Below are 72,089 nucleotides of genomic sequence, written 5' to 3'. Positions count from 1 at the left end.
ATAGTTCTCTGTTCATCCAATAAGTTCTTTCCATGTAGGTGAACTGATTCCATTTGTTCACATCGTCTGGTAATTCGATTGTTCTTAATTGACACGCGATCAGATTATTTCTTGACATATGCCTACAGATTTCTCTCGAAGCGATGTATGTGTTCCTAAGATCTACCGGCTCTTGACCACTGAGAGCGACCAGTACATTCCCAGATAACCAGAAATCGTAAAGCAGTGTTCATTGTAGATTGTTTAAGCATCCAGTTTAGATTGGAATTGTATAAACATCATGTTGTAGCTAAACCAAGTTATATTTTATCGTTTATGGTTTGTATAGTTCATTACACGATAACATTTTGTTAATCGTATAGAAAGATCAATAAAGTTGATTTTAATCGCAGTAGAATTGTGTAAAGCTCAATATTTAATCCCACTGTACAATTAAGCAATCTTTCATGCTTGTGATCTATGATGACATATTATTTCCATGAAAGGTCTCACAGTAATTGGGGGAAAATCGTATAATGGAATTTAAACAATCTATTCATACATGTCATTCAAAGTTGCTTATTGAGATAAACTTAATCGGTAAATAATTGTTAATAATGCAGTACCTATGCTTAGTAATATCATAATCATCATGACATAACAATTGCAATAATAATCATGACATAACAATTGCAAAAAAAAGAAATCCTGGACGAATTTTGTTGCGAAAATGAAGGCCGTTTTAATTTAGAAAAAAAATTTAAAAATGAAAAAAAGTGGCACATACAGTCGGCGTTTGCAAAAACACAGGCGACGCTTAAAAAAATCCGTTCGGTGATAAATGATTCCAGATAACTAGAAATCGTAAAGTAGTGTTCATTGTAGTTTGTGTGCGGTCCGGTTACGGGGTAGCAGAAATACACCGAATTATTGTTCACTTACTCAGGATGCGCTCGTACCAAATATTGGCGGACTCTCGTTTCCCGATTGGCGAGGACTCTTGTGTTTCCTTTTATGTTCAAATGCCAACGTTGCCGGAACTTAAGTGTCACTGCTTATATGCTCAACTGCCGACGGACGACTGACTGGAAGTTTGTATGAATACGACAGAAATGCCTGAGGTGACATCATGCACGTTATCGGTATGTGGTTTCTCATGTGCGAGAGCGAGATGCGTTAACCGTTTGACGCATGCAATCAGGGATGCCAACTGTTTTTCAGAAATGTCTGGAAGATTTTAAAAAAAATGTCTGGAAAAGTCTGGATGGCTAACTTTATAGGTGACGACCTTTTTTTTGTCGCCAGATTGCAATATTGTAATCTAGGGATCAATACTCATTACCTCATTACTTGAAAATAATGAAGGTCTGAGTTTATGTGAACAATCGAAAGCTCAGACCCATTCAGCTGTCAAAATAACTTCTGTATTCTGCTTCACAGTAAATTGAGTGTTGCCGTTATGAGCTATTGGATTTCAATTGTTTTTTTTTTTTATCAAAACGTGGAGTTATAAAAATTTCTGGACAAATCTGGATAATTTATGAAAAGTCTGGACCAGACAACATGAGGTCTGTATTTCTGGGTGACACATAAAAATCTGGAAGAATCCAGAAAAATCTGGAAGGTTGGCAACGCTGCATGCAATCATGAATCATCAATGAGTTCTCTTTCGAGTGATTGAGTAGCTCTGTGTCTCGACATCAATGGGATAAGGAAGCGAATGATGATTCTACTGACAATGGGCTATTAGAGGATACATTCTGTTAATGCTGAAATATCATTCTCATATTCATATGGTGGCATATTAACACTCCACATCCACCTTCCACTTAAAAAAAAAATAACAGCTTATTTTGCTATATGGCGTCCCGTGCCTCTGTAAATTATTAAATTATTCCTAACACGAGTTTTCTTCATTTGACACATACATTGATATGATTTGCATTTGAATAGGTAAAATCCGATTTAACCTAGCCTGTAAACTTTAGTTTTTGGCTAATTGCATTAATCGTATCACAAAGTTCTCAGAAATTCTAAATATACTTAGTGTTTCATTAGTGATGCTTATGGACATTAATGTGAAATGACTTATGAAATTATATTGAATAATTTAATCTTTCTGCACTTTTTATACGGATATACGAATATATCCTTTCCAAAAGTGTCTCCTGATTTGACGCTCATGCTCATCCAACTTTAATATTTAATTTTAACACTTCTAAGAAGGTATCCCGAGTGTACTATTTCACATCCGATCGAACATAAAATGAATATAAGCAAAGTCTACGTCACGACGTGTTGCTGTCAAGAAGCTCCAAATATCCTAGGCAAGTCCCAAAAATTGTGTGAAGTGACAGCACTTTTGTCATGAGAACTATGCTTACTAAGGAAAAACATTACTATTCACTTTTCTTAAAACGTTTTCCTCCTCACCTCTCGTTGCAACTCATTGGCGCTTATCATTCCTCCATACACTGAATTCATGGGTAAATATTAATCTTAATTTCATTGACTCGTTTTGTCGTGTAAGAACGAAATGTAAACAAACCAAGCTGGCAGGCTGGCAGAGACTGGAAAGTTTTTGCAATTTATTTTTATTAAACTCTCTTTCGCAAATCAGATGCTTAACGGGATAAAGATTAATCACTTTCGGGTAAGTTATTAAGGTTCGTTGGAATGAGTCCTTCTTTCATTAAGAAATACTTAACAGATTGAGATGCTGCTCTTCGTACTACTTAACTCATTGATCGTTCTCTACGATAACGGCCCTACTACGATAAAGTTGATACAGTCAAGGGTGTTCATAAAAAAAAAACTCCGACGTTCCGTGAAGTCAATGCCCAAGAGAAAAATCTTAACAACCCCATGGTCCTGATCAACTTATGGCGATTAAAGCGTTCCTGATCCGAAGAAAACATTCTAATTGCTCCAAATAACCCTGTCGGATACATTTCAACAAAAATCTTTTGAAAAAGCTACCGGAAAATACGAGATTATAAAGCTGAAATTAGCATCGTATCTTGTCAGCTCTCAACGTGGGAATTACGGCAACAGGCACCGATTAGGTGTAACAGCCAAATTGCCAGTGAAGATTTCCTCTGTGATATGATTGGAGCTTTCAAAATCATCGCCTCAGAAGCAAGAACAACAACGTTGCTGACAGTTAACGCTCAGCATCTAGTGGTAAGCTTCAGACCAAATGTGTTGGAGATTTCATTATTCGACCCACTATCATATTATGACCATATTCAACAATTATTGTTTCAACTGCAAGAAGATATCGCACTGTGGTTTTTTTCATAGCGATTTTCTCGTGCCCTAACAGCTTTAAACATTCTGCAGTGGACTCATTCAAAGAAGTACAAGGGCTGAAGGAATTTAACCTTCAACTAGCACAGCTCTTAATTGATGCAGTTAATAACATAAATGTGCAACTCAGGTAGCATTCGAGTATTCATTTGTGAGCTTAATTAAATTCGATGACTTGGAGACTGCGAAAAAAAAAGGCTGACTATAGGTGTAACATGCCAATAATTTCTCAATGGCTATTGCTTTATAATTCAAGAGTTCAGGACTTCCCAACTGGAGACCCCCTCGGGTTGACGTGTGTGCAACAATTTCCGAGCACGAGACATTTCCCGAGTTGACACAATCAATAATTTTGAACAAAGTATGATTCTGTTTCGTTAATGAAAAGTTATCAAAAATGTTTTCTCACAAGTGCATTCCAATCTTTGAGGTCCATTATGAAGCGGCTTTGTGCTTCAAAATTTTTTCAACAATGTTGCGAGGATTAAAAGTTTGCATGAATTCCTGCGACTACGAACAATTTCAAAACACCCTTAAAGAAATTAATACTTTCGATTGATATCTTCCTATCAGAATGTACCCTGGAAAGAAAACATTAAGTCGTATTTAGATGATCTGAATAAATAATTAGATGCTACTCTTTGTCATGGTCGGAACAGTTCTTGTTTGTCTACGCATAGTTCAATTTATTTACCAATTACGTTCTTGTGCAGCAGATTTTATTGATTAAAGATTTTATTTTACTTAACATGCGGCTAGTTAAGGCCTTTGTTGCTAATGTCGTGTGTTTCGTTTATTTGGCAATTCATGATTCTGTTCCTCTCAACTTCAGTAATATTATCATTTTGTCAATGCTAAAATGTTCTTCTATTGCTTCCATTGTTTGGGAATGCTCAATAAACTTTGGAAAACGTTAAATTTAATAGCTCTATTTCTTTTACAGCAATATATTAGACTTCTTTAGTACCAATCTAATGAAATAAATTGGATTATTTCGATCAACGCAATTCCGCATGAATTTAACTATAAGTTTATCAATCTCACAACTTATGAATATTTGAGTTCATTGTTCAAAAATTTTAAAAAGCTTCATGCTCGACTTCCCGTCGCTGTTGGTTGACACAAGTTTATCGCCAAAGACTCATACTAATTTTAAAAGTTTCCACGAACACATCTGGCCAGCTTCTAAGGTCCATCGTTGCTATAGTCAAAATTTATTGACGTAAGTCTTTTTCCACAAAAAAAAATTATTTTTTTTACTCAGCCCAAATGTGGAAGCTGCACCGATCCACATATTTAACAATCTACAAAACCTTCAATTGAATAGGCGGATGACCCCTGAAAACTTTAAAGGCCAAGACTTTTTTTTGTAGCAGTTTTATCACGAACAATATTTTCTACGGCGGAACTCATTCATCCTGCCTCTTCTATGCCGGAAGTCACACATCGCGCCTCGTTTACGCCGGAAGTCGGTCGTACATCGCGGCTCTACCATGGCGGAAGTCGTTCATCGCGCCTCTATTAAGCCGGAAGTCATTCATCGTGGCGGAAGTCATTCATCACGCCGAATATCTGTCGGAAGTCATGCATCGCGACTCCTTCATGGCGGAAGTCATTCATCGTGCCTCTGTTACGCCGGAAGTCATTCATCGCGGCTCAATCATGGCGGAAGTCGTTCATCGCGCCTCTTTTAAGCCGGAAGTCATTCATCGCGGCTCTACCGTGGCGGAAGTCATTCATCACGCCCCATATCTGTCGGAAGTCATGCATCGCGACTCTTTCATGGCGGAAGTCATCCATCGCGCCTCTGTTGCGCCGGAAGTCATTCATCGCGGCTCAATCATGGCGGAAGTCGTTCATCGCGCCTCTTTTAAGCCGGAAGTCATTCATCGTGGCTCTACCGTGGCGGAAGTCATTCATCACGCCCCATATCTGTCGGAAGTCATGCATCGCGACTCTTTCATGGCGGAAGTCATTCATCGCGCCTGTGTTACGCCGGAAGTCGTACATCGCGGCTCTACCATAGCGGAAGTCGTTCATCGCGCCTCTTCTAAGCCGGAAGTCATTCATCGCGGCTCACCACGGCGGAAGTCATTCATCGCGCCTCATGTATGTCGGAAGTCATGCATCGCAGATCTTTCACGGCGGAAGTCGTTCATCGCGCCTCTGTTAAGCCGGGAGTCACTCATCACGGCTGTATCATGGCGGAAGTCATCGCGCCTCATCTGCGTACACTGTCGGAGGTCTCCGTTGCGCTATCCATCTACAGAATACCTTCGTTAAAAATAGGATACATTTTAAATCTTATCTCTCTTTCTTACAACATAAAAAAATAGTAAATAGGGACACCACATATAAAATATTTTTTCTTTACGCATCATCCAAAATGGCGACGAAAACAAGAAGTTAGCTAAATTTCCTCTTGTCGGCATTCACATTATTGTTCCTTAAAATAAGAAACAACCTGGCAGGATCACCAATTGTGCGGTCCGGTTACGGGGTAGCAGAAATACACCGAATTATTGTTCACTTACTCAGGATGCGCTCGTACCAAATATTGGCGGACTCTCGTTTCCCGATTGGCGAGGACTCTTGTGTTTCCTTTTATGTTCAAATGCCAACGTTGCCGGAACTTAAGTGTCACTGCTTATATGCTCAACTGCCGACGGACGACTGACTGGAAGTTTGTATGAATACGACAGAAATGCCTGAGGTGACATCATGCACGTTATCGGTATGTGGTTTCTCATGTGCGAGAGCGAGATGCGTTAACCGTTTGACGCATGCAATCATGAATCATCAATGAGTTCTCTTTCGAGTGATTGAGTAGCTCTGTGTCTCGACATCAATGGGATAAGGAAGCGAATGATGATTCTACTGACAATGGGCTATTAGAGGATACATTCTGTTAATGCTGAAATATCATTCTCATATTCATATGGTGGCATATTAACACTCCACAGTTTGTATAACCATCCAGTTTAGATTGGAATTGTTTAAACATCATGTTGTAGCTTGGAATTGGATTGGAGTTGTTTAATCATCATGTGAAAGTTCATTATACCCGATAATATTTTGTTAATCGTATAGAAAGATCACAAAAGTTGTTTTGAATTGCAGTAGAATTGTGTAAATCTCAATATTATATCCCACTGTACAATTAAGCAATCTTTCATGCTTGCGATCTATGATGACATATTATTTCCATGAAAGGTCGTACAGTAATTGTTGGAACATCGTATAATGGAATTTAAACAATCTGCAGATTGTCGAATTGTTTAACAGTACAGTAAACAGCTAGCTAAGATCGCACTGCGCTGAATACAATTATTGATTGTAATCGAATTGTCTATGAGATAGGTTAAAGTTGTATATCAAAAAAACGGTATCTATAAATAGATGTGGAGTCCGAAATGATGCAGTCAGTGGTACTTTATACGATCAACTGATTTTAAAACGGAACTCTCAACTGTACATGAACAAATTGGCTTGTTTGTATCAATATGAAATGGCGCCGAAGAAGTATCGCAGGACAGAGATCGGAACGTTGTGAGTTCGAGACTGAGGAAAAAGAGACACATAAAGTTGTATATGGTTCAATTTTTTTTCGCAGTAAACATGAAATTCTATTGTATTATTGTTCATGGCGGTTCATAGTAAAATCGTAATAAAGGAAAAATATAATTGCTTTGGGATACAGTAACAATAAATTGTATTAAATGGCGAAGAAAGTAGTACAAACCTCAGGCTACCTGCAAAAGGAAGTTGTAATCAAATTGTAGGGCAGGCAATAGAAATTTGTAAGTTGTATAATCCTAAGATTTTATGCAAAGCAAAATTGCTATAATATTGTTGAAAACGCAATACAAAGTTTTATATTTTCAAGGTGAGCAAAATTTGGTCCGTATATTGCCTCCACTTTGGTACGTACAGGCTCATATAGAATATTCTATACAACTTTTTCAGATTGTACAAAAGTGTGCATATCTCAGAAACAACTGAAATATACAGACCAAAATGTTCACTGGGTTCCTAGGTGTGCTTCTAGTAGTTCCCGTGACTTTTCTCAGGGATTGGTTGTTGACGACAGCGAGAATATTGCGGTTACTTTTGCTTGCGTTATTGTACACAGAGCTCCCGTAATCCATTGTGCTACGAATGAGTCCTTTATGGATTTTTATCATTGATTCCGGGTGTGCACCGTGTTTTGCCCCACTTAGAACCTTAATCATATTAAGTCGATCTTGCACTTTGAACCGAACCTCTTTTACATGCAAACCGAAATTGAGATATCGATCGAATATAAAGTCTGCTTCATTTAATATTGGAACAAATTCTTTTGCTCATTGTGGTGCTCCTAGTGGACGGATTTGGAAACTTTTTTCACCCACGTGTCGGGAAATTCATTACCTTTCACCATGTATTTATGTCATAACACCAAACGATAGCATTTTGTAAACAACCGCCATGGAAGCCGAACGGAGAGATCAAATTGTGCACAGTTTTCTTGAAAATCCATTGTTGTCGGCATCGAAGCTAGCTAAACAGCTTAAAATGCCTAGAAATACCGTATGGCGTGTTATTAAGCAGTACAAGGAAACATTGACGACGGCTCGGAAGCCGCATTCGAAGCGTCGGAGTGGAACTGTCGACCGGAAACTGCGTGGAAAAGTCATCAAGGCCGTCAAGAGGAATCCCAATCCTTCAGACCGCGATTTGGCCATTAAGTTCCAGGCCGCTCACAGTACGGTGCGACGAATTCGTCTCCGGGAAGGAATAAGGTCATTCCGAGCCAGCAAACAACCAAATCGGACGCTGAACCAGAACAATGTGGCCAGAATCCGTGCTCGAAAGCTGTACGACCAAGTGCTGACCAAGTTCGACGGATGTAAAGTCTGCTTCATTTAATATTGGAACACAAACAATTGCGTGTAGTTCAGTCATTTATTAACGAATTCATAATTTGTATTTCATACAAATGTAGCATTTTCTTTACTCTTTCATAAAAAAAATTAAAAAAAATTATTCATTGCTGTTTCGAAGAAATTCTCGTACTCGTACTCGAAAGAAAACTGTGCACAATTTGATCTCTCCGTTCGGCTTCCATGGCGGTTGTTTACAAAATGCTATCGTTTGGTGTTATGACATAAATACATGGTGAAAGGTAATGAATTTCCCGACACGTGGGTGAAAAAAGTTTCCAAATCCGTCCACTAGGAGCGCCACAATGAGCAAAAGAATTTGTTCCAATATTAACACTAAACATACCGACACTTTGTATATACCTATTCATACCGCGAGCGGTCAAATGACGGCAAACACCGTTTTCGCTAAAACTCTCTTGTTTCTCAGCCGATTTCTACCAAATTTATAGTTTTGAAAAGCTTATAATTCGACTAAAATATGTTTCTCAGACAATTTTCAGCTACAATCAATAACTTTAAAGTTATTTACAGTACAAGAAAAATTTTATGAAAAAACATGCTTCAGGAAAAAGGTTGTAAATCAGTTATTAAGAGCTCGAAAAAAATTTCACTTAGTGCCTGAGAAAACTGAAGTTAGAAGCTGTATGTTGCACATATGAAAAATTTTTTCAAAATTTTTCTAAGATCATGGCCACAAAAAATGTAAAAAAGTTGTGTAAAACCCGTACTTTTAAATCAACCAACCGCCAAAGCTGTTCCTGTTACAGTAGAAAATTTTGGAAAAGTGAATTGAAAAGCAGACGTAATTTGTCACATTTTGGCATCTTTAGATTTTTGAAATACTAAATACATAATTTTTGACGGCTTTTCAAAGGTAGTTGTTTTGTGAACTTTTTATGAATCTGGATTTTCCGAGACAATCCCTACACCCAAATTCAGCTTTGCACTGGATTTTGAGTACGTTAACGTATAGTTTAGGCAATAAAACTATATGCAAAAGAAAGCAAATTTCATACCGGTTCTAGTGATGTAACTGCATTGGCGGTGCGATGCTTGACAAAAATATAATAAATATATTTCTGAAAGTAAAACCAGAAAATTTGAGCGATTGTTCGTTTGTTTATTCGTTTCCTTTCACCCGGCTTCGTGTGCAAAACAGCTTTGAGATATTACCACCCACTGCGCCCGTCTGCCAAGCAAGAATTTGTGCTGACTTCTCAAAATTCAGAAACTACTTCACTGTTTTATTTATCATATTTTTGCCACGCATTGCACCGCCAATGCAGTTACACCACTAGAACCGGTATGAAATAAGCTTTCTTTTGCATATAGTTTTATTGCCTAAACCTTACGCTAACGTACTCAAAATCCAGTGCAAAGCTGAGCTTAGGTGTAGGAATTGCCTTAGAAAATCCAAATTGATAAAAAGTTCGAAAAATAGCTACCTTTGAAAAGTCGTCATAAATTATGTATTTCGAATTTCAAAAATCTAAAGATGCCAAAATGTGACAAATTACGTCTACTTTTCAATTCACTTTTTCAAAATTTTCTACTGTAACAGGAACAGCTTTGGCGGTTGATTGATTGAAAAGTACGGGTTTTACACAACTTTTTTACATTTTTTGTGGCCATGATCTTAGAAAATTTTTGAAAAAATTTTCCATATGTGCAACATACAGTTTCTAACTTCAGCTTTCTCAGGCACTAAGTGAAATTTTTTTCGAGCTCTTAATAACTGATTTACAACCTTTTTCCTGAAGCATGTTTTTTCATAAAATTTTTCTTGTACTGTAAATAACTTTAAAGTTATTGATTGTAGCTGAAAATTGTCTGAAAAACATATTTCAGTCGAGTTAAAAGCTTTTCAAAACTATAAATTTGGTAGAAATCGGCTGAGAAACAAGAGAGTTTTAGCGAAAACGGTGTTTGCCGTCATTTGACCGCTCGCGGTATGAATAGGTATACCACATGCGTTATTCGAAAACCATAACACTTAAAAAAAATTTAAAAACGCAAAAATACTTGCTTTTTAAAAACAAAAATAGTCCTGTCGTTAAATTTGCGAAAAAACAATTTTAGAAGGCGTAATCATCGTTTAAAGTTCAAAAACCGTCATTTGACCGCCTCCGGTACGTTTAGTGTTAAATGAAGCAGACTTTAATGCCCGCAGGTATTTATGAGATCTAACTGATTCAAGCAAGGTGCCGTTGAGTGATATATGTAGCTGTTTGTCACCGTGTTGAAACAAAATCGTTTGTTTTTTCTTGGTTAATTTTAAAATTCAAAGACCTCGCAGTTTCAGCAAAATTGTTTAAATATGCCTCTCCGATTTCGTTGAGGTTTTGTAGAGTTTTAGCTCGCACGAGATCCCGAAATCATCCGCATACTGGACGAGCATTACGTCAGGATGTTCGATTTTGTGCAAATTTATGGTGTAGACGTTGAAAAACGTGGGCGATAGGACGTCCCCCTGCGATAGACCATTGTTAATTGTTCTTGAAAGCGTTTTTTGTTTCATGTGGAAATTTATAGTACTGTTTCTCAGAAAGGAAAGTATCCAACGAAGCACTTCGTAGGGAACTTCTATTTGCTGCAGAATTTCTTCTAGCTTATCGATGTTTATCGCGTTAAAGGCATTTTGACAAATCAACACATATCATAGCAGTTAATAGTTTGCATCTTTTGTTTTGTTTTAACCAGTTTAGAACAAAAGATACACATGCATTGGTCGATGTGTGTTTGCGGAACCCAAATGAAGTATCGGGCAGAATTTTATTAATTTCAAGAAAATCTTGGAGGCGCTCTAATACTGCCGAGTTGGCCATTTTGGTTATTGTGGGTACTAAGGAAATTGGACGCTTACCTGCTACGGTGCTCTGGTCTGGACCAGGTTTTGGTATGGCGATCATTTTAATTATCTTCAAACTTTCGTCCAGAGTTCCTCTCATCCACATGTCGTTGATCAATTCAATTATCTTTTCGGTAACCGCGGGTTTGAGTTGGGTCAGTAAATCGTACGAAAGGTTGTCTTTCCCGGGAGCGAATGTTTTCTTTTTCGAAGCCAAAGTTCGATACCAGAAAACTTTGTCTAGCAAACCACCGATAGATAAAGTTAATGGTTCCTCGAACGGTTGCGGACCATGTTTTCCGAAATGCGTGTCTAGAAACTCCTCGGCCATAGCTTCGTCATCTTGCAATAAACAATTTTCCTTTTTATAAAACCGTTTTCCAGTCAAACGACCCACTTTTTGCCAGAGTACTTTCGAGCTAGAGAAAGGACTCACTTCGTTGGAGAAATCTTCGAATTTTTTAAAGATCTCCTCTCTTTTCTTTTTTTGGAAAATTGCAGCATGACCACCAAAACTTCGGTGTTTTAAATTTTTCATTTTGTTTTTCTTGTGAATTCTTTTCATTTCAGAGGAAAGTTCGGAGAAGTTGTCGAAATCGTAGTGTTCCAGGTTGGCGTCTATCTGCGAATTCCGATCTCACCTCCTCGCAGCCGCAGCGTGTGCACAATCCATCTCAACTTACGTTCCCGAATCTCGATTTCCGCTGGCAGAGACTCACAAATACCGGCAGTTTTCGCATCGTCACCGTGTCCAAGAATGGAAAAATAGGAATAGAACTCAAATTAAACCTTTTTCATAACATTATATACAAATGGACGACAATCTTTTTGTTTTATTTAGGACCTTTTTTGGCATTCGGGTCTCGACTATCTTGAAAAGTGGGATAAACTCCAGAAGAGGTTTTAATTAGATGGGGGATGGAAAAATTTAAAAAAAACACATGTTTATCATTCTAATATGTGTTGTAAGCCTATTTGGTTGAATAATTCTACTGAATCAAAGCAATCTAAAGATTCCCTTTTATTCAACTCCGGTATAAGAAAAGTTCAGATACCGCCATATCGATACCAACTTACTATCTTCTTCAGTGAGCGTTTTCGATTGTTTATCATTTGAAGATAAATTAGAAAAAAAAACAACGCTAAATATATTAAAGCTTCCTAAAAAATGGTGGGAATCAAATGTTATTCGTTATAGGATGAAAAATTCAATTATTTTAATTTTCTATTAATACAAACCTCATAAGCAAAACTATAAGTTTTTCAATATTTTGAAAACGATAAACATAGTAAATAATCTCAATCAGAACTTTGAAAAGTGAAAAGACTAACAAAAATTACAAACAACAAAAAACTTTGATTTATATTTTATGTGAGCCCGAGCAAGGCCGGGTAAAATCAGTTAGTTCTTCATAAAATTAAAAAGTTGCATTTATTGTTCAAAAATTTCAATATAGAAAGGAATAAATTTCTATTGGAGCTCAAAAGATCACTTAATGACCAATCTAGCTTCAACCAGTTGGACAAAAAAAATGTCGTCCGTGATTTGTCTTAGGTAGTACGGAACTGAATAAGGGAGGAAACAAGTTCCTCTAACATCAATCCGTGTGGAATTTGACTTTACTGTACCTTGCTGTTGACCAACTAAAATCATTGATATCGATTGAAATTGAACACTTAGGTAGCAAGGGGTGGGGAAAGATGACATTTTGGACATTGTTAATTAAAAGTGTATGGGTAGCGAGAGCAGAAGAATTGAACTCGCGTCCATGAGCGTCGAAATCTACCCTGCCTGGTACGAGTTAGACCGACCTCTTTCTAGTTTAAACCGTTTCTTACAACCCACCTTGTGATGGAGACTCGCTCACTGAGCGGGACAAAAGCAAGCCATTGGGATTGGGCCTTCTAAAAAGAATAAAGCTTGCTCTTTACTCTTACACAGATTTCCATAAGAATGACAGCTAATCGGAGTGAAATTGGAGTGAAGGCTACTTCTCTCTCTGTTTAACACACGAGAAATCGTATACCGGGACTGCGAGCGCGCCCATCGCCCATCGATCGCTTCCCTCCCCTGATGATGATGATGATCATCATCAGCAAAACTCTCTAGCCGTCCGCTTGCTTTTTTTACCCGCATCAGCATTACGTTGCTTAGGGTAGAAAAAAAAATGTATCCATCTTCGGAATCGTGATCGACATTAGAAACAGGTCAAGCACGAATGGATTTGTATGGACATTAATCTACCTTGAAGCTACTAAGTTAAGACGCTATGATGAGCTGTCCAACAGGAAACCTGTCAAGGATAAATCTCTCCGCAATACGTTCCAATTCAGTTTTGTAAAACATAGGGGAGAGATTGGGATTTGAACCCATATACACCATGGTATAAGGGTTTCACCGACAACTGAGCACATGGTACTGTCATCAGTCGTTTCAATAAAGGAACAACGAGTGTTGTGTACATGTCAACTTCTGTATTCTTCCTTAATATTAAGATTCATTTTAAAGTTCAACTGTTCCCTTGAACAGGTTGAACCAGTCTAAGAGGAATTAAACTTTCAATCATACAAATCTAAATTGTCACTTTCACTTCCGCTCGCCGATGAAGATCGGTATTCGTCGGAGTTGTCGCCGGAGATTTCATCGTCGTACTCGTCCGAATCGATTCCGACCGGTGCCCGCCGCCTGGAGGAGGGCTTTTTCTTGTTCACTTTACCCATCACTCGGGCCTTGTAGCGAGCATAAGCCGTTCCGAATTGGGCCACATCCTGCGGGTTAAGACCCTCGTCTTCGTCGTCCTCATCATCGTCGTCGTCGTCGTCAACTTCATTGAAGCCATTATGCGCTCTACCGCTGTAGATAATTTTGTCCGGATCAATTTCGGCGGTCTCTCCATCGAAGTACTCATCGTCCGAGGACAGGTCCCGGTCACCGTCTGAAATAAAAGGATGACCATTAAAAAAAACGCTATCCCAAAAGCTTCAGGTTCAACTCGAAACACAAAAATAATTGAGAAACAAAGAAAGAATACCAATGATGCAAAAAATAGTAAAAAAAAGTGAACAACCAAAACGGGACTTGAACTCGCAATTACTAGCAACCTGAGCCTTATTAACCGTAGGTCGGGAGTTCAATTCTTGGTAATGAAAGATTTTTTTTTAATTTAAAATTATCAGATTTAGATTTCAAAATCCGAATTTAGTTTCTAGTTATCAAATTTACATTTCAGATTTCAAATAAGGCCCTCTATGAGCCAGAGGGGGCTTAGGTCTAAAAAATTTGAGATACAGATTTCAGATTTCAGATTCAGATTCCAGATTCCAGATTCAGATTCAGATTCAGATTTCAGATTCAGATTTCAGATTCAGATTTCAGATTCAGATTTCAGATTTCAGAATCAGATTCCAGATTCAGATTTCAGATTCAGATTCCAGATTCAGATTTCAGATTCAGATTTCAGATTCAGATTTCAGATTTCAGATTCAGATTTCAGATTCAGATTTCAGATTCAGATTTCAGATTCAGATTTCAGATTCAGATTGCAGATTCAAATTTCAGATTTCAGATTAAGATTTCAGACTCAGATTTAAGATTCAGATTTCAGATTCAGATTTCAGATTCAGATTTCAGATTCAGATTTCAGATTCAGATTTCAGATTCAGATTTCAGATTCAGATTTCAGATTCAGATTTCAGATTCAGATTTCAGATTCAGATTTCAGATTTCAGATTTCAGATTCAGATTTTAGATTCAGATTTCAGATTCAGATTTCAGATTCAGATTTCAGATTTCAGATTCAGATTTCAGATTCGGATTTCAGATTCAGAGTTCAGATTCAGATCTCAGATTCAGATTCAGATTTCAAATTCAGATTCAGATTCAGATTTCCGACTCAGATTTCAGATTCAGATTCAGATTTCAGATTAAGATTTCAGATTCAGATTTTAGATTCAGATTTCAGATTCAGATTTCAGATTCAGATTTCAGATTTAGATTTCAGATTTAGATTTCAGATTCAGATTCAGATTTCAGATTCAGATTTCAGATTCAGATTTCAGATTCAGATTTCAGATTCAGATTTCAGATTCAGATTTCAGATTCAGATTTCAGATTCTGATTTCAGATTCAGATTTCAGATTCAAATTTCAGATTCAGATTTCAGACTCAGATTTCAGATTCCAGATTCAAATTTCAGATTCTGATTTTTGATTCAGATTTCAGATTCATAATTCAAATTCAGATTTCAGGTCCATATAACAGATGCAGATTTCATGATGATAAGAACTCCTGTAATACAGGTAATTCTACATTTTATGTTTCAAAATAGAACATTCTTTCTAACACGTGTATGATTAGCATCCGTAGGTCATTTGAAATGGAACTATTGATATAAAATTTGTCAGTAACCGATAAAAAAAACTTCAGGATCCAAGTCTTAGCAAATTTCAGTTGCCCAGTTTTCTCGTTTCAAATTTCGAACCTGAAGGCCGAAGCCAAAAGCAATCTTCATATCAATCTAGCTCAGAGCTGAGTTCATAAATCGTCTCTTTTGATTGATTTATAATTACTTTAGTATGCCATATGTTTCCTCTTACCCAAATCAAACTCCTCGACCGCCCGGCGCATGTCCTCCTCGTCGACGCTGTTATCTCCACCGAACACATCCTCGTCCTCGTCCGGGTAGTCGTTGCGCCAGTTGCTTTCCGAGTTGGAATCCTCGGACTTTTCCTCGCCGGAATCATCGGATCGATCACCCAACCCTCGGTGGCTCGAGTACAACGGATCCTCCCAAACGGCAACACTGTTAACGTTGTCGAAGAGAGAGAGCATTCGAGCCGGGAGAGAACGAAATGATTGAATTAATGATGATGGTTCGAGGAGAAGCGACTCTCTCGATTTTTTTTCCTATAGGAAGTTTATTTTTAACTTTACGGGTGGGCTCTGTTCTATCGACACGAATGTTTGCGACGAAAGTGGAAAATCTTATTGGAATTTGTTCCTCTCAGCGAATCAATTAGAATTTTTAATAAGACTGAAACCGTTTGTTGTTTAAATTTTATAATACAATTTAAGGCGAAGACTTTCTAGGACTCAAAGCAACTGCCGAGTAAAATTGTGCTCGAAATTGAAAACAATTTGAAGCATAGTATTGAACATAATGTTAAGAAATAGTTTCCCTAATCTACATCAGCTGAGTGGAGTCAAAAAAGCGTGCCACCGATCCGAGAAGAAATAATTCAATACTGTTCTTCAATGGATTTGTCATTTCTCAATAAACGGCTGCAATCGAACGACGGAAATTAAAACACATTTTTGGTTATAGTTTTATACTTTTCAACATTCAAGAAAAGTATTGAATTATTTGTTCTATATTTATCACAAACACTAATTCTAGGCCTAAAAGTTACTTATGTAGAAAAAAATGCGCATGAAACTTTTGTAGAAAGTGAACGTCTAAACCGAAAATGTGGGTAAATATGAACACTACGAAATGGTGTTTGTTGTTCGATAATCATCGAATGTGTTTCCTCTCTATCGAGGGATAAAGCTGGCTAATGTACATAAGCTAACAGTCGAAGTCCGGCGGCACCGGGCCGCCACTTATACTTGTTGCCACACGTTCCCATGGGTCTTCAAATGAAGGAAAAGAACGTGTAAAACAAATCCTCCACCAGCACCAACCTGATATCATCCAAGTTGTTCGGGATGTAGGGGATATGCACGGAAGACGATGAACTGCCACCGGCCGTCTCCTCGGCCATGTACAGATCGTACACGTAGCCATCCTCACCGTCGTCTCCGGTCGGTTGTTGTTGCGACGTCAATTTGCTGCTGCTGCTACTGCTCGCAGAAGCCGGAACAGGAACCGGTGCCGGTGAGCTGTTGTCCCGCTCTACATCCACAATGGTGGTAGTGGTAGCCGCTGCTCCACCGAGTCCATCATCGGTCTGGCTGAGCGACCGGACGCAGTTCACAATCCGGAAGCGACTGTTCTGGGACGCTTGGCGGTTTGCCGCTCGATTGCGGGATGCGATCGATATCGGACGTGGATGTACCCGGGCAATGGCATTCCTGGCTTCCTCCTTCGAGAGCCGCTGCTGCAAGTGCGCTGAGATGTTATCGGCCTGGAATGAGAGTAGAAGATAGATAACTGTTTTCGAACTAAGTATACAGAATGCTTAAGCTTTTTTTTATAGAACCAAGTTTACGAATTTTCAAAAAACTATTCGATCAATTTGCAAGTTTTAATAATCTTTTTTAACTTCCCTGGTGTATCATTTCAAATTCTATAGACCTAGGTATACCAAATTTTGATAACATAAAAGTCTTGGAAAGCCGAATATCATTGTTTTTGGGCAGTTTTAGGAGTTAGTTTTATCGTTCAAAACTTCATACTGTATTATGATTTTCTTTATCGTCTTTTTTTTATAATTAAAAATGATGTGGAGATGCATAGTTTATATTCTAGTTATTTATCGATGCTTTGCATGGATAAAAAAAAATAGCTGTTGAATTTGTGCACTAAGGCTTCGTGTTATCAACAGCTTTAAGCTGCCTGTGTGATTCTTCGCCCCAGGGTAAATTCCTGGAAAAAAAACTTTGCCCCAGGGTCAGCTGATAGTTTGTAAAATCACCTAATTTCGTCAAAATTTTCGATTAGATGATCGAAGTACAAAAATCATTGTTAGGTACTTTATTTGACTACCTAAATCCTGCCTGACTCTTAATTACAAAAAAAAACTATCGGGGTTTACTTCTGACATGAATCTCCGAGTTTGAATCCGATTTCCGTTTGATATTTTTGATTATTATCAAATTGTTGAATATCTCCCCCAAGATTTTAATTCATTTTCCAAGTCTAACGGGATGAAATATCATCTCCAAATCTTAAGGTATTCTAAATCAAATATTGGGAGTCACTCACCTTCTGAAAAGTTCCGGCAAATTTGAGCACCGTCGAGGTTTCCCCGTTCCCATTGTCCGTGCTCGTTGCTGCCTGGGCGTCGTTCGAGGCTACGAATGGAACTTGCTCAGCGGTGCGTTGCCGTTTGCAGTTGAGCACGAACGCATTCAGCGGATCTTCGTCGACCCGTCGCTTTAAACGGATCACGGTGGCCATCGTTCTGCTCCTAATCCGTGTCCTAGGTTGAATGGGATGCTGCAAATTTTGAAGGTTAGAATTTCAGAGAACATAAAGAGATGAACGTTAACGTTGAGTTTGCCAGCTAAAGCGTTTATGGTCAAAACAATTCATTACCTTTCTGCCCACTGAAGAATTGAAGCAAACTTTTAAGCACCGGAATTATACTTATTAACAGAAAAACCTCAATTTACTGGAATAACGTTCAATCTCGATTAGAGTTCTGCGGACTTTTTTGTTTTTGGTCAGTGACGTCTTTGAGGATATTGGTGTGCGTGTGATGCGATGGAAACTGGTATAAAAACGTTTCAAGACAACACGCTTCGTAAAAATAAATAATATCTGGTTGTAAATTAATTGACACAATTTGATTTGAATAAACAAAATTTAATTTCTCAATTTTTTATCCTCCTGACATTTGCTCATACTTCGATATTTGTTAAGATTAATATCATTATCATTTTTACGATTGAGCTACCTGTGACATGTGCACTTTTGTTTTCAGATTATTGTTTGTTGCATGTTGCATTGTTTGAGAGCATTGTTTCTCTAACCCTCTTAACGAATGTAATCGCATGAAGTACGCTCAAAGAAAACTTGGCATTTCAACAAAAATCAAATTGATTTTTAATCAAAACAATATGATTTCGAAACAAACTTATTTTTATTTGAAACAATATATTTATGAGTTTGATTCAAAATAATAATTTTTGAAACTAAAGATTTATTCTTTCAACTAAAAAAAACTTTGCCTCAAAGAATTTGTTTTAATTTCAAATGTGAAAAATTCTTTGCAGTAAAGGAAAACGGATAAGAAATAAAGAATTTTCATTTGTCCCAGAATCAAAGAAGTTTTTCTTTTTTGGGAATTAAACTAAGGAAAATTTGTTTGTCCTTAAAAACTTTTTCGTTGCGTGCATGTAATAATGCATTTTCTAAGTCAACGATTTTTAACTCAGTGTATATCTACCGTAATTTAAGAATAATTATTGAATATTATAGAATTATTGTGTCTTTTTACTTTCAACGTTTCAAACTTCAAAGTGCGAAAAAAAATTGACTGGTCTAAAATTCACCACAACGACAATCGACCAAAAGTCTTTTCGACCAATACCGAAAATCCTTTCGGAGGTGCATTTCGAAAGCAACTGGCAACACGGCCTGTGGCCAGCAAAATAAACAAAAAAAATCAGAAAAAATCACCACAAGCTTGAAGACGAGCAAAATAAAAAATAATAATCTAATCGGTTTTATTCAGCTGTTACAATATTTATTGTCCTGTTATCACTACGCGTAGATACTATGAAGTAATCGCTCTATGTAAAGTAGTAAAATGTGCGCGCCTCAAGTGCTCGGGTAGCGCGGCGTTTGTGAAGAACTTACTGACATTTTTCAAGCTTAAAAAAAGATCCCTCTGCTGTGTCCCACCCTGATCCGGTTTCATCTCAAAGGGACGATGCTGACGACCAAATTCTTTTTTATGCTGATCCTGGTTGCTGCAGCATTGCTTTTTTTCGTCCTATTTCATTGGTTTGCTGCTCAACAGCTGGGTCCGGAAGAAAAGTACCATCAAAGTAATGCAGGTAAGTGTTCTGGCATTTGTTGGGGGAATTTATCGATCGATTTCCTTGCTTGATTGTTTCTTTTTTTTTTTTTTTTCTTTCAAGTATTCTACGATCGCATCCAATCAAACCGTAATTGGCAAACGATGAGCCACTCGGATGATCCATCGCTGCAGACCGTAAATTTTGATGAGCAGCTTGTCATCATCTACAATCGCGTTCCGAAAACTGGTAGCACCAGCTTTGTCAATTTGACGTACGATCTTTGCCGGAAGAATGCCTTTCATGTGCTACACATCAACATCACGGCCAATATGCATGTAATGTCCCTACCGAATCAGATACGCTTTGCGCGAAACGTCACAGCATGGAACGCCATGAAGCCAGCTTTCTATCACGGCCATTTAGCCTATCTGGACTTCGCGCGAGCGGGAGTTCCCGGGTTCAAACCGTTGTACGTAAACCTGATTCGGAAACCGTTGGACCGATTGGTATCCTATTACTATTTTCTAAGGTATGGGGACGATTATCGGCCACATCTGGTTCGCCACAGGGCTGGAGATACGATGTCATTTGACGAATGCGTTGCCCGACAGAAACCGGACTGCGATCCGAATAACATGTGGTTGCAGATTCCGTTCTTCTGTGGCCATGGTGCTGAATGTTGGAAACCCGGGAGCCAATGGGCCCTGGAAGAAGCTAAACGCAATCTTATCAACGAGTACTTCCTCGTTGGTGTTACTGAAGAGATGGAGGAGTTTGTCGAACTTTTGGAGCTGGCCTTGCCTAGGTAAAACAAAAATTAACGAAAAAAAGAACTGTCAAACCAATAACCAATTTATTTCACAGGTTCTTTCGCGGGGCATCGGCTCATTTTGCCAATTCCAACAAGTCGCACCTAAGGAAAACGAAATCGAAGATAGATCCGTTGCCGGAAACGGTGAAAAAGATCCAGCAATCGATCGTGTGGCAGATGGAAAACGAACTGTACGAGTTTGCCCTGGAACAGTTTCACTTCGTTCAGAAGAAACTTCGAACGCCAGGTAAGTCAACGTTGCAGGATTTTTTCTATGAAAAAATTAAACCTAATCAAATCGTGCCCGCCGCAGCTGGCACAAACTAATTGAGTAGACAATTTAGGTATGTACCTTCTTAAGGTTGGGATTCTCAACAACACGAGGGAAGGGGAGAACAGGGACGGTGGTCTGATAATAATCTCAGTCAGGAAACGCATTTCGGTGAGGAAGGATCGAACTCGACTGTAGTAACATAGCGCTGTTGATTAGTTTTAAAAGTTTCGGTTATATATGTGTACTTTCAGGGTAGTAAATTTTAGGTTAATAGAAAAAACAAAACATTAATTGTTTTTTTCGAATTGTGAACTTTCTCTGTAATGTTAAAATTTTAGACAAATTCATTCCAGAAAACAAACCACTAAACGTACGAGGAAAATCTTAATATTATTTTTTTTATATAGACAAGCAACAGCTACACCATTCAAAGAAAAAAACCTAATACGTATGCTAATTTATCAACATTTATAATTTCACATACTTATCGAGTTCCACTAGTTGACTCAATCAAAAACCATTAACAACTTTCAAGAAAGACATTTTTAAAACACGTGAAAAATTCTAGTTTCCTCAAATAGGACAAAAGAAATCGCCCGAGTCATTTCAAATATCTGATAATATATCTTATATGGATAATAAATCAGACATGATAAAAAAAATTTTGGTAAAAATTGCCGGAGCGTTCGGGGATACAAATCTCAAATCTAGGGATCTTTTTCAGTCTTTTTGTTAAAAACAGTACCGTCCATAATTGTAGAGAATTCACTTTTCATTCAGAGGAAATTTTATTTTTAATTTTTTTCTACTACCTACATTTTGACCAAGAATCTCAATATTGTCTGATAGAATTTAGCATTTAAAAAAATTTTACGACTTGAAATACTGCAATACTACAAAAATTTAACTTTTTTTTTGCTACCATTCCAACTGCATTATCTCGCATATGACCCAATCCATGTTGTCGAAGTTTCATTGAGGGATTCTTCAAAAACAAATCATGTATCAAGTTATCAGAAAATTCTGTGGGCTCAAATCAAAGAGTTTGAACTTTTTAACCTTAGAACAAAAACTGCGGTTCCTGTCGAACTTTGGACGTGTGAAAAATACACACAAAAAATTTACACTGGTAATAATACGTACCGTTTAAAAAATCGTACAAAAAATAAAAGACCGTGTTAATTACGAAAAACCGTGCTTATCCAAGGTTCCATTTAAAATTTTGAAGTTGGGACTGAGATCAGCTCTCAAATTTGAGACAATTGAAACATGAAACCTGCGGCATGAACGCTAAGACTTTAGACCTACGGAAATGAAACCTGAGACATAAAACCTAAAATATGAGTCCTTTCGCCTGAGATCTGTGATCTGAGACCTAAGGATCTATGGACTGAGACATTACACATAAGATATGAGACGTAAGACGACAAACCAGGAATGTGAAAAGTGTGACGTGAAAGATGAGGCGTGAGAAGTGATACGGGAGTCGTTTGACGTGTGTCGTGAGAATTGAGATGTAAGGAATGAAGTGTGAGAAGCGAAACGTGAGTAGCGGGATGTTAAAAATGAAAATTGAGAAATGAGACGTGAGAAGTGAGATGTAGCAGTTAAGAAGTTAGACGTGAGGAGTAATTCGTGAAAAAGAGAAGAGAGACGTAAGTAGTAAAAATTTAGAAAAGTGATGTCCTTTCAGAAATCGACAGAGCATGCAAAAAATTGAGAGTTGAGTCAACGCCGAACTTAGAACAATACGGTTAATTTCGGCGGCACTGGGAGGACGACGAATGTTCTAATTCGGTTTGTCATCCTACCAACCTACCAAGGACGTGAATAACACGAGAGTGTTAAAATCCCAGAAAAACAAAACTTGTCCTCCTACCGAGAAATAGGCAACGAATACGAATGCGTTAGAAGTCAGTTTGAATCATATAGTCGTACGGTGCAGCTTGGTTCGCCGATGAATGTTAACTGGGAAACGTGGGAAATGAGACGCCAGAAATGAAACGTTAGACGTGAGACGTGGGAAGTGAGCCTTGCGAAGAGAGACGTGAGAAATGAAACATGAGAAGTAGTCCGTGATGATGGGTGGAACGACTAGCAGAGAGCGCACGCACATCAAATATCAGCGGTGAAACGGATATTCCGGATTAATAGGGGGAAAACAGTCGCGTTGGTTCAATACAAAAGAGCTTTACTTTAAAGACGCAAATCGATGGCGACTTGTCGTGTGAAAAACGCGGTACGAAAAGGTACACACTCTTAATGTATTGCAGTCACTTGACAGCAGGGGGTCAACAACCACCAGCTGAACTAACGTATGCGAAGGGCGTAAGCATTGTACTTCGACACGTGAGAGATAGGAAGAGAGATGTGAGACTTAAAACGTTAGACCAATATCTTGCCTTATTTTCCATATCTGATGTCTAATGTCTCATTCTCATTTCCCATGGCTCGTGTCTCATGATTTCTTATTCAGTCAAATGAGATCTTGAGAACTTGAAACCTCATTTCGAAGCTGTAATTCTACATTTCGTTATTAAGGGTCGTCCATGATAGAAAAAAAAGTGTTTCTCAAACGAATTTCTCATAAATATAAGTAATCCAAATTCATGGATTCTACACCTAGGTGTTGAAGTGTTTGAGCTAAAAAATCCCACATTAAAACACCGTTCGGATTTAAACAATTTATTGATGTTAACACAACAATCTATTTACAGTACACTGTAATGTTCTAAACTTAAAAAGTACGTCATGAGATTGTTTTTCACTTTCTCTCTATTTTATATGCTCATCGGGGTCGTAGACTTACTTGTTCGTGTAAAATTGCTCATAACTTAGTAACCACCAAATATAAACTGTACACATAACCTAACCTTAACAAAAATTATGCTCTTGCACCACTTTTGCTCCCAAAAATATGTTGGTGAGCGGTGTTCAATTTAAACGCTAAATACATTCGAGTAGGTGAACATAAATTAAAACACTTTAAAATAGGAATGTTTGAGCTCAGATTGTTTTGTTTTTTTTTCTCTTTTTTTTGTTTGTTGTTGTTCATAAATACGTAATAAGAGAACTAATGGCTTTAGTCTTGGATTCATTCTTAGTCTGGTACAAGCATCACATTATCGTTCCGGGTATCCTTTGGTCCCATCGGCCTATGGCACAGACACAGGTTTACTTCTTTTTGTTCTTCTTATTTCGGATTTCCTCCATTGCCTTAACGTTGCCGTACTGGTTGATAGCGATGTACTCGTTATCGCACTTGATCAACAGTTCGTACCACTGTTCGCCCTGAACTCTGGGAGCGTCGACAGTGCCTCCGTAGCAAGGTGGCAAACATTCCTGGGAGATGTGCTTGTAGAGCGATTCGCGATCCGTTCCATGGAACACGATTCGCCCACGCAGCTTGTCACGCAGGAAAGGCTTGAACAGAGCAAACACCATGTTGAAGATCTTAGGCTGATTCACGATTTCAATGCCTTTGATACGCAGCGGCATGGCGTCTTGCAGCCAGTCTACAATGCGCATGGCAAAGGGTGGTGTAAACTGCCAAGCTTGCTGCAACGATAGGCCATCCATGTCGAAGATAACGACGGCTCCGTGAACTTGCGTTTCCGGTTCCAACATGGCGGCCTCCAGGAACAGAACGCAACCCTTGAACACCTCGTCCAGGGTGACTTCCTTGTGCTTCCAGCGTTTGCCCAACTCGATCAGCAAGATTCGGCGTCCCAACTGGTCCCGGTTGGGAAATACGGCCAAAATGTTCTGCTTGAAGATGTTGGTCTCGCGTGACGGGCTCAAATCCATATACATATCGGCGTGTTTGACCTTGAACTGATAGTATCGCTGGATCTGTAAAAATAAAGAATCACTTTGTTAGCTTTGATTTGACTGATAGAATCTAACACAGGCAACTTACCAGCTCATAAGCACTTTTCGGGTAGAATTTGCAGGGTCGCAAAAAACGGACCAACCAGGCTTCATTATCGGATGGCACCACCAGCTCGTCTTGTGCTGTAAAAAAAAGAAGATATTTTGTTAATACAAAATAATTCACTGGGACGTGTTTCTTATAGAGTTTTCGTTTATTAGCAGTGGTAACCTAGTTTTTTACTAGTTTTTCCCTACCATTATTGTGTTCGTTTATTAATTCAGAAGTCCACCAGTTTTGCCCGAGGTTTGAACCTCAAGCAGGCGGTTGTAACCCGTAGAAGTTGTCAGTGTTGGGGGTGAGTATAAAGGTGACTATAGCAACCATATATTTGCACCGTCCCGGGCTATGATTTTGTTTGTTTACTCAGAAAACCCCGCGTCAGTGGAGACAACTATTGGTTCGAGCCTGCTGTCAAGAATTTATCCTCGAGTATCGCGTTCACATTTCTACTCATAATTTATAATATGTACCTTTTACACTCAGGTAAATTCTTATTCTAATTTTTATAAGGGGGCATTCATAAATTACGTAACGCTCATAGGAGGGGGGGGAGGGCATTTCTGCTTTTTTTTGTTTTCGGCTCGTCGCTCGGGCTAAGGACAAGGTCAAAAATTGGGTGCGGCAGAATAACTTCTTTGGAACTGCTGATGGTGGCCATAATGTATAACTTTCCATAAAAAGCCGAACAATAAAACTAAAGTTTTAAACATCAAATGTTTAGAATAATTCTCATCAAACGAAAAGCAAACAACCTTTCATTGAAGTAGGTGTTCATCTAAAGAATTCAATCGCGTCATAAGACAATCTTCTAAAATTCAAAGACTTCGGTATCGATTTGCAGCAAATTAACATCACTGTTCCGATACGAACGCGTTCAAAGTTTAACAGCTCCATAAGCTCTTAGCAAAAATTGTATTTTGTTTTCTCTATTTCTCGAAATCCAAATATCCAAATATATAAGAGTCTGAACGTACTTCATCGCTCAGCTGATAACTCCATTTGTTCACGCCGTTATTGCGCCGAGGTAATCTTATGGCATACATCAAAGTATTTTTCTGAGTGTATAAGTTCCTGAATGTTCATGAATGCACTTCGCAACTGGACGTACAGCGATCGGGTTTTGTTGTTGATTGCTATTGGATTTGTTGCTAAAATAAACACGCTACTCATGAATAAATTTTCAACAGCAAGTTCTTACATTCTCTTCTAATGGCTGATTCAAAGCTGATCTATTGCCTCCACTTCAGTTGATATATGTATGAGAAGTTTTTAGAATTATTTTATCTACACAAATGTTCGCTAACCCATGTTCATTGCCAGGTCGATAAACTCCATACTTCCAGATCGAAAGGCCTCCAATGATCTGAATCTTTTTTTCTTTTGAGCATGCGACATTTCTACACATTATTTACATCCTATTATGTCATTGGAAATGTTTATTCTCTTTTCTTGGGTCAAAAAACCTAGTTGAAAAATCCTTCGTCGTATTTGCATGAGCCTTGGCGAAATTAAATCGTTTTGGGTGTTATTTTCTGCTAAGCATCTAATGAATTAATTGGATGGCCTTGAGCTCAAGCAATTCGGTAACGTTGTACGATTAATTGACGCCTCAACGCTTGGATACAGTCATGAATGCCAAAGGTGGTCGTCATAGTCATACTGAACTGAATGCCTTATCTGGATTTTGGTGTTATTATTGTTAATCATCGTAAAAATCAGAAGTTGAAAAATTAGGGATTGTGGAGTCCCGGGTCTAGACTAGGGATACCATACGTACTCTTTTAAGAGAACATGTACTCTTTTTCGATCGAAAAATGAGCGTACTCTTCTTTTTGTAAAATTTTACCAAATGTACTCTTTTTTTGTCGGAACGAAAAAAAATGAAACTTTCTTGTATAAATTAAGGTATTTCTTCCGATACATAAAGATTAAATTCTTAAAAATCCAACTTTTTATGCATTCGTTGCACAACTCTTCAGTTTTGCTTGTTTTGTTAAATGTTTCAACGAGTACATTCACGATTTCAATCTGGATTCTTCGTTCAAAATTAGCGCCTTTGAGTATGCAATGAACTCCTGAACAGTAGGCAATATGCATAACAAAAACTTGCCAAAAAGCATAGTGCACAAATCAAAAGCAAACGAATCAGAAATAATGTTTTTGAAGGGTAAAAAACTACGCCTCTAAAAAACTATTTAAAATTAAGTTTTTTTATCAACTTTGGTGTGCTTTCTCAGTATAAAATCGATGCCAAACAATTCTTCATATTTCAAACTATATTTGGTGATTTTTTTCGTATATTTAAAATTTTTTTTTAAATACTTTTACATTTGAAAGAATAATACTAATTCTCGAAAAATATATGTAAAATGACCAAACACAACAATTTTAAAGCGGGTTTTCTCGAAATAAGCTTTTATGCACTTATGCCCCTGTTGTTGTTGTTGTTGTTGTTGTTGTATGTTTATTTAAAGAGGGGTTTTAGCCTTAAACTTTAACCCTCACTTAATAACCCTCACTCTGGAAGGTTGACATCACTGGGCAGACCAGCGAAAATTATTGACGCAAAAGGACTTCGTTCTCTTACTCGTTTTCAACAAGGATTCACTAAGCCAACTGGATGTCGCCAAAAAGTTCAATTGTTCTCACACATTGGTAAGACATTGAAAAAAGTTGAAATGAAGTGCCGAAAAAAGACAGAAGCCCCAGAATACACTGAGGATCAAATTTCGACTCTTTAATCCCGATACCGCTGGATGATAAAAAATTATTCCTGAAAATGTTTTGCTTTGGACGACGGAAGTTACTTTCCTCTTTCAAAGACGTCCATCCCCGGACACGATCGATATTATTCCATTTAAGGATAGTTCTACTACATCTCCGAACATTAAATAAAAGGTCAAACATAAATTTGAACAATTTGTACATCGTCATGTCCGAGAGAGGCATTTCTAGGTCATGGTTCAAGCCGTCTGGTTTGGCTATCAATGAAGATGTGTACCATAAGAGCAAGTTCACTGGTTGAGATGGAGTTGGAAATTTCGAAGGTTTACAACACATCACAACACAGTTGCCGTAAACCGGTGTTGGGAAAATCTGATATTCGAACAGTTTCGCGCTGCAAAATTTGTATCGTATAACACTTTTTGGCTGAGGGTGATATAAAAACACGATGTTTTGCAACACCGAACCGAGTGATAGAGTCGGCGTTGCAATACAGTATTCGTGCATGAAACGCTTAGGTGCTGCCATGTATATTATGCTCAAAACCTCAGTTGAGGGGAAAATAAAGGAAATTGAGCAATTTCAGGATTTAAACATAAAGTGATATTTTCTTTTTTTTTTTTAATCTTTTATCACTTAAATTGATACGAATTGGAATGAAGTTAATCTACTCTTTAAAACTTACAGCCAATTTTTTTCATGCCCTTGCCAATCGAATACATTTTGAGGCGCAGAGATGCCAGATAGCTGGGTGAATAAATAAATTCTGTTTGAATGTTTTGTTTGAGCGGTTTTCGGGAGAAAGTAATTTTTTCGCTTTTTTATTTGAAAAAGATATTCCGTCGGAATGTCCGGTAACAAGTTCGGAACGCCGTCTTTAATGGATCCATCATCTTCAGAAAACGGAACCCTCGCTGTTGATTCGACAAGTGTCAATCATATCAAACGTAAGGCGTCGTATCGGGAGTAAAATGCAGCTTGTGTCTCAAATACCTATACTTTTTATTTGTCATTTACTTCATTATCACTTTGAAAATGAAAGTTTTAGGAAGAGTTCAAAAACTTTATCAACTCGTGTAATCAAATGTACTTCAATACAAAACTCCTAATTCTACAGAATACAGTTTAATATTGGAATGCATTATAACTTATACAATACTTATTCATACATAAAATTTTCATATTGACACTACTATTTCAAGTTAATGATCAAGTAAAATGAATTTGATTTCAATTTTCAAACGGTGAATTCAAAATACAAAAACTCAGTAAAATTACTGAAAAGCAAATTCTCTTGGCATCGCTGGTTGCTTTCGATTTTATACCTTCGTATTCTATCACACCGGCTTTTGGTCTATGTTTCACGATAGAAAAATTCCCATCTGTGCTACAGACGTCAAAACTCCTACCACTTTTTCCCAACACCATTGGACTTGCTCTAATGAATGTTTGAAGAGAATTTTGATGCCGTTTCTACAAAAACATCATGCAGATGGACAATACGTGTTTCGGTCGAATAAAACGTACCGTAGCGTAGCGTATACTCATTCGATCCCATTTGTACCCAAGAACCAAAATCTGACAAAACTGCCTACGCCTTCAATTCCAATAATTCAAATCTTCTTCAAGTACATTTGAATATTTTCACAACTTGAAAGACAAATTCCAAAATTTTAGCAGCCTCCCCTTACTTAGTTCTTCCACTCAGTTTATGTCGTTATGAGTCAAGGGCTGATAGGAATAAAGCTCTAGTAATTGCTTTTGCTATTTTCGAGCAGTTTTGTGAGTCAAATACTTCGAATGGCATGCATATTTTCTATCCGGAGCTGGTTGAAAGTAAATGTTCTACTCTGCTTTTTCATATCTAGTTGAGCAAATGCTTTCAAATTTTGCCATTCAAAAGTTCGAGCTAAGTAAAAGCTATCGAAGCAATTGCTTTTTTCTTATTCATACCACCTAACAAGTCGTAGAGTTCAAGATTCAAATGATTAAGTACACAGCAAAAAAAAAAATGTAACGATGGACGATGTAATTTCTGGAGATGATGTTGTATTACGGATTTCTGTTGCGGTAATACATCTAATGATGTACACAACGCGAATACGTCATGAAATGTAATATCACAACCTTCTATGTGATATCGCATCAAGTAGTCAATGTGTTCCTCTGTTGACGTCCAAATTTGATTTCATTTCAAAAATTGAGAAACAGATTGTGGACTTCAGCTATATTTGTTAGGCGTGTAAGTACTACCAAAATTAATAAAAAATATAAGCAAACCCACAGCTTGAAAAATAATATCATTATTTTTCATTTTTTTTGGAAATTTGGGCAATATGGGCTATATGATGTTATCATATTATATTATATTATGCTATAATCATATTTCTAAATTGTTCATTATATCCGATATCTATATTTTATCAATTTAATCTCTGAATCTGAACTCTGATTCTAAATACAAATACGATATCTTCTTTTCAATCGCAAAACAGTGCTTCAGTTGCATCTCAAAAATATCTAAACTATCAATTGGAATAGAGAGCAGCGATCCGGATCACCATGATCCAGAACGCTTAAGCACTCACTCAGATAGGTAATCGGAAGGCGGTTCGCTTTGCCTAGGTACGAATGACTTCAATTAGTTCTGAACGGCCAACGGCAGTGAGCAGCGAGCAGCGGCAAAAACAAAATCATTCTAACAAATGACACTGACCCGTCGTACCTACTCTCGATCCGGTTTCGCGAGCAATGATTTTCAATTTCAAGTGTCTCATTACACCTGTGGAGTACATATGCACGTACGAGAACGTGTGTACCTGAACTTACTTTCATGGCTTTTACGAAAACCCTAAACAGGTTTCAGACTGTTGTGGCTGGCGATACGCTTCTACGGTACGTCCGTCCAGACAAAGCCAGCACCTAGTAAGTTGTCACTTTCGTTGGAGCGAACTGATGTTTACAATCTTGCAGGTTGTTTTTTTTTTTAAACATTAACACAATGGTTTCATTCAGAGTGGTTTATCTTCCTCTTTTTAATTATCGTTTCCCGGAAGTTTTCTCAGTCTGATGAATGAAGCTTCCTTCTATTAGCTGTTATGAAATTACCAACTCCTCGAAGACAATCTGAACAACGCGTTTAATGTTATCATCAACAAGTGATTGTATCTTCTAAATTCTGTATCTTTGTCGCATTGAATTAAGAAGGATTGTCATATATTTTCCAACCAGCTAGAGTCGTCAATCTATTCTGAATACTTCCTTAAAATATACTTTTTTGTTCTTAGTGTTACCGTTTTGGTTTTTCAAGTTATTGGACTCAGTTCAATGTGGTTAATGTGGATGCTATTAACATTTTGTACAGTCTAACAAACCTTCAAGCTTCTCTATTATTCCATTAGATACCTGACCCTACCGTAGTTGGAGGTTACTCTCTATAGCTGAAAAAACCTTTTATGGACAGCCATTTGGATAAGACCCTTTCATGATAAGACTAACCCGCCACTGCACGTGAATTGCGATAACACGAATGTAACGTCTCTGTTACAAATATTATTTTTCTAAGCCTCCGTTTAAAAATCATCAAACTAAAACACGCCGGCACATGGCACTCACCCTTCAACATTTCCCGCAACTCCTCGACGGCCTGGGCCTTGATCTCCGGCGTCTCGCGAAGTTCTTCCTGGGCGACCTTCCTGCCGAAGGGCGTCAAATCTTCCAGCTCGAAGCGCAGCACATAGTCGCCCAGCTGGACCGAGGGCAGCTCGTCCACCTCCGAAAGCATCGTCGGAACTCCTGTTCGGAGAGAGAAAACAGAGAAAAAAAAAGAATGTTTTTAGCACCCGTAACACCTTTTTTTAACATTTGTAATGCTTTGACACATTTTTTTAAAAACGAACTTACTCATTTTTAAGCCTGTTTAGCCGAAGCTGACAAAGGATAGCACAAATTTCTCGCTCGACTTGTTCTAAAAGATGATTTTATACCAAATGTTTTATTAACTTTATACAAGCCAACAAGCGTGAAAACGGCAATAAAATCGAGTGTTTCTACTGGTCAATCAACAGACTCACAATGATGGGCGCATCAACGGAGCATCGCCTTTTGAAACGTGATAATAGCGGCAAGCAGCTAAGCTAAGCTGAGCTGAACCCACATCATGTACCTAGTAGCTACTTAGAAATAAATGATGATTCCGCGGGGTGGTGAACCGTGTAATTCATAACATTATAGCGTGAGAATTTTCGAATTAGATCGGGGTTTTTTGTTGCCATTCCTTAACTTCGCCTTTACTGGGCTTCCGGTTCAAAATAACAAGATTGAGACGGAACAGATTTGATAGATCGACACCTATCGGCCATAAACACCTACTACTTATTGGGTGTGGTGCACGTGTTTGCTGTTCTCGGTTGTAGAGACACATAAGCAAGAATTAAACACCATGTCCGCAAACAGTTGTTTTTCCTCCTCCCTCCCTATGAACAATTGAATCAGTTTCAATCATCCTACTTTTATTTTCGAACCTCTATTGTCCGGGGCAACCAGACCTTTAAAAATTGATTATAGAAAAAAATCTTAAACACATCGCCAAGTTAATGGTGCGAATTTCACAAATTGGTTGGTTTTAATCGCTGCTGGCTATTTAGCAAACTAGTGGCGCGTGCTCTTTCTGAGCTCTCTCAATAATCCATCTATCAGGGTGGCTGTCAGTCTATAATATAACAGTGCCATCGTTATATTATAGACTGACAGCGGAGGCGATCTTATTTAGAACGAAAAATCACAAATCGAATATTGGTTCTTAGAACAAACTACATGAATCTCATAAAGGTTAATTTTCTGAGTGAATGCTTATAGCATATTGGAGATCGAGGGAATCGAAGATTTTGTCCAAGTAAAATCTCGCGGGAGCTTTCATTACGTTGCATGAAACAAAATGTAAACAAACATTTTTAAAAAATACATAAACTGTCATAAACTAGTCGCAACTTCTTTCCATTTAGAATATTTGTAGCCAGGACAACATATTCTGTATGTGGAATACTAATTTTAAAGTTATTTTGATAACTTTTGCAGCAGTTTTCTATGAATTCTTAAGATGTTTTATACGACACGTAATGAAAGCTCACGCGAAAAATATTCAGTTCAAGAAAGGAATTTACCGTAGTACCAAGAACTTACTGGATCTTAAAAGGTATTTAAAATAAGTGTCAACCAACATGTCAGAAATCTGCTTGCCATCAGTCTTATATCACTCTAAACCTGAGGCTTTTCATTTTCCGCACCTTCACTTATGGAAACTAATTTTTGACTGTAAATTTAGAATTCCATAAAACTTTTGTATTGAAACTCAATATTGCAACTCATAACCCTACCTCTAATAGGATACCAACCATTTTAACTTCAAAATTTATTATTATCTATTTAACACATCAACAATCTGGTAACCTTGTGATAGGAGTTTACTACTCACGATAGTCAACAGAATGAGCCAAAAAAAACCAAACCCTTATATCCATTATCTATTACTTATCACTTATCTTCTTATGAGGCGATATTTATGTGACCCCATAATTTTGAAACGGGAAATCAGAATGACTTGAAATTTCATATCCGAAGGTTTTCTTAGCCAAGGATGGGGTTTGTAAAATAGTTTCAAAACCCTCACATTCTATGGAAGGGGGTTCCCATAGAAAATATAATTTAAGTATGACACAACTCAAAGGATTTTCAGGTGATTTTCAAAAATAAAATAAAGAAGCATTATTTGCCGCAATAAGTGTATTTATTGTGCAGAATTATTTCTCTCACTCAATAGAGCTCTTACAATTTGTATCTGAAATTGAAATGACAAGATGATTTATTTCTATAAGTGACCTCTCCCTTTTTCATAACGAGAAGGTCGCATACAAAATTAACGTGTTAAACGATATAACTCGAATAATGATCAAAACGATTTTGATTTAAAAAAAAAATAATTCTCACTAAAATTGGTACGCAATCATAGTTTTTTACATAATGCGTTGATTTATTATTTAAAGTACTTTCTTCTTTGAAAACAGAAGTTTTCCATACAAAATTCAAAAACACTACAACACAGCTAGAAAAAACTGATTTATTTTTATCGAATATTGTTTTGCACTTTTGACACATCGAGATGACCGATCTAGAAATTGGACAAAAATTAAGTTTGCTTTGCAGTCTTTTTTTTTCAAAGATATTAAAAGACGAAATCGACAAATTTTAAAATTGTTTACACAAAAGTATCCGTTTTCAAGAACGATATCGGTATTTGTAATAAACATGGGATGCTACCTCCAAATTGCTTAGCAAAGAAATTAAGAACTAGTAGATGAAGGTAAACATTTATAACGATTAATTTAATTTGGGTAAAACAAGTTTACTGAGTAAGCTCATTATATTATAAAAAAAAATCGTTAATGTCATTAATAATTTCATGCTGATATGGAATATTCTTCAAAAAACCAATTTCAGCTTCAAGTTTATTTTGTGTTTCTTCCAACTACACATTAAAAAGGGTTTTAGTGAATTCAACAAGACAACAAAATTCAAATTTTTTCGAGGTAGGGGAGATAAAGAGCACGCGGGGCATAATTAGCACTCCTCTTTTCTACAAAAGTACGTATTTTCTTAAATAAATTTTAATAAGGATTTGTTCCGTACTACCTTTAGTATTCATTTCTCACCAAAAAAGAAATATCCTTATCATCTTTACAGAAATATAAAAAAAATAACCAGCTAGGTTCTCAAGTGATGAGAATATTATAAATTTTGAGCACCAAGAAATAAGCTTTTATGACCTTTAAATCATCTTGATATTAAATGTACGCACTGCAACATGATTTACACATTGTTTCTCAATTTTCACTATCATTAAATTTTTGATTTTTCACTTTAATCAATTGTTAAACGCGTTTTAACTTAAATTTGTTGACTCGGGGCAAACAGAGCACTATCAATCGGGGCACGATGAGCGTTTTCTGCCGTGTAATGTAGCAGCGAATTCAACACGATGAAGTCAACTGAATAATAGAGCTACAGCTTGATTGTTTTTTATATGACGATTTGGCCTATTGTGTAAGGTGTCGGAGAGGTAATCAGTAGACTCGAGTTCGATTCCTGGTCGAGGTAATTTTTTTCAAATACCATTCATGATTGATTTTTTCTATTGCACGGCTAGTGGTATCATCCGCCAAACAAAGCAGCAGAAATATAGGGGAGAATGAGGATACTTGATCCCTGGGGATACTTGATTCCTTAGCTATATCTCGAAACTGGAATGTCTTACAAAGATCAAATGTTCTAGAAAAATGTGCCAAAATGAGCAATATAACAATGCTTGTAGTTTAAAAAGTTTTAAGAAAATAATTGTTTGAGTAATTGAACTTTGTTTGAAAAATTTCACAAAACGTAACTTGAAGATCTTTTTTCAACACTTTAAAATGTTCTTTACATGGAAAATTATGAAAAAAATATTTGTTCCAATGTATCAATCGTTCGAGCGTAAAATGAACTTCATAATGCCGTATTTTCAAAACAATGGAAAACTCTCAACTTTTTTCAGAAAAAGTTTTCTAAAATGTTGATTATGGGTACAATTGATCCCCTAGAGTTGGGTACAATTGATCCCCCTTCCAAACGGCATATTCTTCTTCTGAATTGATCGTTATGATTGCTGATTACGAAATTACTAATATTTATCCAAAAACTAATATTTATCAAACAATTGTCTGAAGAAAAGAGCAAAAATAATTAATTTTCTCTTAATTATAAAAAATAGCGCCTTTAAGTATGCAATGTTATTAGCGTTGAGACAATGTTATAGAATTTTCTTCTTATGTCTGCTATAAATTGTGAAATGAGAACAAACATGACCAAAATAGTGAATTAACATTCTATCTTGGGGTTTTGTTTGAATTTTATACAAGGATTAGGGCTTCCTGAATAAAAAATCAAGTCTCCTTCAATAGGGGATCAAGTCTCCCTTAACTTCAGAAAAATCGCAATTTTTTTACTCCCACGAAAATGCTTCTAGTTCATCAACGGGTTCAAGTATCGTTCTAATTTTTGGAGCATAGAAACTTGAAATTACAAGCTGTCAGAAAATGTCAAAGACGGCGAGTTGCTAAATTTTTCCAAAAAGATATGGTGAAAATAAGAAAAGGGGATCAAGTATCCCCACTCTCCCCTAATGTATGAGCGTATGTGAATTGTTTGAATTCTACAAACAGACCTAGATTATTTTGTTATTGGATCTACGCCTCACCGTTTAGTGCAAAATGCATCGATTATGAATGGTAAATGAAAATAAATCACCTCGACCAGGAATCGAACTCGAGTCTACTGATTACCTCACCGACACCTTACACCATGAATAGGCCAAATCGTCAGGTGAAACAAGTCAAGCTGTAGCTCTATTATGCAGTTGACTTCATCGAGTTGAATTAGCTGCTAGATTTCCTGTTAGAAAACGCTCATCGTGCCCTTATTAATGGTGCTTATACTGCCCCAGAGGGGGTTCTCATTATGCCCCAACAGCGACTGGTTTTTCAGCTTTCAGCAAAAAAAAAAAATTAAATTGCATTTTTAAACGTTTTTATCCACTTTTTTAAGTTTCGGCCAATTAGGCAATACCGGTTAGTATTGATAGTAACTCAGAAAATAGCTGATCACTAAGAGCAAGTTCACTCGTGTTGGGAAAAAGTGGTCGAAATTTTGACAATTTTAGAACATTTTGAAAACTTTACCATGCAAAAACATTTTTAAGATCTGCGGTCTTCAAGCTTTTTTACAACACCTGTTCTATTTTCGCGTGCTGTGATAAAAAATAGCAATATACACACTGAACAAAAATTAACACTCAAAATACACTTGACAATTCACTTAGAAGTAAGGGCCAGGTGTATTTCTTCCTTTCAAGTGGTTCATGTACATTTCACTTGTATGTCACTAAAATTTCAAGTGAACGATTCGATATCTACCCATTCATCACTTGAATTTTAAGTGACTGGCATTTGAAATTCTATCGCCGGTCATTTGCACCGCAATCATTATTTTTATTTTGTTTTCGATTAAACTCGAGGGAGCATGTAAGTAGAGCAAAATAGTAATTTATTGGGATTTAAAGCAATGATATTTTTTCAGAGCTTGTTGGCAATGTCACTCCGAACTTGCAACGATTCACCAACAAAGCAACTAGAACTGGTAATAGGAAAAGGATGCAATTTTCATGAGAAAACATCATTCAACGTGGCAAGCATTGCAATGTTTGATGTAAGTTATTATAATAAATCAATCAATGGTCGTATCTTTTCCTTTTTTTTGTATTTTTCAGATATTGATACAATTTAGATTCCGGAGAAGCTTTTCGCGACGATTATTGCCCCTAATTTACCCTTATGTTTTTGCGTGGGAACTGTTGGACAAAACAAATAAATGAAAATATAATTATAAATTCTGAATGCCTGATTGATTAAAATTAATCTAAATAAAAACGTACAACCCTTAATGAATCATTGTTGTCTGATCGAATACAAAAAATATCACAGAAAAATCGCTTTGGCATAAAAATTTGAATGACCTGAGCCTACACTCACAATCCACGTGCTCGATCACTTTCAATTCACTTGACCGCTCACAGAAAATTTCCACTTGACGGTCACTCAAAATTCACATGAAATTACGTATGGACAAAATTCACTCCAGAGGACACTTATATTTTAAATGAAAATGATTTTCAGTGTACGGCTGAAATAGAAACAGTGCTGTAGAAAAATCCAACGCCCAAAGACTTTGAAAACATTTTTGTATGGTAAAATTTTAAAAATGTGCTACAAGTGGACAAATTTATACCACTTTTTTCCAACACGCGTTAATTTGTTATTAAGAGGGGAAGAAAAACGAACTAGATATGCGAAAAATGACATTCTATGTTGAGGAGTTAAATCGTTGGTGCCTATGATGATGGTAAAAATCATTCTTAGTGAAGATTAGCAACCTTGCTTCTTAGTTGTAGCAGTTTCCATTAAAAATTATTTTATTGACAACTTTTAAATTATTTTTATGTTTTAAGGAATCTTAACACATCTAAGTACAAAAATGTAAAATTTGATGCTCTTAGGAAGAATTATTAGCGAAAACTTGAATCTTTTGCTCGTATACTTTGTTTGACAAACTTAAAAAAAAAGTTATTTAAGACCCCCGATCGATTTTTTTTCCTACATAGTTCTTGAAATTGTTCCAAAAAAGAAACCGTAAGGCACCAATAATGCTGTACTTTTGAGTTTATTGCGCAAGCGTACGCCAAACAGAAGAAGTGAATAAGTATTGCTCCTAAGTCAATGAACAATATTAATAGTAGATAATATTCTTTTTTCAAAGGGAAAACAACAGAAAGGAAAAGTTCATTGCATAAAATAGGCCTCTAGGTAGTCGACTTCGGAACCACCTTCTGCTGGGATCATTCTTCCTGTCGCGACCGTTACACGATAATTATGAATTTTAAATGGTGCCTGCCTTCGACTAACTTCCTGAAGTAACTTGGCTGGTTTGCACACGATATAGTGATTTCCCAACAGAACGTAGGTACAACGGAGTTCAGTTTCAATCGCACAAGTTGGGTGGCGACCTTTTAACACGATCGAGTGCAGTCCAGTGCAGAGTCAATGCACTCGTCCAGTGCCCTCCCCAAGGTAGGTGGGTTTCCTGCCGCCAAAACTCCCGGGAAACTAGTTTTCATCCTCGCGGTGACTTCTTTCTTTGACGGTGCCATTCATACGCGATGCACTTTGTACACCGGCTGTAGAAATTGAGGAGGAAGAATCTTTCGTTAGGTATATTGATGAAAGTCGGAGCAAAATTTATCATGCTACTTACTAGTTGAAATTCTTAAGTCTGAAATATTCAATTTGAAAGATGACTATGGATTTTAGTCATAAAGTCGCTCATTTCATTTTACTGGTGTGATTAGAAATGAGATCGTCTATCAAACTAAATTAATCGCTAGCACATTTGCGTTTCCAACCGTAACGATGCACGAGCGAAAAAAAACCTCATACGCAATGAGTTTCGTGATAATATAGCCTCAATCTGTGGCGTAAATTGGTTCATCCATATAGGACCTCTATTAGTTATAGATCAGTTGGATAACAAACTGCATCCGATGATCGGTGCACTCGATAATTGAACTGGAAGAGTCACAGCCAAGCGGTCAAATGCGGTAATTTTCGTTGACTAGTAATTTTACAAAGTAGGTACCTAGAGATAGTCGCGAACTTAACCTTGACCATTCTCACGCAAACAGCACTTGAGTCACTGAGGTTTTTTATATGATGATGATGAGAGAAGACTTACTCCCCCCATCGCAGTACTACCAGAATCGACTTTCGAGCTCAAATAGTTTGTTATGAAATGCCAATTTTCCGAAGCAATTGAATTATTCGTCGACGTGAATCATGAAAGAGAGAGAGCCAGCTGTGGGTTTACCGCAACGCTGTCTGTCAGTGTTTTTCCAGTTTATCTGGGCCGATAACTATGTGAAAACATACGTGATCCGATGTCTCGAACCAAACCAACTATATGCATGCATACATCTAGTTGAAGCATGGAACAAGGTCGCATGCTTTCGCAAATATTGATTGATGCTTCCCACCAACCAACGAAGGGTTTCGAAGCTGATCCCAAGGCACAGTCAGTTCTTCAGTAGAAACACTCGCTTTTATCGCCTTTCTCTGAACCACCCCACTCCCCAAAACAGAAACTGGGACCATTGGGGCTGTGGCTCATTTTTCGTCCCATATGTGCCATTCACTGATCCCCTATAATCACTACAATTAACGAGTCCATTATGTAGGAAATTAAACCCGAAACCACTTTGTCGGCACTGCATGAGCTTACAAGCTAGGCGCAAGATACGCGACAACTCCAGAGACGCCACCAAGATTATCACAAACAGCAAACCGATACCGGGGACCGCTAACTCGGCACTAGCCTAGAATATTGATCAGATGTAATATTTTATTACGCCGACCGGAGAAGAAAAATTTAAGAAGTTGCTGCTAGTGCTCTCGCTCGCGAAATCGCGATTTTGTAATAACAAACAAGCCGCGCCGCGACCAGCAGCAACAAAAAACGGCAACGAAACGGTGCATCGTTCTCACCTCTCACTCAGTGCTGAGAATCGAATTGCTGCTGCTGCTGCTGCTGGCTGAGAACGGCATCCAGCCGCCCACTTGCTTGAGGTAGGTACCTAGGTTCACGAGTTTCGCTCGCTGCAGCAGGGTGGGCCCTCTCAATCGAACAGAATCCGATCAAGCAAGGGGGGTTTGCACACACAAAAAAGCTCCCACACCGGGTTTTTCATCGTAGGGTGGTTCATCGCATATCCAATAACGTTTGGTTTTTTAGTAAAAGTTATAATTTTTTTTTTAATTCTATGTAATTCTTCTGTTTTTTTCAAATTTAATTTAGCCATCTGGCTCTGAACGAACTTTAAAGTTCAAAAATCGAATCTGTAAATCATACATAAATCCCACCATTTCGGACCAAACTCCATACCAGTTCCAAAATCGAACGGTCGAACCGGTCATTTGAACCAAGGCTTCAGAGGATGATCTACCACTGATTGACCAAGAGGAACTGTCGGACTGACAGTTACGTTTTCGAAAAAGTATGACGATCAACTTAAAAGATGTAAGCTCTGAAGATTGCCAAGGAGCTTCAAAGGATGCGGATTAATTCAAATAGGGTGATTTGCCAATCGTTGCACAGCTCTGTTCGATTTCGGTTTTTATGCTGTATTTCAGTCATTTCAACCAAATTCACTCGATTTTTTTTGTCGAAGCACTCATACAGGATTGGTCAAGAAGATCCAAAAGTTCAAGTGTTTGAAAATAGTGACATAAAAATTTAAAAAATCATTTAAAACAGCTTGTCAGTGCTCAATAGTTGCACAGGAAAATTTTATGTCATGCATAATGTTGTCCGATTTTTAGTTGCACATATTTAAAATGTTCTTAAGGCTCAGCCACCATGTGGTCGATGAGGCTGATATTTGTTACGGAATAATAAGAACTTCTAGTTCAAATGCAATCTAATTTGGTGACGGCCCTTTTGAGGGGGGGCTGTCTTCCAAATAAACCGTCCTATGCACAATTGGAAAATTCGGACCCAAAATAAATAAAAAAACACAAAGCCGCCGGTTTGAGTTTCTGGAATAGCATTTATCACACGTGAAGTTTTCTCAGAAACTCAAATATACCTCTTAATTTGACCGAAACCATTTGAGTAGAGTGCTATTTGACCTTATTTTCCCAGTGTTGAGCTTATTTCTGTATATGGCCTACCAACATAAAATTGTATGTCTGCCCATAGAATGAACTAAAAGATATTTAATGCTTAATTTTTAAGTGCCTATTTACAGGTGAAAATATTAAAGATCGTGATGTTTTGCCCACCTTTACTCCTATGAAGAAGATATGATTTTATAGAACAATTGCTTTAGGACTGACTTGGAAGTCGATCGATTTTTACATAATATCAATTTAAAACTTGAAAATGGACACAACCACGCCCAAAGTTTCAGATCGGTTGACTGATTTATGCTCATGACATGGCCGTAGGAACGGGGGGGATTTTGGGGGTTAAACCTCCCCCCCATGAGGGTCCAAAAAAGCAAGCGAGGTATTCTACTCTAGACTCAAAATTTTAAATTCATAATCACACTATGATAATAGAGCAAAGATATCCAAGAGTAACTATCTGGGCTAAAAACTTATGCAAAATCCTCAAAAATCCATCCCAACCTTAAAATCTGCTACAGTTTTCAAAATTTTCCCACTGCTTCATAGAATAAGGTTGTCAGATTTTTTTCAGCACGTATCTGGACCGGACAAATCCATGCTGTTTTATATTAAAACCTGGCAAAAGCCGGGTATTTGATTTCAAAATTGTCGACCAAAATCCAGGCAATACCGGGAAATTTTGGTCAAAACCTAGGAATTGCTCATCAAAAATCTATTAAAAAAACTTTAAAAAACCTTTCATAATTATTTTTTTTGAAACATGCTGCAAAATGCAAATTACTACACAATTTGTTTTTTTTAGTTTGATTTAAGAATGAGAATGAAAACAAACCCGGGCAAAATCCGGGCTTTTCCAATGAAATCCGGGAAACGGGGCAGACCGGACTTTTCCCAAATTTTATATTAAATATCCTGGCCAATCCGGTTAAAACCAGGCAATCTGGCAATCTGATTATAGAAATTCAGTTCTGAATATTAAATTTTAAATCAAACCCAGGATCTGGTTCCATATTCCCATAAAAAAAATTATATTTCGACATATTTTCGTATTTCTGATTCTGTATCAAGTTTAGGATTCTTGATTTTCAGTTCGAGTAATAATAAGAAATTAAGAATGGAAAGCTGCTTTGAAATCCTGGCTCAAATTCGGTTTTGCATTTCATATAAAATTTTAATAATGTTTCTCGAAAATCACATGCATTTTCAGTAAATTTCAAAGTATAAAAAAAGAAGAATTTTGTTTTACATTCATATTCGAAATTCTTAAAATTTATTTTAGCACAAAATTTAAACATATAAAGCTTCTAGGTGGCGATCCAAAATTGAAAACTCAGATTCAGTTTAATCATTTGAAACTCACATTTTTAACCAGATTCACAAAACAGATAAAAAATTAATCATTGAAATGATGAATGAAATTAAACCAGCTCTACAGAATTTAAATAATAGATTCATGAATGAGGGCTCAAAGGCTTGGTTAATAAAGTTCTAATCTAGAAGTAAGATTCCTAAATCATATTTTTTGTACATTTCAAAAATCGTATAAAAAATTGGAAACAGATTCAAAGTTCAATTGAATGAGTTTTTCAATCAACATAAAATAGTTGAGAAATTCAAGAGAACATGAACTTATAAATTTGCTTGTCAATTCAATTTCCAAATATCATATTTTAAATCAGAATTAGTTTGTACATACAATTGAACTGAAAATCACAATTCTTAAGTAGAATTTGAGTAAATTTTTCAAAGTAATGATTCCTGCAAAATATCCCAAATAATATTAAAAAAATCATCCACAAGATTTTTATCATGGAATTGATTCTTCATGAAAAATATTTCCAGTTAAAGAAACATGTACCCACCTGATCTTCACTTAAAAAATCTGCATAAAATACTTTATTTTTTCAGTGTATTGTTAAACATTATTAATATTGCAGTTTTTAAAGCCTAATTTCAAACTAAAATCATAAATTTAGTTCAAGTTTGCATCAAACATATTTGATCCGAATTTTTTTTATCTCTTACTGTTTTTTATTTTGTAAAATTTTATTTATTTTCATCAAAGGTTAGAATCTTAGAATTTGCAAAAGAGTTTAGAAGATTGGGCTTGTTTGATTTGAGTATAGAATAAGTTATTTTTTAAAAGAAATTGAAGGCTACCCTAAAAAGAACTTATTTTATGATCAAATCAAATAACTTTGATCTACCAGACTTTTAATCAAATTCAAAAATTTTAACCATCGATGAAAGCAAATTTCTTATTTTGGCTTCATTATAAAAATTTAGCTCACCCTTAAGGCTAAGGACCACTGTTTTAAAGTTACTTTTTATGGTTTTTTTAAATGACACTTTATCATCCTTGTGGCATTCGTGTCTTCTCTGAAGTTACGATTTCATACAAAAACTATTAATGAGTACTTAAAAATGAATAATCATCTAGTTACAAACATAATTTGTTTTATTTTTTTTTTGTTTGTGTGTTGTTGGGCAAAACATCATAGGTAAAAATAAGTCACCAAACCCCCCCCCCCCCCCCCCGCCCAAGTATCATCTCTCCACAGTGATTATATCACAGTTTTTCGATACTTGGGAGCACCACCCGATCACTAACACCGAAAGTGAACCCGGGTATTAAGGTGTTGGCCCCAGGACTTTAAACCAACGTTCATCCATTCGGTGAGAGGTCCCACAAAGGCTGAAATTTGTTGCTCACGTCACACAACATAATACTACTTACTGTGACAACAAACCTCAGATCTACAAAGACTACTATTTGTTGTTCACTTCATACAACACAATACTATTCATTTTGACAACAAACCTCAGCCCTGCAAAGGCTACCATTTGTTGATCACTTCACATGACACAATACTACTCACTGTGACAACAAACCACAACCATACAAAGACTGTTATTTGTAGCTCCACTTCACTTGACACAATGTTACACATTTCCTCATCATACAACCGATATAAAATACCCTCGCTCGTAATACGGCTCATTGGCAAGCCCAGTCCTGGTTCGCCAGGGTTTGACTTGTCAGAGAGCAACCGGAGTTTAAGTGGGACACATTCCTAATTCGCCCGGTGTATTGCGGTCTCCTCCAAATCCTACCCATTTCATTTACCAAGCTTTCCCCCGCGGTGAGAAATTTTGGCCTCAAAAGGGCCGTGTGATTTCTCATAAAGCTGCCGCAAAAAAAAAAAATATTAAGTTTCACAAAGCTATGACTGTTAATTTCTCTGGATGATAAGAGCCAAATAAAGTTTCACTTAGATGTCTTCAGTTACGGCAACTCGACGGCAGATTCGAATTTCTGAGAAAATTGCACATCAGATAATTAATATTTCGGGTCTTCCAACCTTCGATTTTTGGGATTAAGGGTCGTAAGGCTATGATCATTTAGTATCCGGGCAGTTACAAACGTGTGTATTTTAAAAACTATTCATTTGATCGAAAACCTTTCTATAGAGGGAATGAAGGTGTTGATATGACATTTAATGTAAAAATATGAAAAAAAATCAATGATTTTAAGAAATATTCTAACTTTTTCATAAAATCTCTTTTTTTACCTTTGCACACTTTTTTCAGTTATGTATTGATTAGTTTTTTTTACCACAGAAGCAAAACCTTTGCAAAATCATGATATTTTACACAAACTCACCTGGAAAAAGCAATTGGAATCTGGTTGGAACCTTTTCATGAGTAGGCATCTCGAAGAATTTGATCTCTGAAATCCGGTTTTAACATAAATTTTTTTGTTCATCAGAACACATCTGTCATATTGCGTAAAAACCGGATGCACAGATTACGATCTTTGGAACTGATCATTATTAGTTATTTACTTGGTGTCTACTAGTCAGGCAACACTTTTTGCCTACCGGAAATGGATTTTTTGCATTATTGAAGGAGGCTGCATTCAGTTATCCCCAATAACCATAGACTTTTTACCATATTTAAGATCAAGGGTTCCACTACGATGCTTGGTTTGAACTTCGTGAGCATCCTAATACTTCTTAACCATTTGGTACAAAAAAAATCAGAAAAAATCAACAGTTCATGAGCTTTAAAGTCAACAATGAAGAATTTTCGAGGCGCAAAATGCGTAATGGGAGCAAATTTGTGCAAACTTATTTTACCATGTCTTTTTGCATCGTAATTATCTCAAACACACGTTAACTTAAAAATCTATCAAAAATAGGCAAGATAGTCCTTTCCATTACCAACACAACGCTACTAAAGTTTTGCATATCCGAGCTCTTTTAATGTAGATATCACCGAAATGAAGTGCCCGGATACTAAATGATCATAGCCTTAGTTAGAGTGTCCGTCCCGGGATTTCCCGGGATTTCAAAAAAATCGGGAAATCCCAATTCCCGGGAATCGTAGTTTCATTCCCTTTTTTTTTCATTCCCGGGAATTCCCGACATGTATGAAATTATTTCTCTGGAAAAGCCTGAAATCCTCCGGAATCATTCTTATTGTTCTTTTTGAAAATGTTCTCATACAAAACTCATTGAGAATATGTCGATTCCAGTAGCAGTAGACATTTAGCAGCCATTTGGTGCATTTTTTTTATTCAAATAGAGTAGTTTAAAAAGATTATATGTATTTCCACGCCGTAATCACGCCGAAAACCCACAACAGTTCGAAAAATATATGAAAATCCGCGCAGCAGGTTGACAGATTGTGTTTTCTCAAAATTCATGCACTACATTTTTTTTTTTAAATGATAAATTTTTAATGGCCCGCCACACTCCCCCACACCAAAAAATTCAACTGAGTTTCTCAACATGTCTGGTAGCAAAAGGCTTTGAAAGCCAGATGAACTTCAAAACCTCAAAATGAAGAATACATCCTTTTTTTTTTACATATGAAGAGCAAATATGTAAAGTGTTCAGAAAAACGAAAAATGGTTGGAATAATGAAACAAATAAAAACATTTTTTTTTACCAACCCCTAATTGCATGGATGAATTCTTCATTTGACTTATTCAGGTTTTTTTAATAGTTCGTTAGATTGTTTTTAATTTATCATTGTTGAAAACAGTTTGAATTTATTTAATTAAAAATAAGCTAAAAAACATTATGATGTGTACATTTTGAACAAATTATGGGCTTGTATGCACGAAAGGTTCGATAAGCTATGTATATTTTAATCGAAGTGCATATATTTAACTTGTTTTTGAATATTTCCCGGGAATTCCCGGGAAACAGGCCACCAGATTTCCCGATTCCCAGGAACGTGAAAATGGCCGAGAAATGGACACTCTACTCAGTAGCGTGTCTGTCCCGGGATTTCCCGGGAATTTGAAAAATTCGGGAATTCCCGATTCCCGGGAATCATAGTTCCATTCCCGGGAATTCCCGACATGTATGAAATTTTTTCTCTGGAAAAGCCTGATAGTCTCCGGAACCACCATTTTGATGTTCTTTTTGAAAATATGATGATACAATATTAAAATAAAAAGATTTTTTTTAACTAACCATAAATTGCATGAATCAATTCTTCATTTTACTTTTTCAGGTTATTTTATAGTTTGTTTGACTGTTTTAATTTATCATTATTGAAAACAGTTTGATGTATTGATTAAAAATTAGTTTAAAAATAACATTATGAAGAGTACATTTTGAACGAATTATGGGCTTGTATGCACGAACCTTTCGCTATGTATATTTGAATCGAAGTGCATATATTTTACATGTCTTTTAATAATTCCCGGGATCCCGGGATTTCCCGGAAACAAACCACCAGATTTCCCGATTCCCGGGAATGGGGAAATGACCGGGAAATGGACACTGGACCATCCAGATGAAAACTAGAGCCGCTTCAGTAAATAAAAGAAAACGACCCGATACTAACTGGCACAAGTCTTATTCCGAGATCCGACGACAATCTTCACCATGGCAAGTGTCAATACAGTAGCTTGACGTCCCCCATTATCTCTGTTGAAATGAGTACCTAATTCAACGCGGGTTTCAGTGATGAAATTGAGTTCCGAAATTGCCAGTATGTCCTTCCAGTAGTTGAATGCGATCTCACGCATGCTAACCGGGGTGAAGCTCCACGCTACGAGAGTAACTCATGCAAACTCCGCTCCTGGTTAATCCACCGTTCGACCTCTGCGCTGGCCAATCTTTGTTTCGGATGCAGAGTCTCCTTCTCTAAGCCGTCAAAAATGAACTCACGCTACTAAACGCAGCAGAAAAAACTGTATGGAAACGTTAGATTTTCGAGAATATGATCTCGTTAGATACTAGGTACTTACCGAAACGACCGGAGTATCTTACGAATTCCTTCTATATTTTATGACTGATCGGAGTTTTCCGTCCATGTATTTCCAGTTTCGAGCAGAAATCGAAAATTCAGATACCGCCATCCGATTTAAAACCACCATCACCTTAGCACTATTTAAAGGGATTCCTGTTTTGGGGAAGTTTTTGGTAGCAAGAGATTGTAAACAAATATAACACAATAATCAGGGCTACAATGATGAAAAATTATGATTTCTTGGCTAATTTAGGGAAGAATGGAACGGGAGTGTCCTGTCTGTTGTCTGTGATAATACTGCTGTATCTTGAACAGCACAAGGAAGAAGCAAAATATTTTGAATGTTCGCTAGTTATACACTTTTTCAAAAATTTAAACCGTCCTAAAATGAGATATCTTTGCCATTTTTTTTAAGAATAAAACTACATAATAATGTGCGTAGAAGCAGGAAACGTTCGTTCAAAATGCAGAAACATGTTCCTAACCAGCTGAAATTTTTAATCCCACCCGCATTTGAAACCCAACTAGTTTTCACTTCTACTTAAAAGAAGCATCCACCCCTGTATCTAATCTATGTCAAGATGGCAAAACGGTCAAACAAAGCACAGGAAAGTTCAAAGGCACGGATGCGTTAAGTTCTAGTTCAAGTGCAATTGAGCGAGCCGGACGAGCAAAAAGGCGCCAAGACGCAATGCGTTCAGCATAAAGTGCTGCTTGCACGTGCCACACGGTTCAGTTGAGCAGTTATTTGTTCTAGATTTCATGTTCACTTACTGTTCATGAACGAGAAGATTTCCTGAATAAAAATTCTATAAACGTTCTTTATTTAGTAGAATCTTGTGTTCAAAGTTTTGAGTTCTTAGTAGAAATTCAAACGATTGAGTGCAAAAATCCCAGTGAATTCCTAACATTTTAACTAGATGTTGTTCGAATTGTAATTGTCTCCATTATCCTCACACAGAGTCACAGTCATACAACAAACAAATTAACCGATCGGATGATATTTGCAGGCGCACTCCGCTTGTCGTCATAACGAGTGAACTGTATAATTAGGTAGCTAGCTTCATCTTAGCTCTCAGCGACGACAGTCAATTAACGAGTCAACAATTCATCGCGCCAGGAATGGTGCGCAAAGTGTGACTAAAGACAAACCATTCCATTCCGCTTTAAATAATGATTGAGATCTGCTCAAGCACAATGCAGTTCAGAAGTCACTGACAAATTAATCAAAAATGTCCCGAGAAACCCACGATAATCAGTTCTGGCGAAACAATTTCCGACTCCGGCTCAGGCGGTTGTAAGACAATGCCAAGACGAATGACGGTGAACAGAGATTATGGACCTTGGGATTGATCTTCCACGCGCAATCTTGTCTCTTGACACACGTGTCAATGGTGCGGATTGAACCTGCGTTTGGAATCGTTCTTCAGTTTTTTTTATCCGCAAGTGACGCACTTGACGAGCTGGAATGTCTGATCGGGGGAATACCTTGATACCGCATGAGCTCACAAACCCGAATGATGTTAGCACAAACAAATGATGCAAATACGCTGGTATTTTGGAAATCTCTCTTCAGATGTAGACGCAATCCAATGTGATTCTTAGAATTTCTTTGGTCGACCTAATTGGCACCTGATATGATATTTAAACAGCGCAATTACTCATTTCATCGAATTCCCCACAGCAATATGCGACGAATTCCAAATTGCAAAAAGAAGATAAAATTAGAATTCTGCGTTTTTAAAAACAAACTTTATTTAATGTTTGAAGAATACTAGAAAAAAATAGAAACAACAAAAAAAACTTAATTTTCAGTTCTATATTGAGGTTGAATAGCAATTCCAATGACTTATTTCTCTCAAATTTTTTTTTGTGTTTGCCTCATTCGTCATTTCTTTGTGGCATCGCCATTGGGTGGGGATCTATGCAGTTAAAAAACTCAACTGTACGCGAGTCAACTGCACACTACGAGCAGCTGTATTTATTTTATTTTTTCATCAACCTAGTGAGAATGCTTACAGCTGCCGCCCGCCCCGCCGGATACAAGACGAACAGACATAGATTAATGGGCCCGGAATCTCTCTCATGGCGACTCATGATGGGGGGCTTCTCTGTTCTGAAACAGCCTCGCGGAAGATGATCGTAAAACAATCAGTGATGCACATAGCCAGCAGCTACGTTCTTATTGGCAGAATGTTTTGCAGTAGGTTAACGCACTTAATATTTAACTGCCTTTTTTTGCATGTTGGGTAGTGCAGTGGATGAGTGAGAAGATAGTAAATTATTGAAAAAATCATCAAAAGTTGGCACAAACTAAAAATTAAGAAATAAAACTTCGACAAGATTATCTAACATCGGTAACGATGTATAGTTCGAAGATCGGTTGCCCCAGTACACCTGTTTGTTCTACATCCACAGATTATATATTACGAAAAAAAACGGTATCCTTTGCTGAGTGCTATGATTTGCATCCCGCTTAGCCCAAAATGATGCAAACGGCAGTGAAAAATTGACATTATCACCCCCATCCTAAGCCTGTATGCCATGCGTGCCAGAAAGTGTTTTGGTTTAAGATTCTTTGATAAAAATGAACAAGTTTAAAACATAAATTTTGAACAGAAACTCCTTTTTTTAATTATCAAAAAGAATCTAAAATTATAAAACTGAATAATATTAAGGAAATTAGAGAAATAAAAAATACTATTGTAATTTTTTATTCGTGCTATTTTTTCTTATTTTTGTTGGTTTTGTAAAAATTACAAAAAAATACCACAAATAAAAAATTACGAAATTTTCAAAAGTTACATCAATGACGAATATAAAGAAAATCACTGTAATTTAAAATAAATGGCAAAAAAAAATCCAAAAAAATTTAAAAAAAATCAAAATGACGAAAATGACAAAAATTACATCAAATACAAGAATGACAATAATGTCAAAAATGGTAATAATGTCAGAAACCAGGAAAATTTCTAAAATTACTTCGAAAAAAAAAATTCTAATGATTGAATTTACAAAAATGTTAAAAATTACTACAAAAAGACTAAACTTGCCTAAAGGATACACATTACGAAATTTGAACAAAATACAAAAGTGATACAAATGACAAAATTTACAAAAATGTCAAAGATAAAAAATTTTCAATGTGACAATATTTATGAAAACGACATAATTACAAAGAAAGATAAAAGAATAAAAATTGCAAACATGACAAAAATTAAAAAATTAATTCTGTATGACGTAAATGATAAAAATTGGAAAAATTATATGAACACAGTTTCATCAATTATAAAAATTCCAAAAACCGATGAGAAGAAAAAAAACATGGCGAACATGATAAAAATACCAAAATCATAAAACTTAACATAAAGAGACACAAATGACAACAATGACAATAATGAATAAATATCAAACATGTCAAATACTATAAATGACAAATCAGCACCAACATTTGAAAAGGGTATAATAGCCATGGTCTCCAATTTTCATTCAATCATTTGAATCACGACTGCTTTGGAAGTTCACAATCGACTAACTTTTTTTGCTGCCAAAAGAAAAATTACAAGTTTCAGGTTGCTATGAAAGGCAGTAAACAAAACATTTAGACCGGTCCGCATAACAGTCAAATGAAAGAAAAAATTTTCGATTGAAAATGATTGCTTTTATTTTCATGCCTTGTTGAAAATCTTCAAATGAGTATAAAAATACAAATTATATAAAACGTTCAAGCTGTGAAAATGAATAAAAAACACCTTTTTTTTCAAATTTTGGAATTTTTCTTTGCATTTCTTTGCATTTTTCTTATCGACGTAGCAAACAGCCAAACCATAAAACAGAATAGTGTGGCCAAAATCCGGAAGCTATACGACCAGGTGCTGACCAAGTTCGACGGGTGTCTTCTGATGGACGATGAAACCTATGTCAAGGCTGACTTCGGGCAAATCTCAGGTTGAAAATTTTTCTTGGCAACGGCTTGGGAGATTTTCCAGCCAAATTTAAATTTGTTTTTGTCGACAAATTTGTACTGATGGTGGTACCAACAAAGACTTCGAAACCCGCATCAGAAAAGCCCGATTTGCGTTTGCGAGTCTCCGAAACATCTGGCGCTCACGCCAGATCTCTCAACGCAAAAAGAAAACGCTACATGTGTATGAAAAAAGATCTTGAATTCAATAATGAATAACTAAAATATAGGCAATTGTTTTTGTTCCAATGCCAATCTTTAAGTTTATCAGTTTACACAACACTTAAAATGCAATTTGAGCAAAGGATTTAGAAGATCTATGGCCAAACATGTCATTATCCCCAAAACTCCAAAACTTTCAAAATAGAAAAATGAAAAATTTGAAAAGGTATTCACTCACTTCTAAGGAGAGACTTACAAGGGTTTGTCATATGCATATACAGTACAAAAGAATGGCCATCTAGAAGATATTCATACTCCAACAAGGTTCCATAAGAAATTACGAGCTATTTTTCCATGAAAATTCCTTTTTATCGATAAAAACATATGAAAAAATAAAAGAACATAAGCCGTAAAATGATTTTTTCGAAAAAAAAAAAATAAACGGATCACCGACGAAACTTTACCCCGCAATTTTCGCTTTTTCAGGTACGAAGATGTACCAAGAGGCACTCAAAACATTAGATTTGATACAATGAATGCTTCTATAGGGTGTCCCATTACGCCTAAGTGGTCTAAGCACGATATAAAATGAACAGTATAATCACAATTTATATGGGAGCCCCCCATCTTTTTCCCATCTCTTTGCTGGAAGAAGGGAGAAGTATTGAATAATCATTGAAACGTCTCTCGTAGCCAAGTACCTCCCATGCAAAATTTGGGTTCACTTAAGTAATCCACTTTTCTCCTTCGTATCTTCGCACTGGAGGAATGAAGGGACACCGAATAAACACAGAAATATTTATCTTATCCAAAAACCATATGATACAAAATTTGATTCCATTTGCTCAATCAGTTCTCGAGATATGCAACACAAATTGTATGAAAGTCTCCCTCCCTTCTTCCCATCTTCTCATTAGAAGGAGGAAAGGGTCTCAAATAATGCTAGAATCCTTTCTCGTACACCAAATTCCTCAATTGCCAAATTTGATTCCACTTGATCGATAAGTTCTCGAGTAATGCTAAAAATTGTATGGGAGGCCTCCTCCCAATTTTCTATCTCCTCACTGGAAGGAGGGAGGGGTAGTAAAACAGTATAGAATCATTCCTCTCCGTCACCAAATACATTCCAATGCCAAATTTGGTTCCATTTGCATGGACCAGTTCTCGAGTTATTCAAACATGTTTCTTTGCCCCCTCCCAGAGAAGAGGAGGGGTCTCAAACTATTATAGGAACCTTCTCCGGCACCAAATACCCCTACAGCCAAGTTTCATACAAATCGGTTCAGTAGTTTCTGACAGACAGACAGACAGAAATTCATATTATATACTATATACACCTACTAGCTGACCCGGTAAACTTCGTTTTACCTTTAAATAAATAAATCGTTATAAATGTTTTATTTCATTCTTACGTCCTTAACTTCATCGTGCTTAATCTTACTAAATTGTACGGCTTTTCTATTTAAAGTTGATTTAGTATGGGGACCCCCCTTCCATAAAAAGTGAGATTCTTGAAACTATTATACAAACCATCTCTGACCCGAAAAATCCTCGGATACCAAATTTTACTTCATTCCGACCAACCGTTTATACGTGATGGTGTTACAAAGAAAACGCCTCCATTTTTATATATAAGAATAGACATGCTCTAAACATATGTATAACTTGAAATATAGAATTCAGAATCGTACCAAACATTCTTAATTCCCAATTTAATAGTTTAAATTTTTAATTTTATATGCTTCATATTCTGAATTTTGACGAATACAGGCTGCATAATTCAAATTTAATGTTTTGCGTAGTGTTACTGACGTAAAATTTACAGTTATGTTTTGAAGGAAAACTTGAACGACTACCTGCGTAGGGTTCACTGAATAAATTTTGAGCACTATTCAAATGTATATTGATCGAACGAGTCTAGAAGCAAAAATTTTTTTTCCTACTCACCTTACTGTTTATGGTAACGAGCCGCTACAATAAACTTCCGATATCCTGACTGGCTGCCGGCTGTCAGGTAAATTTGTTTTTATTTTTTTTTAAGAATTTTCAGCAAAGTTTTCAAAATATGCTGGATTCAATTTGCTTATCAGTAATGTTTTTCACCACTTTCTAGCTTTCTCTTTCACTTCACAGATATAGATTCCTGTGCTCCGGTTTTTTGTGCTTCCAATCAGCAGCTTATCAATGGGAGTCTTGCTCGTTCTACTTGCTGGAGCCACTACTGAATCACTTGTTTTTTTCCGCACGTTTTTGTGAGAGGTCCACGAATCAATCGGTAATGCACATATAAAAAAGTTGTGCTCAGTGCCACTTCTGGAACGAAACTAAGCTTTAATCATTCGCAACGGTTCCTTCTATATAGCAGTAGTATTAGTTAGTAGCTCTTCTATTAGTCACAGCACAAAGTTACAAGATACGAGCAGCCGTTCGCTCAAAGGGATGCTCCCCTTTGACCGGCCTCGGGCTGATGACCAGAATCGGAGCACTGCTGCTGGCACCCTGGTAGGGCCATATGCAGCTCTTCTGGGGCGTTCTAAGGGAAAAAAACAACATCAAACGACAGACGGAAGGGGCAAGATGGAATAAATCTAGGGATGGAAATTTTATCGAACTTTCGAAGAGAGCAATCGGGGCGAACAGCGGAATCGGGGGGTCCACCACATGTCCTCATTAGCATTCAGTTTGGTGAATTGTTTGGTTTGGTTGTGGTGCTGTTTTCTGGTATTTACTCCACCAGCAATCACAAACCGGCAAACGGAATGAAAAAGCAAAACACTCTCAGTAGAGACGAGATCCGATAGACGGGGGTCGTTTGTGCCGCACTGTAAAATCTCAAGAATGATTCGCTGGGGATGCAAATTAATGCGAAGGCAGATCAGAGCAGTAGGTCTTTCATTGATTGCCAGGAAGTGCCAGTGGAAAAGCACAAGCAAGAGTCAATTGATAACTGCACAAGGGTTCAACGCAAAGACGCAGACTCTTGCTGCACTGCTAGTGAAAGTTGTGTTTTTAGTTTTGTTTTCCAGAATTTTAAATATAGGTTGAATGAGAAGATTAGACCATTTTAAACTAATTTTTTCCCTCGCTTGCATGCTTTTGCGAATTATGATGGTTTAATACCAGTAATAGAACTATGATTCAATAATTACATTCTGGGATTCAAAATGAGATCTAAAACATTGAATACTTATAGCCATGGATGGTTGACTGATTTTTCAGTATTCGGGCTGATTGTCGTGAACCGTCCTGATTAAAATAAAAAAAACGTTCGATTTTGGCAACATTCGATTTTAGCAAAATGAAATTAACGGGCGTGTTGACAAAAACAGGGAAAAACAAAAAGATTATATAACAAAACAAGAATAGTGCAAAATACATTAAAAAACATGAGAAAAAAAATTAAAAAAAATACTAAAAATGGTCGGAAATTGACTAAAAATTATATTTATGATAGTTTTTTTGTAAAAATAAGAGAAAAAAATTAAGAAAAAAAACGTTCGATTTTGGCAACATTCGATTTTGGCAACACAAAATGTTCGGCCTTGTTGCGAAAAACGAACGGGGTCTGTACCCCGTATTGCGGATGTATCATGAGATTACCCGGATCGAAAAATCGGCCCAAAATCGGTAGGATTTCGAACCGTTCAACCCGAGAATCGGTTAGAATTCTGACGAGAAATCCAACCGATTTCCGACGAATTCAGTGCCCTGGTGAAACAACTTTCCTGACGACGATAAGTTTTTGCGAGTGAGCTGTCAAAACAACCTGGTCGTTTCAAGACGGAAATCGGTTAGATTTCCTACTAAAATCTAATGGTTTTCCGGTCAAAAATTGACGGTTTTCCGATCGAAATCGGACAAAAAATCCGAACGCTTTGCCCTGTTGTTTTTGTTGTTTTTCTGCCCAAATGTCAATTTCTGTTCGGATTTCAAATTTTTGAAAATAAAACAATAAAATTATTTCTATGGATAGTTTAATATATATTTTTTTTTGCAATACACAATATTTCAGCTGCATTGCTATTATTGCTAATGTTGTTCACGGTAGCTAAACTCGAAGGAGGACCACTTGCGGTCCCACTGCTGCTGCTACTCATTCCACTGCATGCAGCAGCAGCTGCAGCGACTGCCCGGTGCTGCAACAAGATGGCCCTCAGCTGGAAGGCCAACGGTGTCTCGGAATGCTCTTCGTTGTGATTTTCATCGTGTTGCCGATGACAAGATTCGTGGCTGGTGAAAATAGCAGGTTTCTGATCTTCCGATCTACGACGGTTCATGGTGCTGGAACCTTCCAATGGCGATTGGAGATGACGATGGGTTGGGATGATTGTTTGGCCCTTGATGGAGCAACATCTGCTGAAGCAGTGACGATCAGTGATGTCAACCTTCCAGATTTTGTCTGGATCTTCCAGACTTTTTGGACTTCTGCCAGACATTTTTTCAGGTTTCCAGACTTCCAGACTTTTGTCATTTCTTCCAGACAATTCCAGACTTTTGTGTTAGGACGTAAATTGTTCCTAGAAACTATGAAAATTCAAAATGGTCATGGTAGAATATGACAGGAAATGATTAGAATTTATGAATTATGCATTCAGAAGTGGTTGAAAAAGCTATTAATTATCAAAGAATATTTAAAGAAGGTAGTGTCAAGGCAGCCTTGGTTTAGTATTAGTACATACAGCGACGTCACAATCACGAAAAATCTGTTAATTTACTAGGAAATTTGCATTTTTTGTTGATAACTCGGAGAATTTCTGGAAATTTTCCACTTTTAAAACATGTTATTCTAGAAGGATACTTGCTCTCCAAGATCGGTACGAAAAAAGTTGGATTTTCGAGTTAGTTTTATATAACATAGACCATCGAAGTTCGAAAAAATGGTGTATTTTCCCTACTCAAATTTGCAAAACTTTAAAATTAATTCAAAGTTTTCCATGAAAATGATCAAGTTAGTGCAGTTTAAGATCCTTATTACAATAAAGTTATCAAAAAACAAACTTTTACACAAAACCACAATTATTTATTGGCATTTAAGTAAATCAAGTTAACAATCTTCAATTGATGTTAGTTGTTCTACATAAGAATTGAATATGGTAAACCAGTTTGATTAAAATCATGACAATAAGTTGAACTCTCAATAAATATCAGCTAGACCTTTTTGAAGCTGATTTTTTTTTTCGTTATTGCACGTTTTAGCTTCAAGATGATATTGCATACATTATTAAAATGAGAAAAAAAAAACATAATGCGATCTTCAAAGGACCAAACAATTTCATAACATAGTGAAATGGAGGCCTTACAACACAATCAAAAAGAAATTGGAATTCATTTTCTTTCTAAAACGGGTTTTTTTTCTTTGAAATTTCTGCCATTCGCATTTAAATTTTTTATACATTCCTTTGTGCGACGTCATAAAAAATCCAATATGGCTCTCGATACTACCTTATTTGAATATCCCTTGATTATTATGGCAAATGCTTCAAGATGTAGTCCAACAGAACATGGAACTGATGATAGTTACAGAAACATACGATTTGTGGTATCTGCAACATGGAGATCTGGAGACCAAAAAAAAAAAAAGGTCACCACCTTCAAAAGTAAGCTATCCAGACATTTTCAGACATTTCCAGACATTTTTGCAAAATCTTCCAGACTTTTTCGAAAAACAGTTGGCAACCCTGGTGACGATTGTGGTGGCACAACTTCGAGTTATGCTTCGAGCGTTTCGATGGGAAGCTGGTTTTCGGTTGTATCCTCAAATTTTGTTGGATCCGGTTCCAATTCACCCGAACCAGTCTAACTTGTTCTACCGGGTTCTCGACATTTGGAAGTCCTCCTCCAAGGTTATCTATTGAGTCAAGAAAGAAACAAGAACAAAACAAAAACAACACGCGTTACTATACTATGGTTAGGCTACGCTACCGAATCGGACTTACCCGTATCGAGGTGCAATCCAGTATCATGTCGATCACCTCCCGGCTAGGGTTACCTTGTGCAGGGAAGAGAGAACAGGAAAGGTCCTCCACGGAAAAGCATAGACGACAACGACAACTTTCATCCACAACAAGCGCTAAAGCTGAGGCTGCTGCTGATGGTTGTTCCATTTTCGCTCGATGATGGTTTCCTTCCACTGCAGCTCCAAACAAACGGAACCAGTTTCATGATACTGCTGCTCCTGCGGTTTCAAAAAAGATTTCAGCCGCGCACGCACGTACCTGCCGACCGAACCGATGAGAAAAAATAAATATTTGACGTACGTTTCGAATCGTTTTCGATTGACAGTTTAGCCAGTGATGTCAACCTTCCAGATTTTGTCTGGATCTTCCAGACTTTTTGAACTTTCGTCAGTTGGCAGTTGGCATCTCTGGTCCCGCCAAGTAAAACTGACAGAATTCGAATCGAAACCGAACCGATTCGAACTGATCGATTTTGATTTCTGTCATTGTATGGCAGCGGAGAAATGGTCGGGAAAATCCAAGAGAATTCGAAGGGAAACCGGATAGATTCAAACTGACAACTAATAGTTTGACAGTAATCGGTCCGGTTGCGATGTTCGTTCCGATCCGGGTAACAGTAATTTACAGCATTGAAAAGAATAGCGAAAGCCACCATCTTGGATTAATGATGGCGTCAGAAAGCGAAGTTCGACTTCTTCTAGTTTAGTCCTTTCATTCAATACCCATAATGTGGAGCAGTGGTTTTCAAAGTGGTCCCTACCGTCTTGGGGGCGTTGAGAGCTTCCAGAGGGGCGGTGAGCTCAATGTTGAAATTTGAAGGGCGTTGGAAAGGCTCAGGGGGGGGCGGTGAGGTTGTAATTAACATTTTCACAAATCACGAAACAACGTAGATGTGTAATAACAACGAGTAAGTTCGATGCAAAAAATTAAATTACGTTACAAAACTGTACAACAGGCTGAACATTAAAACAAATTTTGGTTCCAGTATCTCAATGATTATTTTTAGATGTAAATTTAGGATTTTTTTATATTGTCACAGATTTTGTATTCGCTCCACATGTTAATCTTGTTTGGTAAGATTATTTTGGGTTATATGGGAGAGTGGGGAATCATGGGCCATTTTTTTTCTTTGTTGCATAACTTCTTTAAGATAAAAGATAAAATGAAAATAAAAAATGGTGAGATTTTCTACAAGGTTTCTAAGGTATCAATTGGCAATTTTTTCAAATTTTTAATAAGTTATTTTCGTCGAGTTATGACTGTTTGAAAAAAAGTAATATTTTTTGGATTTTGAAAAATGGTGGGGAATCGTGGGCCACCAAATCCAAATTGACCAAATAACATGCAGAGCTTATGAGTTGACACAAATCTGTAATTTCATAATTCATTTCGATATTTTAAAGCTATTTCAGATGTAGAAATAAAAAAGTGACATGTGTATGATCGAATAGATTCGAAAACCTGGCTCGCGAACGTTTTGCAAAATTCCTTATATGGAATGGACAAAACATTTTTCTCGACCCTTCATTTGGCACAAGAGAACTTTACAGATAGGTAAAATGTATTTTAAGTTTTGAATGTGTATAGAAACATAATCACTACATAATGATATAGATGACCCAAGACGTGTGGCCCACGATTCCCCACAAGCTATGATTTGCAAATTGGTTGCGTTTGAGTGACTTTTTGATGTTTCATCAAAAATTCATTTTCCACGTGAAAGAACATGGCAAAACTCATACCATTAGCGTATGAGCATATTTTTGTTACGAAGTTCAGGTTCTCCATCAATGCAATCAGCTAGTCCTTTTCTAATTTTGTAAGTAAATTTTTTTAACTTTTTTTTGCTTGATAAATAAACGAAGCATATCATGCGTATTTAAGTCAACACTATCAAGCAAAATATACCTGAGCAAAGCGACGACGATGACAGTTGGATTGAGATTTTTATCTCAACACACATCTGAGATATTCAAAGTGGCCCACGTTACCCCACTCTCCCCTACTTAAACTAGAATTATTTTAGATGGCAATGCTTGATTTTCTTTAAAATGTAGGTATTTTTTCAAAAAATCTGCTTAACAGAAAATACCTCCAAAAAATATGCATAAAAGGCGTCATCTGTGATTTAGTATGTAGATTTTTTTTGAAAGAAAATATGTAAGAATTATTTTAGATTAGAGAATTTTTATTTTAAGTTATTATTTGTTCATTTTTATTTCAATCGATTCAAAAAATCAATTGTGCCATTTGCCATGGATAAACTTATAATCTTTTCGGTTATCACTAATAGATATAGCCTGGATTCCGCTATTAGAATCTAATTTTAACTTTAAGACCCATGAATGCTAATACTATTCTTACGTTATTTTACCGGCTTGGAAGTATTTAATTTGTATCCAATAATGCAATTTAGTTATCAACACAAATGCAAATTAATAGTGAATAAAAATTTGTTTTACCGGAATTTAGGATATATGATTTAATATCAAAATAATTCATTAGTTTAAGTAGGTGTCTTGGAAACTTTACACAAAATTAAGTGTTTACCGGAGGTTTGTAGCAAAATGAGACTTTTAGAGCCAAAAGGCTATAAGCTAAGATTGCCAGATTGCCCAGTTTTATTCAGATTTGCCCGGATATTTGATGAAAAATTCGACAAAACCCTGGTCAGGTCCGGTAGCGCCCAGATTTTGCCCAGAATTATTCACTTCATTTGCCAAAACAAACAAAATTAAAACAAATGGTGTTGTTAAAATTTTTATCTATGCATCCAAAAACAAATTTTTTGAGCACATTTTATGGAAATACCCATGAAAAGTTTTTTGAATGCGATTAAAAACTGCTGATAAATAATGACGGAAATTTGTTTTTCAAGTTTTTTTTCTTGATTTTTTGTTAAGAAATTCCTGGGTTTTGACATAATTTGCCTGGATATTACCCGGGTTATTGGTCGACAATTTTGAAATCAAATGCCCGGATATGGTAGATTTTCAGATAAAATATCTCGGCAACCTTAGTATAGTGCATTAAAGCTAATTTTGAGAAAACGTGCTTTTAATTTGTTATGTTTGGTCATTTTCCATATATTTTTCAAAAAATTACGCTTTTCTTTCGAACAAAATAGTGTGTAAATGCTAAAAATCTGAAAAATCATGAAATATATTTCGAAATATTAGAAATGTTTGACCATTTTTTAACTTATTACCTCCTACCTTTTTGACTCTGAGGGCTTTATATAAATTTGAATGAGTTTTGAATTAAGCCTTACAACAACGTGAAACCAAAAGCTAACGACTTTTCAAAGATCCATATTTTCATTTTTTAATAGGTTTTCGCCCAGGAGAGCGTTGACTTTGCAAAAGGGGGCGGTGAGTGAAAAAAGTTTGAAAACCACTGATGTGGAGGGTCTCATGCTGTTTTCAGTGATTGAAATCATTTAAAGTTCAGTGGAACCCGCCATCTTGGATTTTATGATGTCGTCGGATAGCGAAATCCGACTTCTACTAGTTTAGCTATTTCTCTCAATACTCATATTGTGGAGTTTCATTTGATCTCCATTGATTAACAGCATTTCAAAGTTCAGCGGAATCCGTCATCTCGGAAAGGAAAAATTCGACTTCTTCTTGTTTAGCCCTTTCATCTAATACCCTTTACTCTTGGTGGTTTAATGCAAATTTTTGTCATTTACAGCATTTAAAGTTGGGTGGAAGCCACCATTTTGGATTTCAAGATGGCGTCAGATAGTGAAATTCAAATTCTACTGGCTTAGCCCTTTCACCCAATACTTATGATATTGGTAGGGTTTCATGCGATTTTAAGTCATTTACAACATTTTAAAGGTCAGCGGAAGCCGCCATCTTGGATTTTAAGATGGCGTCAGACAACGAAATTTGACTTCAACTCATGGTTTATTTCAAGGGTCATTCACAACCAATCCCTTTTCATTCAAAAAATCTGTCTTCATTTATTGTACTACTAATGATTAACAACTCAGAAATGAGGGACTCATCGTAAGCGTGTCATTGGTAAGCTTATTTGACCATAAAAAAAAACTATTAAGCATTGAATTGACTGACGCCAGCCATGTTGGTTCCAAAATCGAAGGGCACAAAATGACGCCATGTTGATGGATTCACAATGCAAGTATTTAAAAAAATATTTTTTCAGGCCTATTTTCCATCAATTCCATCATGATTGACCATCAGATTTAAGGAGGCACATTTATTTTAAGATATTATCACAGAGAACAGACGTACAAGCTCGAACAGAAAATCTTCCAAAAAGTGTGTAAAATTTCAAATGCTGACATTTAAAAAATACGTCAGAAATTGACTTGAAATAGTGCCATCTATTGCGCCGTTCAAAAGTTACAAATCAAATTTTCAAGTGGCCAATTTTCGAAAAGGCCCAGCCAAAAAACAAATAAAAATGTTCAAAATTATCGTTGGAAATTTTACACACGTTTCGTGAACTAGCTTGTATATCTGTTCTCTGTGATATTATTTCATACACATTTTACCTAAAACTTTGACTGACAGTAGAAAAGAAGCTCATAATATGGTTAATAAAACATTTGTTTTTGGGCTATTAATTTTACCAGATCATATCTCAATAATTATAATTATCATTCATCAACCATCATGGTTGCTGGGAAAATTAAAAAAAAAAAAGGTCCGAGAAATCACAGAATCGAAAAAAAACAAAAATTGCTATAATAATAGCTTTTTAAAAGCTTTGGTGACCAAAATTTCAAAGCATGATAGCCAGATTTTAGCTTTATTAAAGTTCTAACGAAGTTTTGCTGACCATAAATTGTTACTTGGGATAAGCTTACTAAGAAAAATGAAAAATCTCTAACATGCAGACGCATTCGTCATGGTGGGAAGTAGCTCCTGGAACTGTTATTCGGTGGCACTGTGATTTTTTTTTGTCTTCAACTATGAAAAAACCCTAGGTAGCAGATTCGGTAGCATTCCTGAAAATGTCACTCAACTACTTACTTTTTACTGGAAGATTCAACACTCGATAACTTGACAAAAACAACAACTCTTTCACCGAGTCTGCCAACTACTAGCAAAAACTAGTTAAACGACCGTGCTCAGTCCCACAATGAGCAAAGCCAGCAAACTTTTCAGCGTAAAGTACTAATTCCGAGTGACACGATAATCACCGCTAAGTACGGGGTAGCCACCTTGCTGTTTGGGTTCAAAGGTTTGTCCGTTGTGGCTGGGATGATGAATACTCGCTGCGTCACCATCTTCCTCATTTGTTTTGCTATAGGAGATCTCGGAACCGGTGCCTCATTTTTCCAAAGGATAGTGAATTTAGTGGATGTCGAAAGATCATCATCTCCGGTTTTCGCTGTAATTATTTCCATCGCACATGTACTAAAATCGTATTTCTAAAATTTCTAAAATAGGCCGCTCGAAAAATTTACGCTAGAATACATTTACATATCTATATCTGAACTGCCGGTTGATTAGTCAGTTCAGAGTCCACCAGTCGTCTGTTGAAGTAATAATATTGCACATATGAACCTATACCTATAGGAAACGCAACGTTTGACTAAACTGCCATCTTGCGCACAAAAGCTACTCAGATGCCGATGAAAACTTAATTGAGCGCCTCAACGGCTTAACCAGTGGTGATTAGAATATGATGCAATCAGTAATTTTTCATCATTCACGACCTTTTGGAAAATTATCATTTGCACAGAATTGCATCTTCCACGGCGATAACATCGAAGGAATTATCTTTCCGGGCTGAACAACAGAACGCCATAATGAATGAGTAATAAGTGCGCACGCCGCCGATGCTCGTGCTGTGTGACTGCTAATTTCCTTTTTTTTCAAGCATTCGACCTACTTTCGTGACGGTTATAATTTAAAATATAAACCTCAAACCAAAATTCATAATATTTCTTTTAAAAATTGAATATCAACACCAATCATGAAACATGAATCATCAAATTTCGGATTCGGTTTTAAAATTCTCACAAAAAGTTTTAAAAATCTAAATTTTACATTCTAGTTTTTTTTCGAAAAATTACTAAAATGATATTAAGTTGTATTGTAAGTATATGAAAAACTACATACGTACTCAACTCAAAACATGACACAATTCAAAACGTAGCAATGACAAGAATTACAGCCACGATAAACATTATCAAAATGATACAAATGACCAAAATCATAAATTTAAAACAAAAAATTATAAGAGTGTCAAAAAATACACAAATATATAGAAAATTTAAAAAGAAGGAAAATGACAAAACGACAAGGCTAGCAATGACTAACAAAACACAACACAAAATTAACTGTCAGGCAAAAATGACTTAAATGATAATAATGACAAACCTCTAGCAAAAAAAAAATAAGGAAAAAATGCAAAAAGGAAAACTATACAGCATAGATGATGAAATTAAAAAAATGTTAAAATGTTCAACTGACAAAAAAAACATAATATTCTTAAATTACAAAGCTGATAACAACGTTGAAAATCTTCATTCACATTACAAAAACGATTAAAATGACCAAAATTTAAAAATAATACTCAAAACGACAAATAAAGGGTGTCCAGTCCACGATGAAATTGCAACATACAAAATTGATTCGCAAAATTCGAGTTTTCATCCGATTGCCACCAAATCCCGGCCATAAAATTCTGCACAACCTGTGAATCAACCGTTTTTTGCATGTAAACCCATAATCCTTTCATCAGTTTCTCAACTCTCTTCACAATCTCAGGTCGTATAAGAAGGTGCTGCTTTATAATCACCCAGTTCATCAAGACCAAAACTATAAGGCTGGGCTTCAGAGGTGCCAGGTCGTTTTGTAAAAAATCAGGACACCGCGAAGAAAAAATCAGGATTTTTCAGGACACCACCAAATTGGTGAAAACAAAATGCAGTTCTGCTTAGATTGCATAACTAAAGGCAAAATATAGGTGCTGAAGACGCCTCGAATTATGCAACTGAAGCGAGAATAACCTTGGCTGGCCTGCAGCTAATATCAAAATACCTCATTTAAATGTCATTTAAATCAAAGAATCTATTGGTTTAACTGGTTAAACTATTTTATTTAAGATTGGTTTGATGTTCTTATCATTTAACAATAAATTTAGTATGATTTGGATATTTTCACAAAATCAGGACAAATCAGGACATTTTAAGGGCCATTTTTCAAAAATCAGGACAAATCAAGCATTTTTGAAAAATCAGGACGGTGTCTCGAAAATCAGGACAAATCCTGATAAATCAGGACACCTGGCACCCCTGCTGGGCTTCGAACGTTCAAGGTACAAAAGGCCCCTGATCCGCCAAACGAGGAATTTCTTCGCAAATTTGGACAACTTCTAAGGGCGGACATGCTGATCTTATCCTTGGCCGTGAAAAATAGGTTACCAGGGATCTTTTTGAAGTCGGCCTTCACATATCTTTCGTCTTCCATGATGCAGCATTCAACTTTCGTCAGCATGTTGAAGAACAACTTTCTGGCACGGGTTTTGACGAACTTGTTCTGCTTCTCGTCAAGATAGGGACCTTTGTACCTTGAACGTTCGAAACCCAGCCTCAGTTTTGGCCTTGTTGAACTGGGTGATTATAAAGCAGCACCTTCTTAAACGACCTAAGGTTGTGAAGACAGTTGAGAAACTGAAGAAAGTACGGGTTTACATGAGAAAAAACGGTTGATTCACAGGTTGTGCAGAATTTTATGGCCAGGATTAAGGCCAAGGTGAGGGCATTTTCGTATGGACTGTAAATAAATTACAAGTAAAATTTTAAAATGAAGTTTAATAATTATTTTTTAATCCCTGAAAATGTGGTGGCAATCGGATGAAGATTCGAATTTTGCGAATCAATTTTGTGTGTTGCAATTTTATCGTGGACACCCTTTAAAAAACAAAATGAAAGAGGCTAAAATTAACAAAACTACAAATACTACAAACTCCATAAGACTACACGCAGGCTTTTGAAATAAAACAAAACTGATTTTGATTCAAAACATTAATTTTTTTGAACAAAACCTCTGTTTTATTTGAATTAAAGAATTTCACTTTTGATTCAAGGAATAATTTTTTAAGGAGAGAGTTAATTCTTTAACTAAATATTTTTAGACTTTGGTTTTGAATAAATTATTTGATTCTAAGTAAATGGTTTAATTGCTTATTTCTTTTGAAACAAAGTAATCTTTTTTTAATCAAAGAAAAATTAAATGGAAATGACAAAAATTAAAAAATTAACAAAATTGATGAAAATGGCCAGCATGCCAAAAATGATAAACATGACAAAAATGACAAAAGTGACAAAAAATTTAAAACAAAAACCAAAATGACAAAGTTTGCCAAAATGGCAAAAAAGGCAAACATGACATAAATGGCCAATTCGAAAAAAATGACAAAATGACGAAAAGACAAAAAAAAATTACAAGAATGACATTTTTTTAATTATTAAATGATAAAAATAATGAAGATTATAAAGAATAAAATAATACAAAAATACAAAAAAAAACACATAAAAAAATTCCAAGAATGGCAAGAAAAGCAATTATCCACTATAATGACTAAAATTACAAAATTGATCAAATGGATAATATATCAAAGTTTTACAAAAAATACAGTGAGCGAAATAAGAATAGTACCACTATGTGTTTTGCTTGTTAAAAAATGAATGATTGAAAATTACGAGAATTTTCTTCCACAGTTTGTTCTGAATTGCTTAACGGATAAATCAAGCATAAGTTTACTTTTTTTGGACGTAGCAATTGGCATTGAGAACCAAAAATGTGAAAAAAGGGTGCGAAATAAGAATAGAACCACTTGAGTTTTTCTAACAAAAACAAGATTATTTTTTAAAATTTACTGTGTAAAAGTGAATAATAATGCTTCTTCGAGTTATTTGAATACATAACTGCATTTTAGGAGTTTTCCAGAATTCCAAAGGTTTTCAAAGGTTTAAAAATGGGGGTTTTAAGATATGCTCCTCTAGCGTTAAGGAATTAGACATTTGAGCTGTAATTCTTTATCAAATTACTAACTTTTTCATTAAAATGACGTGAAATGATGAAACAAACATTCAGGATTAATTTTTAATCAGGAAAAATAGGTTAGAAATCAAAAACTTTGATTTTGTTCAGCAAACCACACTTTTTCGCAGTTTCAAGTCGTAGATGGCAGCACTATCTTGCAGTTAAAACCAAATTTAGTCTCAATATTGATTTTCCAGGCTAATTCAGGCCCATATTCATCATTTTGAGGTATTTTCCTATCACAGTTTCGTGGAAGATCACGCTGCAGAAAGCTTTTTCGGATTTGCAAAAGAATCATCAGCACAAAAATGTACAACCGCCAAAATTCCTGCTCATCTCAAATTCCGATTCAATTGCAAATCATACCAAAAATACTGCTAGTCGTCTAGTCCATGAAGCTCCATCGCAAAGTATAACTTCATTCTACACAGCAAGATAAATTCGTGTAATTTTAGATCGAAAACGATGCACGAAAACGGAACATCGCTTTTGATCTAAATTTCTACGGCGAGCGTGTAAATTTAAATCGAAAACAATGCACGAAATCGGATGCCATAAACTGTCGTGTAAAAATACACAGGGATGTAAATTTCAAAATATATTACCGTAAATATAGTGAACCTACATGTAAGAGAAGCGACGTCCAAAACAAAAAATTCCAATCGATACAAAAGAACTGTCAAAATCGATTCCAATCGATCCGAGCTTTTGTCGTAGCACTTTTACCTTTCTTATTGAAAACTCAACCAAGGAGAGTGTTGCGATTGTTGTTTTAGGTAAAACAGATAATTTTAAAGCTCGTCATATGAATTTATGATAAGGTGCAGTTTTTTTCAGTGCTTCGGTGGATCGTGTTCCAAGTTAGAAAACTATCTGATTGTTAACGAAATTCCAGTCATTCATACCGTTTATCGCGATCCTTCGGGCATCCAATTCAATGTTGTTTTGTTGGATTAGAGGAGCGTTCACTTTAGAGCTTGAAAATTGAAGCGAAAAAAAGTGCTGAGGATTTTTTACCCAAGATTTCGGCTATGTTGCCACATATTTCATTTTAAGAGGGATCAGACGTCGCTTCTCTTATATGGAGGTTCACTACGTAAATACTGGAAATCTTTATTAAATATTCATATTTTTAATATAGCATGTTTTTAAAAAAATTCGCCACATGAGTCGTTTCAATTAACTTTTATTTCTAATACTTCATGCATTAAAAAATCACCCCCATAACGGTCAGGGTCAGACTGGATTTATTGTTTTATTCGATGATTCGATGACACGAGACAAATTCGACATCATCCCTGAAATCGGAAGGGCATTTTTGAGTTCCACTATTTTATTTCATTTATCTAACTTACCACTTTTTAATTCAACAATCTGAAAGAGTTTTCACCGCGAGGGATTCAACGTTAACTGCGGAAGAAATTTTGGCTACATACACGCACAATAAACCACAACCTCGAGTCAGAGTATAAACAAACTTACGTCGCGAATGAAATGAAAACAATGAATCTGTCATGTTTGACATTATTTTCGGTGTAATTTTATATTAAGAAATATTTTTAAGATCAGGGCATGTAAGTTAGAATCATACAAATTTAATTTTATACCAACGAACCAAAAATAGATCGAAAAGAGTGTAAAACTACATCTTATTTGAATTACATTGGTGAAAAAATAGATCACTCTTGTTTTAGATTGCGTATACTTTTAGAAATTTTTTGCTGTGTAATAATCGGTCCAAAAAATTCACTTTAAGTGACCTTGATGCAGTTCTAATTTTTTTTTTTTTTTTTGATTTAGTGATTTTAGAATCTCCAAAGCGCTCGCACGGTACATGTATTTATTTCTTGACCAAAATCATCCAGCACTCCCTATGAATCCCGGTTATTCGAAAATGGGCATCAACATGGTTAAATGGCAAGATAGTGCTGCCATCTATGACTTAAAACTGACCATTAAAAAAATATTAGTATTTTTAAATTCCAACCTGCTTTTTGAATTCAAACTCAGACTCAAATCTATGTTTCATCATTTTGCATCATACTTATGAATGTTAATGAAGAAATCAAGCAGTTTGATAAAATTTCATATCTCAAATATCTTATTCCTTAACGCTAGAGGAGCATCTCTTAAAACCCCCATTTTAAAGCCTTTTAAAACCTTTGGAATTCTGGAAAACTCCTAAAATGCAGTTATGTATTCAAATAACTCGAAGAAGCATTATTATTAACTGTTACACAGAATTTTTTTTAAAATAATCATGTTTTTTTTAGAAAAACTCAAGTGGTTCTATTCTTATTTCGCACCCTTTTTTCACATTTTTGGTCCTCAACGCCAATTGCTACGTCCAAAAAAAGTAAACTTATGCTTGATTTATCCGTTAAGCAATTCAGAACAATCTGTGGAAGAAAATTTTCGTAATTTTCAATCATTCATATTTTAACAAGTAAAACACATAGTGGTGCTATTCTTATTTCGCTCACTGAACTAAAATTACAATAAAAATATTTTTAAAAAAATGTTACCCAAAATCGACTTTCTGGAACAGCCGGTTTTCCGGAAAACGACTTCTGGCCAAAAATTTGTTGCGAGATAACACAAAATCGCTACTTTCATGAATGTTTAAGTCATTTTGCATCGAACTTTAAATTTAGGACATTTTTAGAGAGGTCGACTAACGACTTAATGATTTAATATAATTGTTTTTCGGCTTATCAGTTTTTATTTTCTTGATCCTGTGGAGCTTACCATCATGACTCAAGCAAGCTGATAACTATATTGGTAGCAATTTTGGAAATTAAACCGCTTTAAAAGTTTAATCACAAAAAATCATACGAATAATCCAAACAAGTTTAAAAAACGATTAGAGAAGAAAAAAGTGAACAATAAGCTTCACATAAGCATAGCAATTTTACAAAAACGATAGATTATTAGTAGAAGAACAGAATAACACACATTTCTTAGAAATATCTAAATTATTAAAATAATTAAATTCCCCTGATGAAGATGGGAATCAGCATCGAAACGTAGGATCAATCAAAACATTGTTCCAAGAAAATAAAGACTAATATGTCGAAAAACACTGACCCCTAAATCAAGTCCGATAGAGCTGATATTTCACACAGGTCACTTTTTTGGGACAATCTACAAAATGTTTATGGTCGGTTTTCAAAATTTGATCATGACATTTTCCCGTACATCCATTGCCACCCTAGAGTACCACCGAAAACCTTTCTCCTTTGATGTGATTAAAAAAACCGGGAATAGAAATTCAAAAATTCACAAAAAAAGAAATATTCCAAAAATGCAAAATGTCCAAAAATTACAGAAAAGCTAAATTGACTAAATTCGCTCAAGTAAAAAAAAATTGAAACATATTATGAAAATGATCAAAATTACAAATGCGATATAAATGCAAAAATGATAAAAAAAAATCAACATTGCAATGCCGTGAATCTCAAGTATTACGAATGACGAAAATAACGAAATTTTTAATAATAACAAACAATAATGACAAAAACACGCAAGTTACAAAAATAACCAAAAAAATAACAAATTATTAAATTATAAAAATTTAAAAAACAGACAAAAAATGCCAAGATGAAAAAAATGTAAAAAAAGAAAAAAATAGCAAAAAGACAAAAATTACATGAATAACAAGGTTGTCACAAATACCAAGAATGGCACTGAATATCAAAATGACGGATAGACAAAAAAGATTTGAATAATAAAACCGACTAATCTCGAAAAAAATTCAAAGCTATACAGCTACAAAAATTTCATAACATAACATAGATGATGGAAGCGACCAAAATTAAAACAGAAAATGACACAAATGACAACAATTACACAAATGAAAAGCATGACCAAAATGGGTAAAATGACAATAGTGACAAACATGACAAAAATGACCAAAATTACTTAAACTTCTATAGTGACAAAAATTTAAGAAGGGACAAAACTGTCGAGAAGTGACAAACAATTTCGAAAAGGCGAAAGCATCGATGAAAGATTTCAACGACTTTAGTTATTTAGATACGTAGAAAAATTCTCAATCGTAAGCATCTGTAGTCGAACAACATGTCACTTTTCTCTACGTAAGTACCCACTGGGTTAGAATTGAGCGCCATTTGCGACCCCTGAGCTGGTTATCAGCCATCAGAACCGGAGATTATTCTCCCATTTATTACTATGAACACTTTCGCTTAATCCGGGAGCAGAAGGTCGTGTGCTACTATCTACTCATCATAGTACACCGTCGACTTAAGTTCGTGTGTCGGCTTTGAAATTTCACCATATGTATTCCGGTCGCCAATTACCTACCATGCAGTCGCTTCAAACGGTTAATTCAATGAACGACTCGAACGAACGAATGAATGATGATGGGTAAGCATGACCAGCTCATTCTCGATCTGTGCGCTTGTAAACTTGTAGGTATGTGGACGACACTTACTATGTACTTGGTGGTCTGGGGGGTTTGTGATGAAATTCGATTCGTCACTGCACGCGTCAACTTTCGCAATCTTCTTTCAAACCGGAAATCGGAACATTCAATCATACGGATCGACACGAACGACGCTATGTTTTTCCCGCGGTAACTGACACTTGTCTTATCCCACAGGAACGGACGATGAAGAGGGAGTTTTTTTTTCGACCCGGAAATCTTCCGAACAGGCGCGACCGATGCAAGAATTCGTTAGAAACTGACTGACCTCTGTCTCTGGCTGGCTGGTGGCGGCACTTCTGACTCGTTGATGGTAAATACTCGAACATCGTGTACCGCACAAAAACCACTGCAAAACGATCGACCAGAACGAAAGCTTCGCCAAAGGTATGGAGGTAAAGGTCGCATTCAAATGTTGTTGGAGCGGAATTGCTCCAACCGCACTAACAAGCGAGCTCCCAGCCATCGTAATGGGGGGAAGTCTTAAGTCTAAGTTGCTGCCACACGGGCTGGCGCATTGAGAAGGTATTCATTCAAACTTGAAGAGAAGAGAAAAAACAGCAAAAACATCATTAGGAAACCTCATTTAGGCTTCAACTAACAAACTGCGATTACACCAACCCACCTAGACGTGCACAGTAAACGAAAATTACCGAGTTCGGTAATTTTTTTACCGAAATCCTAACATGTGGAGTTCGTTAAACCGTTCGGTAATTTTTCTCATGGCAGAGAAGTGACAGCTGTCAAATATTACAGACCTTTTTCGGTAAAACTTTACCGAACCTCGGCTGATCATATCTAAGATCATCTGTCAAATTATGACAGTTGTCAACGTGACAGTTTGCTATATTACCGAACAACCGGTATTGTTGAACCAAAATGCCTGTAATTATAGCCGAAAGGTCGGTAATGTTTAAAAGGAAAACTATAAAAGCTCGGTAGTATATACCGAACAACTGGTAGAATTTACTGTAATACCTTAATAAATTACCGAAAACCTGAAATTATTACCGAAATACCTGTAATTTTTACCCAATTATCTAGAACAATTACCGAAATACCGTAATTTTTTTTACCGAAAAGCTGTAAATGTTTGGTATTATTTACCGAACGACCGGTATAAGTTACCGAAATACCTGTTACTATTACCGAAATGCCGGTAAATATTCTCTAAATGCCGGAAAATTTAGGTAAAACTTACAGAAAAATCGGTAACTTTTACCGAAAAACCCGTAATTTTTACCGAAATTTCAGTAATTTTTACCGACATACCGGTAATATTTAACGAAAACCGTAAAATTTTCGGTAATTTTTACTGATACCCGTAAAATGTTCGGCACTTTCAGCTTACACAGTAAACGAAAATTACCGAGTTCGGTAATTTTTTTACCGAAATCCTAACATGTGTAAATCGTTAAACTGTTCGGTAATTTTTTCGGTAAAAAATT

At 36.3% G+C, this 72,089-nt stretch overlaps 3 protein-coding genes across 6 annotated transcripts; 1 reads left to right on the top strand and 2 right to left on the bottom strand.

Moving 5' to 3' along the window:
• Positions 1-13,531: 13,531 nt before the first annotated feature.
• Positions 13,532-18,466, bottom strand: LOC129746418 (probable RNA polymerase II nuclear localization protein SLC7A6OS). Its single transcript, XM_055740065.1, has 5 exons — positions 18,321-18,466; positions 17,988-18,221; positions 16,745-17,187; positions 15,658-15,863; positions 13,532-13,997 (listed from the first exon to the last, which is right to left on the bottom strand). The coding sequence occupies exons 2-5, from the start codon at positions 18,180-18,182 to the stop codon at positions 13,621-13,623; spliced, it is 1,221 nt and encodes a 406-aa protein (XP_055596040.1). The 5' UTR covers positions 18,183-18,221; positions 18,321-18,466; the 3' UTR covers positions 13,532-13,620.
• A 909-nt stretch (positions 18,467-19,375) lies between these two features.
• LOC129746368 (heparin sulfate O-sulfotransferase-like) lies at positions 19,376-21,381 on the top strand. Its single transcript, XM_055739996.1, has 3 exons — positions 19,376-19,786; positions 19,871-20,555; positions 20,615-21,381. Exons 1-3 carry the CDS (start codon positions 19,660-19,662, stop codon positions 20,886-20,888), a joined length of 1,086 nt encoding a protein of 361 aa, XP_055595971.1. The 5' UTR covers positions 19,376-19,659; the 3' UTR covers positions 20,889-21,381.
• A 2,123-nt stretch (positions 21,382-23,504) lies between these two features.
• Positions 23,505-70,907, bottom strand: LOC129747436 (alpha-tocopherol transfer protein-like). Of its 4 annotated transcripts, XM_055741661.1 has the most exons (5): positions 39,410-39,541; positions 31,397-31,460; positions 31,109-31,288; positions 24,755-24,849; positions 23,505-24,687 (listed from the first exon to the last, which is right to left on the bottom strand). In XM_055741661.1, the coding sequence occupies exons 2-5, from the start codon at positions 31,398-31,400 to the stop codon at positions 24,010-24,012; spliced, it is 957 nt and encodes a 318-aa protein (XP_055597636.1). In that variant the 5' UTR covers positions 31,401-31,460; positions 39,410-39,541; the 3' UTR covers positions 23,505-24,009. The 4 variants fall into 4 exon arrangements, with proteins under 4 accessions (XP_055597636.1, XP_055597638.1, XP_055597639.1 ...); XM_055741663.1 differs by lacking the exons at positions 31,397-31,460; positions 39,410-39,541 and adding an exon at positions 70,651-70,907; XM_055741664.1 differs by lacking the exons at positions 31,397-31,460; positions 39,410-39,541 and adding an exon at positions 62,172-62,260.
• Between the last annotated feature and the right edge of the window lie 1,182 nt (positions 70,908-72,089).

The sequence above is a fragment of the Uranotaenia lowii genome, chromosome 2 (assembly GCF_029784155.1).
Source record: "Uranotaenia lowii strain MFRU-FL chromosome 2, ASM2978415v1, whole genome shotgun sequence".
Taxonomy (NCBI): domain Eukaryota; kingdom Metazoa; phylum Arthropoda; class Insecta; order Diptera; family Culicidae; genus Uranotaenia; species Uranotaenia lowii.
The sequence above is the reverse complement of the archived record's forward strand: the minus strand, read 5'-3'. Positions and strand labels throughout refer to the sequence as shown.

Coding starts and splice junctions, on each gene's coding strand:
- LOC129747436 (XM_055741661.1), bottom strand. Junction 24,850..31,108: donor GTTGCGGGAAATGTTGAAGG/GTGAGTGCCATG, acceptor TTTTTTTTACAG/CACAAGACGAGCTGGTGGTG. Junction 24,688..24,754: donor CGAAAAGTGCTTATGAGCTG/GTAAGTTGCCTG, acceptor TTATTTTTACAG/ATCCAGCGATACTATCAGTT.
- LOC129746418 (XM_055740065.1), bottom strand. CDS start 18,182: ATGGCCACCGTGATCCGTTTAAAGCGACGGGTCGACGAAGATCCGCTG. Junction 15,864..16,744: donor AACAACTTGGATGATATCAG/GTTGGTGCTGGT, acceptor CAACGTTAACAG/TGTTGCCGTTTGGGAGGATC. Junction 13,998..15,657: donor GGTCGAGGAGTTTGATTTGG/GTAAGAGGAAAC, acceptor CTTTTATTTCAG/ACGGTGACCGGGACCTGTCC.
- LOC129746368 (XM_055739996.1), top strand. CDS start 19,660: ATGCTGACGACCAAATTCTTTTTTATGCTGATCCTGGTTGCTGCAGCA. Junction 19,787..19,870: donor GTACCATCAAAGTAATGCAG/GTAAGTGTTCTG, acceptor TTTTCTTTCAAG/TATTCTACGATCGCATCCAA. Junction 20,556..20,614: donor TTGGAGCTGGCCTTGCCTAG/GTAAAACAAAAA, acceptor TTTATTTCACAG/GTTCTTTCGCGGGGCATCGG.